At 38.7% G+C, this 72,089-nt stretch overlaps 1 protein-coding gene across 1 annotated transcript; it reads right to left on the bottom strand.

Annotated features, from left to right (window-relative positions):
* Nucleotides 1-26,433: 26,433 nt before the first annotated feature.
* Nucleotides 26,434-67,175, bottom strand: pudp (pseudouridine 5'-phosphatase). Its single transcript, XM_056254403.1, has 4 exons — nucleotides 67,070-67,175; nucleotides 66,501-66,719; nucleotides 64,885-65,114; nucleotides 26,434-26,683 (listed from the first exon to the last, which is right to left on the bottom strand). The coding sequence occupies exons 1-4, from the start codon at nucleotides 67,122-67,124 to the stop codon at nucleotides 26,507-26,509; spliced, it is 681 nt and encodes a 226-aa protein (XP_056110378.1). The 5' UTR covers nucleotides 67,125-67,175; the 3' UTR covers nucleotides 26,434-26,506.
* Between the last annotated feature and the right edge of the window lie 4,914 nt (nucleotides 67,176-72,089).

Here is a 72,089-nt window from a genome sequence, read left to right as displayed (position 1 = left end):
TGTCTTTATTTACGATTCCTGAATCACAAGCATTATTATTTAAGAAAGTTCAATTACATAGTGATTGGAAGTAACATATTATATGTAATCTGGATTACGTAATCAGATTCCAAAAATTAAGTACTTGTAATAAGACTATTTTATGTTGTAAAATGCTCATAAGCAGTACTTTTTATTGATTACATGATTAAATAGCCTATTATTCACATTAATGTTGCTTTAGTGCTTTGTTCTAATCGCGTTATTGAATAGTGTCTGTAAACTGCACAAAGACTGTTTAAATATGAATTGCGTGTCTGTGTGTGAATGTATGAATGGCACAGACGCCCACGCGATGTTGTTTTACTATGGATGTACATCGCATCTGTGCGTTCATTCACTCTCGCTCCTACATTAGTAAACATTATTTTTACATGAACACATCCAAACTATTATTGCTATAGCCTACTGAGATTTGTTCTAATCACGATATAGAATAGCATCTGTAATGACAACATTTCGTTGAGTTTTGGATAGATTATAAAGTTTTTACTCTAAAATAGACATCAAATAAGCTTTTGTTAGACAGTTTCTGCTCATTTGTTAAATATATAGTATGTTTTGTCAAAAATAAACTAATCAACTGTTATAGTGTTTGTTCCAATGCAAGCTAGGCTATATCAAAATAATGAATCCTTAAGTTTGAAATATGTATGATAAAATGTATTGGCCTACTTTAAAAAATAATACTTTATAAGAGATTTATGGAAAAAGACCATTTTCGGTAACACTTTACAATACGGGTGCACTAATAAGCATTAATTCATGCTTAACTAATGCACAGGTAATACTGAATTAATGTGTAACCAGAGGTGGAAAGAGTAATACAATATTCTACTCAAGTAAAAGTACTACTACTTCAATTAAATTTTACTTAAGTACAAGTAAAAGTACTGGTCTAAAAATCTACTCAAGTAAAAGTAAAAAGTAGCTCATTTAAAATTTACTCAGAGTAAAAGTTACTGAGTAACTTTTTTAACAGCGTGGGTGGGGGACTCTCCCGTGTAGGCTTGTTATGGTATGAGATTTTCACAGTATGATAATGTCTCAGAAAATATCACGGTTTACAGTATTAATCAATTATTAAATAAATAAACTGTATTATTAAATTATGAGTATTATTATTATTATTATCATCAGTTAAAATGACAGTTAAATTAAAGGGTCACTTTAGGATTTAGCATTAAGCTTTGTATCAGTAGAAAACCTGTAGTATTTTCGAATTACCGTGCTCCATCTCCTTTCAAATGTAGCGAAGTACAATACTTCAAAGAAAACATACTTAAGTAAAAGTAAAAGTACAGATTTTAAAAACTACTTAAAAAAGTAGAAGTACACAAAAAAACTACTCAATTACATAACTCGAGTAAATGTAATTCGTTACTTTCCACCTCTGTGTGTAACTAATGATTATCTAAGCTATTCATTAATGATTACCATATTAGGAACTAATTAAGAGTCTGTATGGTTAATGTATTAGTTCATACATGAATTGTTATTAATTAAATATGTAATTGTGAATTAATTCCCTGTTACGTGCTAGTTTCTTTCCTCCCCTTTTTGTTTATTGGTTGCTGCGTTTCTTCCCTCTGTTGTTGGTTTCTTCCTGTTTTCCCGCTCTCTGCTATCCTTGAGTTTTTAGGTGCTGCTATTGGTCGGAGACAACCAATCATCGGCTGTGGGTCTGATAAAAGGCACTCTGGAGAACGGAAGAGGAGGAGCTTGGAGTGTTTGTGGCTTGTGCTATTGTTGTTGCTGAGAAGTACTGACTTTGTGGTGGTTCGCTTGCATAGACAGTATAAGAAGTGGACAGAGCCATCTCATTGGAACTCAGTTGAGACAGTTGAAGCCCATTTTTAGCGATTTTTGAGCACTTCCGTTCCTGACGCGCAGACTCAAACCGACTCAAACTAAGCTTGATGACGTGAGCAACCTGTCTGACAGACGTAAATCTTCTAGTAGCTGTGCGTGAAAATTGCCAACGTTAATCTTGCAGAGACGGGGAACTTGAGCAAAGAGTTATTTGGCGTGAGTGAGCAGGAGTAAGTATTCCGTTGCTTTTATGGACTCATTATCTATGGGCTTCTCCCTTTACGGGACGTCCCCCCGATTGCCTGCGAGCTTCTCCTCCTGTCTGTACGGTAATTTCTGTACAGCGCGACAGAGAGTCGAGTGGTTATGACGCAATCGTTAGCCTATTTTTACTAAATCTGTTTCTACGGGGCCATAATGTAACATAGAAGGTAATGGAGCCCTTTTTACATTGTCGTGTTTCTTTAGAAATAAATAATGGACAAATGGAGTCTTTAAACGCCTCAGATGTAAAGTTATTCGCTGTGAAAGTGACGCCAAAATGAATGGGAGTCAATGGAAATGCTAACGCAAGTGAAGTTCTGCTACAGCATGGCGGCACCCGGCCGGCTTCAACTTGTCGATGGATTACCCCCTTGTTCGCTTGCTTGTTTTCCTAGTGGGATTGTGTTGCTCACTGAGGACTGTCTTACCTGATCTCAAACTGACACCAGCCCGGAGAGAAGAGAAAAGGGAAGTACGTCACGTGACCTACGTTGTACATACATGTAGAAGTACCATTGTTAGACACACTAGGGAAGGAGTGTGTGCTACTATATGTAATTTTTGTTTGGTTAGTTAGTGAAGTTTTAGTTATGGCGTTTTGGCGCTGAAGAAATCTTTATTTTCTGTTTTGTTTTCAGTGAGTTTAGAGAGTGGGGATTAGTTAGTGAGTGTTTTTGTTTTGTTATTTTTGTTTGTTTAGCACCGCTCGTTTTCTTTCTCTCTCTGTGGCTTGTCCTTAATATTATGTTTTTTTTTCAATTATTTTTCTTAAGTTGTATATAGTTGTAAATAAGTTGATTTGTTTGTTTTCCATTTATCCTTTGTGTGTGTGTTGAAAATAAAGCGAACCACCTGTTTGCAGTAACTTGCTGTCATTGATTAATTCGCCTACAATACTCCCCAGAGATCAAAACTGTAGGAAAGTGTTTAAATTAATTATGTACGTCTACCTCATACCTCCATACCATCAGGATACGTAACATTCCCTAATAACTAATTTTTTGAACTAATAGTGTTAATTAATATGTTAATTACCAGAATGAGCCAAAGCCTTGTATTTCAACTTCCAGATAATACAGGTACACTAATATGCATTAATACATGATTAATTACTTCATTGTTAGTGCAAATTCATGTGTAAATTACTACAATTACTAAATGACTAGTTAATAATGATGTGCCTCAACAAGTAAAGTCATAACATAATGATACCTTTGCAAATCATTAGCTAATGATTAATTAAAGCAGACAACTGGAAGTTGAAGTGCATAGCTTTGACTAATTGTGGTAATTAACACATTAGTTCACACTATTAGTTAATAAAATATGTTATTAAGGAATTAATACACAATGACACATTGAATTAATAGCAATTCATGTATTACTTAATCTATGAATCATATAGACTCTTTATTAGTTGCTGATGCAGTAATCATTAATTAATGGTTTAGTTCTTCATGAATAATACATTAACTCATGATTATCTATGCATTAGTTAAACATGAATTAATGCATATTAGTGCATCCGTATTGTAGTGTTACCCAATTTTCTTTTCAAGATGTTTCCAACTCTAACTTTGAACCAATTCTATAGAATGGCCCATATAACCTATTTGAACAGGATTTGTTTCCAGGTATGACTAAAAATGTGCTTTTGACTTTCATTTATATTTTGATTATATATATATATATATATATATGTGTGTTTGTGTGTGTGTGTGTGTGTATATATATACATATATAGGCTACATATATATACATACAAAGGCTCATTATGCGGGTCTTTGTCTTCTCAGGTGAGAACCACGTAATTATACATGAGGGGGTTGGGCCGTTCACGCCTCCATGCATATTGCCTTTCCTAACAAAAAAATGTTTTTCACAATTTAAAACAATCTATTGTTTTATGTGAATGATTAGGCAGGATGATTTTCAGATCATTTTGAAGCAAAAACTCTAGGCGTCAACATCCATTAGTCAAAAGTCTTGTGGACACATAGAATTCCAGGCACGATTCGTTGACCAAAAATGCTGCAGCCGGCGGCGGGGTGGAGACGCCGAAGAGGCCAGCCTGGGAGATCGGGGAGTCTCCCTCCCTCCCTCCCTCTCCCCCAGGTTCAGCCATAGATGACGTTCCTGGAAACCAGCTCGATTTCGGGCAGAAAAAGGTGCCTTCCACGTTCTGGTAACCTCTTCATGCACTTATGGGAAGAAGGGCAGTGGGGTGGGATGCTGTTGGTCAGCGTCGGCCACCCTGAGACACCGATCATCCAGCCTCTAACGTTCGTGACACTGTGGTGGCCTCCACTCGAGCCCAACGTTCTCAGCGACCCAGGAAAGCATAGAGGTCAGCTCTGGGTCAGACTGAAACAACGCTACTCTCCCCGAAAGGGGCAAGGCAGCCGAGTCTTCATCCGTGGAGGACTGTAGCTCACCCTCTGATGCAGCGATAGACATCCGGTAGACACAAATCTCGCACACCAGTGTGCATTGGCTCGTTTAGTTTACACTCGAAGGTGATTGGGCTCTCAGACAAGATAATTCATCAGGTCAGTTCTGACGTAACTTCAAATGTGACTGACTGATAGGGAACTACAATTTTCGCTGTTAGTAATCAGTAACATACTGTCAAGGACTCAGTTGTACCATCAGCGCCAGATCCTGCAAGTTCACATCTATTAATTTAAAAAAAAAAAAAAAAAAACATTAAAATGCAATCCATACATGAAAGTTTAATCCACCTCTTTAAAGGGGTCATATAATGGTACATGCTTTTTTTACAATTTGATTGTACTGAAATGTGTGTTGGCAGTGCCTGTACACAACCATCATATAATGATAAAAATCCATCCAGTGTTTTTGTTTTAATCTCCTTATATGTTTTCCCCTGCCTCAAATTGAGCCGTTCGTTTTTGTGACGTCAATAAAACGGACGCCCCTCCCGCGATTGTTGATTGACAGCAGTGATTTAACACAGACCCGCCCTCGCTCGTCCTGTCAATCATAGTCCGCGCGGATCGGCGCGATCATTGTTGATATGCTGGAACACTGTCTATGAGCAGAATGGCGTCTAAGCGATTGTGGTGTTCTGTTCTTGGGTGTAATAACGAACACAGCAGTCATTTTAATGTTCCTAAATCCGAACCGCTGTAGACGCAGTGGCTGAGTTTGTTTTCGAAGGGAATATTCCCCACGAGCAACGTCAATGCTCTCATGTTTGCCGAATCATTTCTCAGTGGACTGCTTTATAAACGAGGATCAGTGTAAAGCTGGTTTTGCTGAGAAGCTGCACCTGAATAAAGGATCGGAACCTATTCGTCTTCCTGCTGAACCTTCAGAAGAACTAAAGTGAGTGTAACGTTTTATTAATCTTTATATTAATATTTATATTAATCTTTGCAAATCGCCAGCTGCACGCTTCACGATGAATGCGTCGGTTTACACTCAGGGTACATTACAGCATGTTTTCTATGTACAACGTTCTCAATATAATTCATAATCCCACGTTTATAATGAACAACGCGTGGTTATTGTGTTATTGTGTTACAAACGGTGTATGCGCAGAACAGAGAGGCGGGGTGAGCAAAGCTCATTATCATTTAAAGTCATATGCACTGAAACGGCGTGCTGAAAACAGAGCTGTTTTTGACCAGGTAAAATAAGTGTTTTCTTACAATACTAATGAGAATTTTTAATTAAAGTATATTACAAACTTTTAATTTAGACCCTAAAGAATCATATTAGCTTGTACAAAAATGGCATTATATGACCCCTTTAATAATTATCTTTTTAAATTAAAATTAAATTGGATATGTTTTGGTGGATGTCAAAAATAGGATGATACAACTGTCCTGATAATAAATTAAAAAGTATGCAATTCTTAAAAAAAGGAAAACCTCATTAAAGTCCCTGTAAAGGCAATTTAAAAAAAAAATTCTAAACACATTATAAATGTTAGAAATGTATTGCTTAAACATATTACAAAGACTGTGAACTGTAAAGTGCTGAATTGTGGAGTTAAACAGTTTTTCACAATTGCCATTTTCTGGATTTTCTGGCGGGGCTAAAACGGGGCTCGATGACGCACTGGAGCCCCTGAGCTCCTAGACACGCCCCTACTTGATGACGCACTGGAGCCCCTGAGCTCCTAGACACGCCCCTACTTGATGACGCACTGGAGCCCCTGAGCTCCTAGACACGCCCCAACTTGATGACGCACTGGAGCCCCTGAGCTCCTAGACACGCCCCTACTTGATGACGCACTGGAGCCCCTGAGCTCCTAGACACGCCCCTACTTGATGACGCACTGGAGCCCCTGAGCTCCTAGACACGCCCCTACTTGATGACGCACTGGAGCCCCTGAGCTCCTAGACACGCCCCTACTTGATGACGCACTGGAGCCGCTGAGGCTGGCCGCTCCGAACAACATTCACATCAGTTTGCCGCTCATTCGCGAGTTACTGTCAGTAGTCAGTACTATTATTAGTAACAGCCTACAGATTGCTAGGTAGCTATGCCTTCGTCACGGAAATGCGTACTACCTGGATGCGATCACCGGATCACGTACAAAACAGACCGGTGTCCTTATTTACATTTCCGAAAAACGATTAGATCAAGAAGAAGTGGATTAATTTTGTGAAGAGCCACCTTGATGGAGAGCTGAGGATCACCGCCAAAACCCGCCTCTGTAAGTGATCATTTTACACGGGATAGTTTTATAAACTTTCGTCGGAGACAACTGGGATTCACTGATAATCCGCTGTTACTGGTGAATGGGGCCGAACCGACTCCCGCCTCGACCTTCATCCTCCCGTCGCGCCGACAACTGGTGCCATCATCGGCAGTGCGTGCCCACCGTGCGAGCATCCATTCCGGCTGTAGAGTTCAGTGTGGCGACGGCAGCTTTCCCGCGAGTGGGAGTGGTTTCAGCGCAGCCAGCGGACACGCCCCCAGCATTTGAGAGCAGAGACTACTGCTCATTTTTTCAAGATTTTGATAGCTTATTTTATGTACTTGCTGGCTTTTTTTATCATTCAAATTTGGCTGGGTGACTAATAACACATTTTTCTGTGGTGTGACAAACTCAGAACACATACTTAATTTTGACTTTACAGGGACTTTAAGTAGGTCATCATTTGTATTATTTTAACAATATTTAAATGAAAATGCTTCACTGCTTATTAATATTAAAAAAATAAATCATGTGCAACCAGGGAAAAAAAAAGGATAACTCACCATCATCAGTGTATTATAGTACACTAGAAAACACTATACAAAAATAACAACAATAATGTATTTATTGTCAAGGCCATTCATTCTCTCAGTAAGTCAGATAATTTGACCTTTTTAGGACAAGGCAAGGTTAGTTCAAGGTGTAAAATATCACGTGGTTTGACAATGATAATGATATATATGATATACATTTTACCTTGAAACCATATTTAAAACGTTTTGAAAATAATCATTTGAATACACAGTAAGATGCAAGGAAAATATGTCATTACATTTAAACTTTTCTTGAAAATGGAATAACGTTTTTCACTATTTGACACCAACATGAATACAAAGAGTTCGGCACATGCTAGATGATCAAAAGACCTTTTCTTTTTTATTAAGGATACTCGCCTGTCATAACCCGTGTTTTCTTTCAAGACATGCCAGAAGGTATTCACACTCAAAGAAGGGCTTCAGTTTCCTGATGTCCTGCTACTACAACAAAAAACACTCACATTTAGAACACACCAAAGTAGATAACACAAAACAACAATGTCCTATTTCTTCAGCCCTGCGAGAGTATGGGAACCTGGTATGCCTGTTAGAAAGTGTCACCTGCCCCAAAACTAAAAAAGAAATGTGCATCTGCTACTATTCAATATGTTAACATACAGCAATGTCAAATAAACTATTTATAGGCTTGGTACACATATTTCATTACCTGTTCACTTTTTGTAAGAATATTGGCCTCTTTATTTGGTGCATTATGTAAGCTCAGAGGAAATTCTATTTTTAAGAATATTTCCAGGAGATGTAACTGAATGCTATTACATCAGGCCCCAAGCATTCAGAACCTGTCTGTCCGTCCACTGCTCTTCCTCCTCCTGTCTCTCCCTCTTTCTTCTCATGTGTGGGGAATATAATATGTCCCAGGGGGAATTTTGAAGCGCCTTGGAACCAAATCTCCTCTTTCCCCATTTCACCGTTCCCACCATGAGGAGACTCCCCGACTGCCTTTGATGAGTCTGGCTTCCGTCTAATTAATGAAGGGAAATTAAAGGATATGGCTCTTTTTTTATCAGTCTTAATATGTCTGATGGCTCATTAAAAAACGTTCTGTCCATGGCCTGTGATTTGATAGCTGCTCCTGCTGGAAGAAGAGAGAATCAGCGTGGAGAGTCTCTAATCTCCCTCCACTCCTCCTCATCCCTTGTTCGCAGAATGCACATGTATTCTGATGGGGGAAATGAAGGAGAGTGGATCCACATGGCTTCTTTTGACTTTCTGCAGAACAAAGGGTCTCTGTAAAAATGCCACTCTTTTTGTCTCGAGCCACATGGGACATTGCTAATTTATCCCTGTGATAGTTCCGTTTTTTTGGGTCCCTGTGAGTGCTCCCATACCGGATCAGGAAGCTGTGAGGTCAAGAATGGAACAACATCAATGGTGCTCAGCTTCCTTGGAGACTTTCAAAGTACTTTCCGTGTGTTTTTGTTCCTTCAAATCGCTATACGACTAACAACTTGAGGGACAGTCTTTGGGGACTGTCACAGCAACACAGCATGCATTTATTTACCAAAGCCTTCCTGTTACCTGTTTAAACTTTTCAACTTTTAGCACAAGCGATGGCATCTCCTACACAGTTTTTAATTCAGACAAACCAATTTATTCAAAGGTGCTACAAGAACTGTTTTCCTGCTTTTACAAAATGTTCTGAAATAGAATAGAAAAGTACATTTGTAACTTCACTGAACCCAAGTTGTTTTTGTGAAGAATGCTTGACTGCCTATTTATAAATGCGCAAGCAAGAGCAAGGGTATATACATCACCTACTCTCATTTTTCTCGCAATTCCTTTTAAAATTAAAAATGTGGATCAATGACAGAATAAGGTGCATGCAAGTGTAATCTTAGTGTTCATTTTGGTTTCATATTTGTCTAAAAACATTTGCAAGAAAGGTTTCACTTTAATGGCTCAAAAAATATAATGTAAAAAGTTTACATATTTTCCATATACCATGGATACCTGTGAGGGCTTCCCAAATTGTTCAGCCAGCCAACTAATTAATATTTAAAATTGAGAAATACACATGTTCACAGTTCTCTGATGTTGATATTACTATTATTATTATTATTATTAATAATGTTGATGATGATAATAATTATTATTATTAGTTGTAGTTGAAGTTTTTATTTTATTTTAGTCTAATTATAAAAATGAAGACAAATATGTTATATTCATTTTCCCTCCATGTGTCTTACACCACCTTTTTTGCTGGTCACACCATATAACATTGATTTATCAAACAAAAGTAATTTTAAAGTCACTGCTTCTTTTTTTCTCACCTAAGAAATAATACAAGATTATGCCACTAATAATATTCTCTTTACAAGCATTTCATTAGTGTATTACCTTGACCCCAAAAAATAACTAAAGGGATTTATATTCAAAAATTAAAACCATATTCATCATATAAGAGGTTTATTTAAATCATTGTATGTATGAATTGCATTTTTAGTATATTTTTGCTTAAATTCAAAGATGCAAACAAGAGAATAAGCATGTCATTAACCCATGAATCAAACAAATCTCTGTGTCAATGGCAATATTCTTTTCAGTGTATGTCGCTTCATCCTTCAGAAGCAATGTGCAATATTTCTGAGAATGTGCAATATTTCTGAGAATCTATTGACAGAAATGCAATATAAGATCCATAACTATGTGTTCAGTGGTGTATAAAGACCTTACTCAATGAACCGTTATGTTTTTATTACCTTAGAATGAGACATTTATATCTACATAACCGCGGGCACCCCCTTCTATGAAGGTCGACATATTGTGACGTCATGTTTCTACCGTAGCCGACAGCGAACAAACAGCGCTACACTACCGAAACTACGTTTCGTCACTACCTTGGAAAGAGAAGCCGCAGAAAGCTAGAAGCTAGCCATAGACACCGTGAGTAGTGACTTTTCCCTTGTCCGTGGTGTAAAATATGTTGGATTGTTTCATGTAACTTAGTTCTTCTCCCTCGCTGTGTTATGGCTTTAACAATCAGCTGATTAGTACTATTGACCGTAAAACAGTAACGTTATAGGAGTCACCAACCCGTCGATCGACAAGTCAATCTTGGAAGCATTTTAAGTCGATCGCGAAGAGTTTTCAAAACCAAAGAAAAAAAACAATATTTTTATTAATTATTATTTATTAATGTGTGTGTAGTAAATGGTGTCTAGTGGATGCGGAGGCGCGCGCACTGTTACAATCACGTCATTTTTGCCGCGCGCACCTTTGCGATCATGCGGACGCGTCGAGTATAAACAATGCTTTACGCTTTAACCAGCTCAGCCACAGTCCTACAGCATAACAGCTCATATTAGCCAGCTAAACTTTTACTACCCTGTTAGAAAAAATATGTAGTTGGATAGTTTCATGTGGTTCTTCTCCCTCGCTGTATTATGGGTTTGCTATGTGGGGAGAAATGTGCTGGTTACGTTCGTGAGACAATCAGCTGATTACTATTATTATATTATATATTAAGACCCTTGATCCTCACCTGACTATGGCTTTGTAAACTTTATCCATGATGTGGTTTATAATGGACTGTGGTACAGAAGCAGTGACAATGTTACACACTCTTGGCTTACTCTGGCAATTCTCTGCTGTCTCAGACGACGATATGTTTGTCCCGTTTTAGCAACCGTAGCTTCTTCGAAAGGGAGGGGTGAGCAGTGGGCTGAGCCATTAGTGCAACTCGCAACCGAACCGCTAGATGCCGCTAAAATCTACACACTGCACCTTTAATTTTAAATGGATTACAAGTACGTCTCTACCCTGATAAACTTTGAAAGGGTGATTGTTGCTACTGAATTAGAGTCAGTCGATTTACTGTAGGGGGAATGAAAGGATTTGCGGTTTTGTTTATAACTGTTGAAATACCTTCCTCACCAGATGCTCTGGTTGACTGTGACATGGCAGAGCTTAATTGTGAATCATGCATGTAAAAGCTACTTAAGACTTCCTTTTCTATCTCTGCCCCCTCACATTCCCTTTCCTGTCTGCATTCACCCATAAGAGACACTTAATATATCCACCTTCCAGTATTCTCAAATCTGTGTTTATCAATAGCTCGTAGATGGATTTGTTTGCCTCTGTGTTCCTGATGTAATTTATTCTTTTATCCTGCAAATATGTAAGGCCGCTTGCTGAAAAGCTACCACAAGAGGACTGTGTTCACAAAAGCAAAGCAATAACTCTCAACAAAACAAGCAAATTAGATGTGGTCTCCTTCTTTGTCTCCCCACCTTCTAAATTATTTCATTGTATTTTTCTTCCCACTTCTATTTCTTCTCCTTTGTTTATCCACTCATTTTGGGCTGACTGATAAATAACAGTTATTACATGCGTTTTGCAGGTATAACTGAATGAATAGGACATAAATAGCCAGAACGAGATTTATTCCAATTTTCACAAATGTAAATTTCACCTCACTTTTGACAAAACCGAATAATACACAACATTATGGCAGTGTCAGGATCACCAGTCACCATGCCTGTTTCCTTTACACACTACATTTCTCAAAAGAACATCAATACAGGATAAGGACCAGACTGAAACTGAGGGCTTATGTACAAGGCAAACGAAGGAGCAAACAAGATAATTAAAGAGGTGATTGACAAGGCACAGGTGAATGGAATTAATGAATGAAATTCATGGGGAAAATTGGTTCAAAGGAATAACACAGAAGACAAAAATCTAAAAACACAAAGGAAAAACAAACATAACACTTACATTACTCCCCCCTCCCCGAAGGCGCGACCCCGCACCAAAGAGTCCAACCGGAGAGGGAGTCCTGTGGGTCACAGGCAGTTGAGAAGGGTGTACAGGCGATGACCAGGGAGGATTATGGGAAATGTAGTAGGCTATGTAAAGGAAACAGGCATAGTGACTGTTGAATGATGATCCTGACAGGCAGACTGGTAGTTTTTTTTTTTTTTTTTTGCTCATTCATCAAACACTGAAAAAGCAATTTTGTAGAACAGCTCATTGGACCTCTGAGAGGTCCTCCAATGCAATGAAAACAAAACTTCTAAGGATTTCAAAATGGTGTGTTTATAATGGATGACATATTTGTTGTCACGGATGTGGTGCGGGGTGAAGAAGAGACAGAGTCAAAAGGCTCCAATTCAAACATTTACTAATAAATCCAAACACAGTTACAGGGATGACGGGCAGAAGGTTAACATACACAAAACACCGAAACATTAACACATCGTAAAGTATCCAAGGACCGAACAGGACTAACTGAACAGAGGGAAACTAAATACAGACACAAATCAACAATGATGAGGTGAGCACAGGTGACAAGGATGATGATAACGATGAACAGGTGTGGGTAAATGAGGGAGTGAGTGCAGGTGTGAAGACAAGAAGGATTCTGGGAAGTGTAGTGCAGACAAAGACAGAGTGGTGCAGACGATGACTGTGACATTTGTAGAGCACTCTTTAGTAAAACTTCCTTTGATCTATTAAATACTTCCTATGTAAGCCCGTTTTGGATAATATAAAGGTACAGTAATTGTGACTTCACACAATCCATGGTCTCACCTTATATCTCGTAATTGTCACTTTATATCTCCAATGTGACTTTATATGTTGCCATATCACTTTATATCTGCCAGTTGTGGCTTTATTTCTGGCAATATGACTTTATATATCTCGCAAATGCGACTTTATTACTCACAAAGTTACTAATGTGACATTATATCTCACAAAAAGACCTTATAGACCATTTCAAGGATGTAAACAATAACAAATGCGTTGGAATGCTACTGCGCATGTCTGGCCCTGAATCATTTCCGGTGGCGCCATTTTAAAACCACAGATCTGTGAAAACCTGCCATAGGTGAAAACAAGCTCGTACTTTTTAAGTCCAGCAAAAAGTATAAAGTATTTAAAAAACTTAAAGTTAAAGTATTAAAGTTAAAGTATTTCCAAAAACTGAAAATAAATGATGATTGAAATCATCGGACCCTTTAAATAAGACTTTGATGCGTTAACTTTTTATCTAACGGCTCATCTGATTGCGTGTTGCGGCTGCTTGCGTGTACATTGGAGATGCGATAAAAGCATATCGCAGTCTGGATGCTTACAATTAATTTCTTAGCGTAAAGGTTGGGAACATTTATTCGTACAATGTGGATGACATCTGTCTTGACAAAGGTTTTCACAATATTATTGACACCTTTTAAGTTGAATTACTGAAATAAATGAACTTTTGCTCGATATTCTAATTTTCCAAGTTTCGCCTGTAGTAGTCAACATTTGAAGTGGATCAAAAAAGTTAATCAAAGTTATCCTAAGACAAGAACGGGTTTTGTTCAATATTAATGTATAACTTTGATGAAAGGGTTAGGTCCACTTCAAATGTTGACTACTGCATTAATTTATAAATACATAAACAAAAGAAACATCCTCTCACTTTCAACAGCTTTTATTTCCAGCAAATTTCTTATTATTTGTAAATACTTGTATGAACACAAAATGCTTCAACAACTGAAACCACAACATAAAACACATTTCACAGATTTTTTTTTTTTTTTTTTGACAAAAAGAAATGGAGTTATGAGTCCCTGAACAAAGGGGGGCAATATCAATCCTCAAGTTCTCCAACACATCAGTGTGTGCAGAATTATTAGGCACGTTTTTTTTCAGGCACATTTTACCAATTCCAAACCACATTAATCTTAATAACTACTATTCATTTTGTATTTAATCATTTACAAGTGATATATAATTGTTTATGAAGGCTGGAAATGAAAAACGCCTTATATTTTAGTATATCTCTGCAAATCAGACAAAATTAACTCCCAAAACTTACTGCCAGATTCTGGAAGATGAATTCTTCAAACAGTGGTACAAGAGGATGTGGTGCTAGTCCTTCAAGAGTCACTCTCAATCTGTTTGTCTATAAAGCCATAAAAAAACAGTCTTCATGTATTTTACTAACTTCAGCTTGTAATTCTTATTAAGAGGGCGTCATTTTTTTAGGATTCTTTACCTAACCTAAGTCTCTGAGATCCTGATATCTTGCTCTTCTGAAGACTCCAGGTAGCTAGCAGTTCTGGAAAATGGCTGCGCTGGAGACTAAAGGGTTCCTGATGGTTTCACGCTTAATTCTTCACCGTAATTATTTTACAGTTAACATGCGTCTTTTCTTCTCCACCTGTTTTCGTCTGACCCAATGAACATTTCACTGTTCAATGGTCATGCCTTAACTGCAATTCCTAGTGTTGCATCCTTCTCATGGGCATTTAATAATTTGTGACTTTTCAGTCTGAGTTAAATCTCTTTTTTTTTTGGCTTATTTTATCTGTAAAAGAAAACATGCCTAATAATTATCCATTATTATCCACCTGAATAAGGTGTTTTCATTTCCAGCCTTCATAAACAATTATATATCACTTGTATTAAATACAAAATGAATAGTAGTTATCAAGATTAATGTGTTTTGGAATTGGTAAAAATGTGTCTGGGAAACAAAATATGATCAGAAAATTAACGTGTCTAATAATTATGCACACAATATGGTCACATGTGGTTTTGGCACTGCAGGATGATCAGCTGTCTTCCTGTCTCCCTGTAGCAGTGTTAAGCGTCTTAAATTACAGATGATGGCTTTCCTATTGAAGACAAAAGTAGAAACACAATTATTTAACTTAATCTGGTTAATGCACAATATTTAAAAAAACAATGCTATTATTGTAATACATCAGTAAATGTTGGAATTAACATTAGCCAAGCTTAATAAGTGATGAAAAAATGTTTACCTTTACCTTTTGTAAACTACTGCAGTTAGCTGTTGCACACCATTATGCAGTTGTCAACTGACTAGACAGCTTGACAACAAATGTTAACTCCTAACATACTTAATTACAGCCCACAGAACATTTAGAAAAAAAGGAAATAAAAACTTAACCTTTTTTCACTACACACACGTCAAAATGCTAGGTGCATAATATGTAAACAATTACGGTCGGACCCACAGTGCTAGCTTAAATTATGCTGCATCATACTTAAACAGTTAAAGTAGAGAAATACAAATAATCCAATGAAAACAATAAGTATTTTACTTACCAGAATCGAAATGTGTACACACTGTATATTGCTAGTTGCTTAGTATACATTATTCTCGCTTCACTGCTGCAATCCAGGCGCGTTTTTCGAAAATCGTAAAGCTTTGATTTCCGAGAGCAAGATAGTACCGGGCCTGAGAGAACATCCAACCACTGAACAACATGCTCCTAATTTTAATTTTGACATGTTTTATTCGCATGAATAAGAAAATTATCGCACAATTGCCGTAAATAAACAGTAAATAACGCGCCTTCCGCCGTTGTTTCGAATGTGCGCGCTAACTAACCGGAAACGTCTGAGGGCCAAACACGTCACTTCCTTACATCTACAAATAGCCATTGCAATGGTATCTTGCACTTGCGACTTTATATTTCACAGTGTGACTATTTCCTATTTTACAGTTACCAGAAACTAGGAGGGAAAAGCATCTCTTTGCATCTACCAGCTGTGACTTTATATCTTACAAATGCAACTTTATTACTCACAAAGGGAACAAGTATCTCTATAATGTGGCATTATATCTCACAATGAGACTTTATGTCTCATATTTGCAAATTTACTATATATATCACTAGTGTGACTAATTATTTTTTTAAACTTTATATCACAGTGATCTCTAATCTGCCTGTAGAAACAGTTTCTAACAGCATCTAATGTATAGGGGTATTGCAGTTTACCGGTATAGATAATAATCATATTAAAAAAATTAAATCATTGATATCATGTTAATACTAGACAATGTAATAATGTAAAATCAAAGTGTTTGAGACTCCAACATAGTGGCAGTATTGCACCTTAATCTTGACTACCACCCATGATAAAAAAGAAGAGGAAAACACAGTGGCTGCATCCGAAATCACACAACCTCTTGAGTAGGTACTTATTTTGAATAAGTAATTACTTTGTGTCCACTAAAAACGGACGCACAACATTCACCATGTTCTGATTATCATGTGACCTACCAGTGTCAGTTGTGTCGCTTCACTGCTATTCCTCTCTTGTGGCCTCATGGTTTTATATTAGGGAAGTATGCAATTTCAGATGCAGCCAGTGTGTAGCTACTAGTGCCGCACAAAAATACGAAAGTGAGACACTCTATCCCCACCCGAAAAAAATATACCAGCATAAAAGTTAGCTCATCAGTTTTTTGGATTCTATAAAAAAAAGACAGGAATCCATAAGTCTGCAGGAAGTGCTGATTGACAGTAGGTTATTTTTTATACTTTTGTAGTTTAACTCTTTCTCCATTTCTATACACTCGTATGAGTTAAAGACAAATTTGTCTGATAGCATTATTTTAATTTCTTTATATATATTACAATAATATCATTATTGTTCATTATTTTGGCCATGATGATCATGTAGGGAAAATCCGATATTGTGACAGCCCTAGATACAACAACTGAAACTGCACAGACCAAGGCTCCAATGGCCATTTGGTGGAGTGCAATGTTCGTTTGATCAGCATTTGGACAGAGCCAGAAGACCATCATTTACAATGTGCGGTTTCAGCACCTCGGACAGTGACTCAACTCAGTGCCACCTTTTTCTCTCTATAATCTGTAGTGTTTTTTGTTTTGTTTTTCTATAAAGATTTATAATAATAAATTGGTTACATCCTCCCTTAGTGAGGGGAAATTGTCCGTTTTAACCTTTTACTCATTTATTCCAGTCGTTTCGAAGCATTACATGGCCAACACCACATCCAAATGGTGTGTAATTGTAGCATTGGGCTTGGTTGGTCATGTGTGATATATTTGTAAACAGAGATGCAAATTTTTCCAGAAATTCTGAATCATTTTAGCATTCTGCGTAGTTGATGTCTGTGTGCATATGTGTGATTGACAGAAAAGCTCTCTAAAACAAATTCTCCCTTAAATTGTTGTGTCTGAAATAAACTTTAATTATACATAATGTTTGCTGGTACAATAACTTAGTGTGCAAACTAAAAACTGTATGCTTTTGAACCCTGAATGGCATCAATTTATTATTTGACTGGTGTGCGTGTCTGTGTGTTCGTCCATCATCGGTTCCACCACATCCGTTTCCTGCTCTCTTTTTCATGACATTGATTAACAGGCTAGTTTAAATTCATTTCTCAAGCATGAGTGCTGATATACATTCGTAACACACCCCGTTGTAAACACCCCCACTGATTAGTCTTGACATCACCCTTGCTCACATACACACAATCATAAGGCAAACTCAATAAAGCCTGGCGTTTTTAAGACAAGAATTTTCAAATAAAATATTCTGCATGAAAATCAAATTCATCAAGATATTCCCTTTGAGAAACACAATGTGTACCGTGGCTTTGATGACAGAAAAAAAATTGATTCCAATCCAAGATACTAATGTGCTTTATCAGTACTATTAGCTGAAAAGTATAAATAAGAGTATCACATGAATAGGCTCAGCTCAATATCCGTTTGATAACAGAAGGTTGCACACACACACACACACACACACACACACCACACGCACGCACGCACGCACGCGCGCACACACACACACACACACACACACACACACACACACACACACACACACACACACACACACACACACACACACACACAGAGACACAGAGGGATAGAAAAACATGCACATACAAACTTGTAAAATGGCTGTCAGCAAGAAGGACCATTGTTTTAAAAGCCTAGACAGTTTGCCAACCCTGTTCAACAACACTCTCCCATGGTCGACAATCTATTGATATCTCAGCAGGCAACAAGACCCAACAGCAACAAAGCCATCAAAGTTTGGTGTTAGTAGATTTAAAAAAAGAAAAGAAGAATTGTATTCAGCGAGGGTGCATTAAATTGACTAAAAATGAGAGTAAAGACTTTCATAATGTTTTCTGTTTCAAATAAATGCTGTTCTTTCTAACTTTCCATTCATCAAAGAATCCTGAAAAAATGTAAAAATATCTCACCGTTTATTAAACATTTTTATTAAATAAATGCAGCCTTGGTAAACATAAGAGTTTGTTCAAAAACATAAAAAAAATCCTATTGATCATAATATATATTTTTACATTAAAATTAATAGGATAAGCATATGTTCTAGAGGAATGTTGTAGTGAATTGGTTAATTTAAAGATAAGTCTTGATACAAAAAGTTAAATTAAATTCATAAAATAATGCATTATATGAACTATGTGAATTCATTGTCATATAAAAAAGTTTTTAAAAGTATTAAAGTATTAAAAGTGGCTTTAAAAGTATTAAAGCCCCCTGCAGAATGACATATTTAAAAGTTTAAATGCTTAAACATTTTTTTTCTTTCTTCCCGAATAACTTCTTCATGCCTTAAAATAGCTTAAATGTAACTACAGCCTTGCTTGATTTAATACATGGAGCCATGAATATGCAAATTAGCCCCACCTTCACTCAAACACACTAGCCCGGGACTACCTGATCCACTTAGTCAACTGTAGTAAACGCTACATAATGGCACATATACATATTTGTTTAATTCAGCCATACATGTTTGAACCAGGAAGTCAATGTATCCGATGTCAGACTCATAATGGTAATTGTTATGATTAGCCTTTGGCTTGACTACGTTATCAAACAGCTTTCAACAAGAAGTGATAAATATGAAGCACAAACGAGTAGAGCAGTTCTGACCTGCTCACATGTACAGTAAGAAAAGGAAAGCAGACCCAAATGCAGACCCAAATGTACATCTGTATTTTTAAGCGCACCATCAGCTCTTTTGCTGGCTGAGCAAGAAAAAGTGTCATATCTTAGACAGGCTTTCTGGTGATGGAGAGAAAGTTATTTTGGTTGTATGCCGTGTAGTGGAAGCGAGACAGAGACAGAAAAACTGTGTGTGAAAGACATGGAGAGTGAGTAACTGCTTATACCAACCTCATGCATGTTTCTCATTCATATGGCAAATTCCATATATAAGCCTATACTTAATAGCTTTAGAAGGACAAACCTCGAGGACATTAAATGGCATCAAACTTGTGTTGTTGCCTACAAGCAATGGGATGCTGAAGAAACAACAACACCTCTAAATATCAAATAACAGTGATCACCCTTTTTTGTGTAGAACTAAATTAAGATTTTATGATTCAGCTCTCAATAAGCAAAAATAACTTCATAAAATACTGATTTTAACCTTTATAGAGATTCTGCTTTCTCCTCGTAGGAGAAATAACTAATTCGCTAAAAACAATAGTTCAATCTTAGGCAGCAGGATTGTTGCTGAAATCTTCCTGCATATCTAAATGCGTCTTTTTTTTTTGTCTTTTCACCATCATTTCTGCTTCACCACCAGCAGTTGTAATATAATTTATAATATAATTCATTCTCTCATCAAGCATGTGTGAATAAAGGATGCTGCAACCTCATGTCTGATTTCTCTGTGGCTGCTTTTCACTTCCAGCAAAATTGCAAAGCAATATATTTATTTAGGCAGATTATCCAAAGCCTGTGAGCATTTTCTTTCCTTCCATATTGCATGATGCTTTGCTTCGCACTTGTGACACAATGTTGTGTGACAAAATATCTGATCAGTTGAGAATTGTTGCAATCTGATCTTGGTGATCTCAATTTTTGCTTGCAATTTTTCATATACAAGTCTGTTTATGAGAGATAGGAAGCTTGTGTAAGTATATGTCATCGTTCCTTCTGGATATTCAAAGTGGGTTGGAGACCACATTGAAAATCTTGGATTCAAAGTGTAATTTAAACCTGGAAACAAACATTCAAACATGTTCTCTGTTTCAAAACAAAACAAAATGTAATTATTATTAAAATATATTAAAAATAAGATATATATTGTGTTATAGCTACTATTAATATTTATCATACACTATTTTTTGTTGATGTATTAAAATTTGATAATTTATATTTATAATTTTTTAAAACTGACTATTTTCTTCAAGTCATATACTGGCATAATAACACTATTTGTGGATACTTAGCATGGAGTTATTTAACTATAATTAACCCCAATGCTAAATGAGAAACATACATATGAAATTAATTTTAATTAATGTGGTACACTGAGAGGCCTTTAAATCTCAAGAGCCCCTATAGTTTTATTTCGTAGTAGAACCTATACCCCTGGTTTCACAGACAAGGCTCAAGCCTATAGTCCCAGACTAAAATGCATGTTTGTGCTGTTTTAACTGAAAGCAACTTGCACTGACATGCCTTGAAATATGTCAGTGCCATTGTTTTGTCTGAAGATTTCTTTTTTTTTCTTCCTAAGGCACGTTTATAAAAGCTACTTAAATGCCCTAATTGAGCTAAGCACTAATCCTGGCTTAATCTAAGCCCTGCCTGTGAAACTGGGCCATAGTGTCATTTCTGAATGGCAGTTTTAGATCATCAAGGACTGTCAGTCTTATCCGTTTTTTTTTGTATTGTAGAATTTATTGTCCAATAGGGCTTGACAGTCTCTAAGAGGATAAAAAAGGCTTTTATGTTTGCAATGAGGTCATCTATACCAAGAATATCTTGGAAGAGCATGTTCTGCTGGTCTACGTGAGCCGGTTCCCTGAGTGTTGATAAAATCCTGACAAAGACTGACATTGAGGATGCATGTAGTCCACACACTCTACCCCTCTGGCATTGCAGTGAATAGATGAAGAGAACGTGTGAAAAGAGCCATCTCTCCTGGTTTCTGCTCGCTGCTCTTTTTCCTCACTGTCACCACTCCTGCATTCTTTCCAGCTCCATTCCCTCTTTCCTTTCCTTATCACTCTGCTTTTGCTATCTTCTCTTTGAGCTTTCCTTTTCCATCTTTACTAACCATGCATTTTCCGTCTCTCTCTCTCTCTAACTCTATCTGTCATTTTGCTTTGACCCCTTGTTTCCCTGGCCATTTAAACCAGCCTCAAATAATGCAGACTGACCTCCCTACAGACCTGAATATTATACTCTGCCTACAGGCGGTCAGGTGACAGCCACATTCCTGACCAATCAAAGTAATCCCAGGATGGATTTTCCAGTGCTCCGGTCAGGCAGAGGTGGCTCATTTTTACATAAACTGAGGATATGGCCAGTGGCCAGCTTAAGGCATCTCCCCCTCTCCGTCTGGTATGCTGTGCATAAACAAATGCAACAGCTTCTACACCAGTGCACAGTGGCACTATGGATTTATGTTATTACATAATGTGAATATTTTGATTTTTTTTGGCTTTCATTTCAAGTTCCAGTCAGACATAAATGAACTCCTCGAAGCACTGACTTTGTAGGTCACTTAAATTATGTAGTGTTGTGAGGAGTGTGAGGGACCTGTTAATAAAAATACAAACGGTTTGCCCGTAGGAAAAACACTAGCCTATAATTTAAAGTATGTTCTTAGATTATGCAAAATGACATGGGAATCAGTCCATGCATTGGGGAGGACACTCACGAGTGCTCTTTCAGTCCCAGGTGCTTCCGTCCTGGTTTGGATTGGCTCAGCACTGCCATCATTAAGTCATGTGGTATTCATTTAAACAATTCAATCTGAGATACACTTGCATAAATGTATGATGTTTGTCATGCTTGCGATGTTTCTCATGTAGTGTAGTGTAGTGTGATTAAACAAAATCAATATGATTAATGCAATACTAAACAATATGGTATGTGAATTTATTATTGTTTTGTTGGTAAAAGAAAAAAAGAAATGAAGTGTAAGTCAGGAAATGTCCACTAGGGGGAAACCAAAGGCTGCAGGCGGTAGCGGACACAAAATATGTTTTGCGTCACAGCCAATACAGCTTGATGCACAGACAATCTAGGCTGCGTTCCAGTTTTAAACACGCACTTGCGAACTTCCCTAAGCACTTCCCCTCGGGGGAATCCCTGCCGCCATTTTGAAGTGCGTTCCACTTCGTGAAGTGGACAAGGGAAGTTTATATGGACAGACACTTGTTCCCTTGATTTTGTCCGAGGGAGCGAGTCTACTTTATGTACACTTCAGGCAGCTCCATATACCACAATGCAACATGATTGTGACGTCACCGCAGATCTCGTAATCACCACCACCACAAACAACTCTGATATATTAATTATATATATATATATATATATATATATATATATATATATATATATATATATATATATATATATATATATATATATATATATATATTTAATTTAAAACAACACAAACACACCTAGATTTGGATGCTGCATTAAAAAAATTCTTAAAGGAAAAAAAAAAATGTAAATAAATCAACTCCATGGCTGATTCCAAGTGATCAAGGGCTTAGGACGTTCCAATTCAGCCAATAAGCCTTTTTCACACTTCCGCAGTTTCCACCAGTAGTGGGCACTCGTGCAACGTAAGCAATGACGTACATCCGAGTGAACAAGACGGAGGGAAGTTAGCAAGTGAAGGGCATGACAATTTTGGACTGGAACGCAGCCATGTTATGTGAATTTATTATTGTTTTGTTGGTAAAAGAAATTAAGTGTAAGTCAGGAAATGTCCACTAGGGGGAAACCAAAGGCTGCAGGCAGTAGCGGACACAAAATATGTTTTGCGTCACAGCCAATACAGCTTGATGCACAGACTACAAGGAGTTCGTGTCGTCTCATTTATTTATGTCTATTTTCCCCTTTTCCAGGGGTGCAACATCTTTTCAAATAAAAGCGTCTGCTAAATGAATAAATGTAAATGTAAGTATTCCCATGTAAGACAGTTTCTACGCAACATTTTATAAATGAGGCCGGTATTTTAAAGCCTGCAAGGTCAAGTCTGTACATGTAGAAACACTGCATATGCAGGTTGTTGCAGCGTTTATGTTGTACAGTGCTTTTTTTTTCTAATCACAGATGAACGCAGGGTATATCATGAATGTTTAACGGAAGACAGTAAGGACATTTTAACGCAAATTAAATGAGAATTTAAGAACAATCTTACATTTGCAAAGTAAGAAATAATAAGAAAGACAAATAAACTGTGAGGGGAAACAGCTTCAAGCACTGTAATGTGGGGCCTCGTTTATAAAATGTGTGTATGCACAAATTTGAGCTTAGAGTGTGTGTAGCTAAAATCCACACCAATGTTCATATTTATAAAAACAGTGGAAAAGTAATTATCACCATGTCAGGGTCTAAGCAAACTTATGCACTTTTTCCCAGCTAACAATTTTATGTTCTGGGAACGTTAGTTTTTGGTTCCCAGAACGTTCTGGGAACGTTCCCAGAATGTTCCCTATTGGTTCTCCAGGAAAGTTTTCTTAACGTAAATAGAACGTCCCCTTAAGGTTAGGGGAACGTTCCGGGAACCTATTCGGAAAATGAAACCTAAAAAAACCCTACAGGGAACGTTCTGGGAACGTTCCCTTATAAAATAGAACCTAAAAAGAACCTACAGGGAACGTTCCTAGAACGTTCTCGTTTGGTTCCCAAAAAATAACCAAATGGGAACCATACGGGAACGTTAGGGGAACGTTCTGTGTTTGCTCGGATTACTGCAGGAATTTGGAAATCTAAGCAATTCTTACCACTCGCCATTATCAAGTAAATGATTTGAAAGTTGACCTGAATTCTTTATGTTAATTACATTAATTAGGCACCGTTTACAAGGCGGAGATCTGAAATCATTCAAATGCTTACAATTTCGAAATCATTTGCGATTTATAAATTTCACATTTGGAAGAGAGGTGTACGCAAGTTTTTTGACCACACATTTATTGAATCACATGTACGCACATTTGAGAAATGTAGGACGTAAAACTTCCTACATGTCTCACATTTGAGACATACGATGATTTCTGCCCAACATTTTATAAATGAGGCCGGTGATAAAATTGAATAGTAAAGGGCTAAGTACCAATAAAATACTGATTTGTCTTCTGAAGATAATTTGCTTTTGCCAAAATGAATTGTAAACCATAATTTGGATCAATACAAGAATACAGTAAAATTCGAGTTCAAAAATCAATGGTTTATTTTTTAATAAATTATTTATTTAAGAATAACATTTAATCTTTTTGATATATGTCTACAAATATATCAATACACACAGTCATATTTACCAATATAAAATGCCAAGCAAGGGCATTTGTGCACACTTACTGACAGTGATTTTAAATCAATTGGTCAAATGGACTGTACTGTAATATTTAATCAAAAGTAATAATTTACAGCCTTAAATTTAGAAAAGCAAATTTTAATACTTTTAAATGTGTTTTTAAGATGGTCACATTAAAATAATAAATGCAATAACAGAGAAAGAACATGCTACAGTGTTTATTTCTTCTTTTAGCTCAGATTTATTAGTTGCATGTCATACTCCAACGTGCATGAGTCATCATATGCTATTGAAATCTCAAGGGATCAATGAGAACAAGTCGTCTAATTTGATCAGCTAGACATTGACAAAAGATAGAGAAAAAAATGCACAAAGTATGCTTATTTCAAGTACTGTATGCTTCATTACAATGGAGGTACACAGTCTGTATCCACACACAGTGTGCTCACAATTGGCACTACAAGTCCTGCTTCAAATCTCATCCAATCAATCAAACAATCACCAACATAATGGCATTATTGAAACACCATACAAATATTCTCCATGGCAACGCATTTAAATGAATGCACACAAAAGTGCTTCCAATACACAGAAATGTACATGTACCAGGGTCAGAAATTAGGAGGCAAAAGTGCCCCATATAACACAGTGACTTTTTACCTGCCTTTAAACATTTAGTATATTTTGTGATATTCGGTTTTAGGCCTTTTTAATGATCTGTTTGAAAAGTAGAGAGCTGTATAATCTCAAACAGGTAACGGGAAATTATTTTAAATTACTTATGGTAGATGACAGGTTTTATTTTTGAATTCAACTGAAGAATTTGACAAATGGGAAATACTTTTATTTGTATTATATGTAATGTTTTATGTTTAAAAAAAACGAAAAACAAAAAAAACCTTCATAGCCTTTACTTTTATAGAGGTAAAAATGCCCATAAAAATCCATTTTACCAGAGGAAATATCGCTCTTTACCAAGAAAAAAAAAGTGTTAATTTTTAACACTGGTGCAGTAGTACGCACACTAACACATGCTCCAGACGCTCACACCCTGAGCCTTAGATCCTTCAGGTGTGAAATGACATGTAAAAGACCTTCATGGAGTGAAAAGTCCTAAAGAAGGAAAAGCTTTCCAGATTACCCCATCTTTATGGATGAAAGGACATGGCATATGCGGATGATGGCAAAAACCCTTTTCTTCTTACCGGAGGGGAAGGCTGAAAGAAGACATGCTTGAACTCTCTGAGATGTTGGACAGCGCTGAAGTGAGTGAACATGCTAACTCCAGCTCTGTGAGGGCGGACATTGGAAGAAGATGAAAGACGACTGCGGTCTCGCATCCCCTTTATTGGATTACGCCACATGGCTCAAACTCCAAAAATCTCTTTGGTATTTTAATAGACCTTTGCAAGGAGGAAAGGTAACGCTAGAAAACACGACTGGTCGAGCGGGATTGTTAAACCGTCACTTACAGTAAATTTAAACCATGACAGGAAAGTTGTGAGCTTGCATCGAATTTGAGATTTATACACAGAGACGCTCGAAACAGTACCAACTGCGTTTGAATTAGATGAAAAAAGAAAGAAAGAAAGAAAGAAAGAAAGAAAGAAAGAAAGAAAGAAAGAAAGAAAGAAAGAAAGAAAGAAAGAAAGAAAGAAAGAAAGAAAGAAAGAAAGAAAGAAAGAAAGAAAGAAAGAAAGAAAAATGACACCCTGTAATTGGTTGAAATGCAAAATGTCAATATGGCCTAATGGTTCAACAGAGGCTAATTGAGCAGCATAATCAAAATTTACCTATGTGTCATTCAAGTGGTCAAAGGAATAAGATTGGCTTAAAAAAACAAAAACAAAAAAACACGAAACAATCAGCATTCTGTTTTGTCCCTGAACTGAACAGCAAATACATGGCTGACAGAAATAATGGTAGAGATTAGTTTCTCCTGTTTTTGATTGCAGAAGATACACTGCAGCCTGATTCCAATTTTTATTTTTATTTTTTAAATTGACAGGATATGGTGGAATTTAAATCACTGCTGTGATTACTGTCCTTATGGGTAGGCTGGAAGACCGAAGAGTTCTGGTCTGAACTCTTCCATGCTTCTGAGCAGCAAGGTGGCCTCCTGGGTGAGGCTGTGGTCCAGGTTATCATCTGGGATCATCACCACCTGCATTCCAGCTGCCAGACCCGCCTTTACTCCATTTGGAGCGTCTTCAAAAACCAGACACTGTGAAGGCAGAACCAGAACAGACTAATCAATTAAAACACACAAATGTTCAGAGAGATTTGAACCCAGAATATTGAATAACTGTGTAGAGAGAAGATCTAAAAGCAGAAGATGGAAAAATAGAATACTAGAAATGCAATAGTACACTACGGTAGGTTAGGGTAAGATGCCCCTCGGGCCAATATTTCCCTTTATAATACACTGGCAAATGCATCATCATCCTAAACTTATTACACTTATATCTAAATATGTTACAATTTAAAAGTAAAGGAACATTGTTATGTTCCCTCATCTTCTCCTACTACTTAGTAGGATATTACGGAGCCATATTTTCACGAGTCTATCATCAGTTTAAAATGATTTTCTTATTCTTATACAGACAACTTTGTACAGGGCAAAGGAGGTATTAGGGTTAATGTTTGAATAAAAGCTTCAGTGATTTGTTAAAGAGTTTGACAACTGCTGTCAAGTGCATTTCAGAAGTTCTAAATGTCAGGCAATCTGTCTCTTGATCTAGATCTCTCCCTTTGGTCCTCTCAGTCATTCATTCATAGCATCCAAGTTCAACGAAACCACAACAAAATCAAGTTCAATGAACCACATCGTGGGCAGGAAGTAGCCAAATATCAGCCCACAATGTCACAAACCATCATCCTTCCACTCTGTCATAGGGACCATTTAACACTGACAATTTGTAAACACCACCATATGACACAGCTTAAAACAGTAATGTCTCACGTATACTTGAGCAGGAGTTTTCGTGTTGGTAGTGGATATTCTAATGATGCTGGAATTTGTTATAGTTTTGTTGAGCAGTCCTTATGGTTGTTATCAGTCATGGATCACGCAGACGGCTCTGTCAGATGGACACTACAATTCTCTATTGCTTTTGCTGGCTTGCTATCAGTTTTCATGAAATCATTAAACAGAATGCAGACAAGTGTGTTCTTGCTGCTGATATACAGCTGCAAAAAATGCAAAAATCTTGTTACAACTAGACCAACAGGTGACCTTTAAAATCTTGAGACCAATTAAACGATAAAGTAATCAAATTATACGTATAAAGGTCAGGCATCTCAGGCTTTACAGGCAATCTATATTTCAATATTTTCCTGGTTAACATGTGTGGTCGGTCAGCATTGGTTTGTCAAAGTCAGATGCTGATATCTACAAATCAAGGCGGCCAATGATCGATTTAATGCTGATAACGAATACAATTTAATGATAACAAATGAGATGTACACAAAATTACACAACCATTAAATGCACAATGTTTACTTACAGAAAAACACAAAATGTGTATTTTCCTTTGACATGGTCTCAGTAGATTTTGAAACAAGGGGGGATATGCGCTTCCATGCAATCAACCAGGTAAGCAAGTTATCTCACATGTTGGTCTATGTAGTAGGGATGCACCGAAATGAAAATTTTGGGCCGAAACCGAAAATACTGGATGAAACCAAAAATGCTTTTTAAAATTTTTTAATTATATTTTTTTATAACTGAATTGCTATTCGACTTTTTTTAAAAAGGAAATTAAATAATTGTAATGATACTGAATAAAAAATACAAGCCAATAAAATAAAAATCACACTTTTATTGAAAGTAACCCTTAAATTGGACATAAATTGGATCAGTGAACGAGAGGGAAGCATCATTACCAGTGTTGCCACAGCTATAACACCCCATGTTACAGCACAGTAGGGCTATTGCAAACAGAAACAAGTATACAAATATAAATTGTATGTCCGCGCGTTATTTGAGCAGACTTTTCCAATGAGCCGACGTTTGCATGGGCCGTGAGCAACTGAGCGTCACACCGTGCTGTGATGATGGCTAGAGAGAGAGTGAAACCTGAGCGCTGAACACTGAGGGGAGGGGCAGCATATATTTTCAGACGTTTTTCTTTTTCGACCCAAAAAACAAAAATGCCATTTTCGTCAGACGAAATTTCGGTGCATCCCTACTATCTAGAGTGTCAGGGTTCTGTCACTTCTGTCTAGTTTATATCTTGGTTTGGTGACAGAGCTCTGACACTCCCGGTTTGTCATGTGCTTGTGTTATAGTCCTGTTTGGTGTGAGCACATGGCTTGTCATGTGTTGCCTTGTGCCATGTGCTCTCCTGTCATTGTCTAGCCCTTCCAATCTTGTTATCTGATTATTGATTCATTTGCCCCACCTGCCTTCCCTATTTACCCCCTTTTGTTTGCTTCCCTATTTATTCTCCCTGTGTTTGCAGTCCTGTGCTGGTTTGTCATCTACTGTATCCTTGTGTTCCTGTGTCCTGCCATAGTTTCTGATGTATTGTGATGCCTGCGTTGTTTTTCCCCCACAGGGAGGTTTTGTTTGTATTTTGTTTCCTTTTTATTATTAATTAAAGATCCTTCCATTCTCGCTTCACCATTATTCCACCCGTGTGACATAGAGTCATAAAAGCCATCAGAGAGTCAGAATGTTTGCTTAAGAGCCACCCAGTACATATAATTAACTCTCAAGAACAGAGACTCCAATTTTTTGTCCACTCATCACATGGAGTGGACGAACAAATAACAAAAAAGGCACTAGAGATCCCATGAATGGCCCTAATTGACTGATGTCACTAAGCCAGTTGTATGATGAGTGAAAGTGCACACAAAGACCAGCGGAAGCACGGGGCTTACTTTGGAGAGTAAAGCTTAGCTAATTCCCTTGTACCGGGCACAATTACTTATAATTGAGCAAAGAGCCCAGCAAATGACCCATAATTACTAAGGCACGCATTTTTAGTGAACATAAAGGGGGAAAAACAAAACAAAACAAAACTGGAGGACAAAAGCTAAGCATAGCACAAATGCTGGATTTTTTTCGCTGTCAGCAATTTGAACTGAGCATCTTGTTGGATTAGAAATGGTCCAGGACATCTAACACAAGAGAGATTCAGTAATTAGTCATAGCTAGTATGAGAAGGCTTAAGATTCACACGTCACTTGAGCAGACAGCTGGGGATGAGAGGGTGAGACGACTGTCTCAAACACCTCTAATTAAGAGAGTGAATCAGCGTTTTACAGTCGGATTTGCTTCTCACCTCAGAGCATATGGAATGTTAGAACATAGATTTTTTGTTACCAATTTTATTTGAAATGTATTACAGTAACATCAGAAGAAGAAGAAGAAGAAGAAAAAAGTCTCAAATAAATAAATAAAATATAAGCCAAACTTAGACTTGGTGCAAATAAGCAATTGGATGAGAAAGAAAATGATTGAAAATAAAGATAGAACTGAAAGAGTGACACCATCCATGATATACCCTTTCCGTCATAAATCATACATCAGACACCTCCACAAATCTGTCAATTAGCATTTGCGGCAGAGCGATTCGGGAGCGGAGGTGCGCGGCAAAAACATAGCTATTTTTATTATGTAATAATTATGTATTAACTTTAACTAGTCAACAAAACATTATATTACACTGTTCTCAAAAATGTGCAGTCCAACTGCCAAATACATTGCTTGATTTGTGCTGTTCTTTTTAATGATTCAGTCAAACTGATTAGCGAAACAGACTTTACTGATCACTGATCTTGGCTGAATCGCTCAGTTGCGATACTTCCTTCCTGGTTTGGATAACTCGTGCTCAACCGCAAGTTATGTTATGTATGAGAACAGTTACTGTGTGTGTACATCTATATCCATAAGCAGTTCAATATCAAAATAAAAACTTCTAAAAACAAAAAAAACACACACGCACAAAAAACTATACAAATAATTTTACCTTTTATAATAAAGCTGTAGGTAAAAAGGTTTTTGCAGGTAAAAATATTATCAGTGCGACAAACTTACCGTTTTGAATAAAAAATACGCAAATATGTGATTTGTGCAGAACTAAGTTTTTTTTTGTGGGCAGGTGGCTGAGGGGCATCAGCCCTACATTTTTACAAAAAATTATGGTCAACACAAGACCTGGGGAGTTTTTTACATTTATGTAAAAATGGCTTTTGCTTTTTTGTGTTTTGTCTTTTTGATTGTGATATTGAGTACGGCAACATGAACGCAGAAGCACAAAACAGAAATCCGGGCTTCAACCCAGGTCCAATTACATACAAAAAAAAAAACATTTAGGATGCACTGATGTCTGCTGCTGTACAACAGGAAAAAAAAAATCACTAAAATGTCCAAGGCCATAAATGATAAAAACCTGTTGGACTATGGGCTTTTGGATCTCTCTCAGCAGATGCAAGCCAACTCACATCTCATTGTTTTTAATGTGAGTTGACGTTGTACTCACCACCACAAAGAGTTATAACAGTAATGGACATTGATGGGGAAGGACTGTGAGTGGTCCTTTCACAACAAAGCCATTGCTAATAATAGTTACCTCCCACAGATAACAAATAACAAAAAAATTAAATGATTTAGTAAACTGAGATATCCCAGCAGGTAGGCTAGATGTTTACTTGTTTAATTTCAAATAAAAAGCATGGTGGGTTATGAACAAGTGGCAAGGGTGACATAAGAGATGATATTTGGCCCTTCTACAGGATGGCAAAAATGTTATGCACGCATACGCAAACGTGCCACACTTAATGACGAGACATGAATTCTAGGATGATGCAAAGATGACCTGACACAGTGGAGTCCATCTACAGTCCAGCGCTCTGGGAAATGTCAGGGGCCAGATGACCATCTCAGCTAAGCAACATCACAGTGACTAACATCACGTGTTATAAAGGGAAGACACATAACTGATGTGTTTCTCAAGCTCACAAGCTACCACACACACACAGACTTAAATTAAACTGACAGACTATAACATGTCTTATTAAATTACCTATTATTGTGAGATCCCACAGAGGGAAGTATGTCTATGAAGCACAACACAGCTCATATGCGCATGGCATGATGTAACCATGAGGGAATACAGTCGTGGTCAGAATTATTGGCACCCTTGGTAAATATGAACAAGCTTGCAAAAAGACTGCATTGTTAATCGTTTTATCTTTTATAAAAAAAAAATATATATATTTTTAAAAGTCCCCCCGGACCCTCCCCAATACATTTTATTGCCAGCCTAAGGCACACCTGTGCAATAATCATTCTGTCTAATCAGCATCTTGATATGCCACACCTGTGAGGTGGATGGATTATCTCAGCAAAAGAGAAGTGCTCACTAACACAGATTTAGACAGATTTGTGAACAATATTTGAGAGAAATAGGCCTTTTGTGTACATAGAAAGTCTTAGATATTTGAGTTCAGCTCATGAAAAATGGGGGCAAAAACAAAAGGGTTGCGTTTATAATTTTGTTCAGTGTATTATTATTAGACTTTCTGACCTCAAGATTCCATTATTTTCTGCAGTTCTCCAGCTTTGATCCTTGGAGAGTCTTTGACCACTCAAACGATCCTCCTCGCCATGCATTAAGACAATATAGAAACACGTCATCTTCCAAGCAGATTTGTAACATTTCCTGTGGACTGGAACTTCTTAATTATTGCCCTGATAGTGTGAACGGTAGTGTTCCGTCATATTTATATTATTGTGAAACAGGAAGTCATGGCTGGATAATTTCATGTTCTTAGTCACCCTGGTGTGCTAAAAAATTGTAAATATGAAGGGGCCGGCAGGAAATGTAGGTAGGGGGAGTGAGTGTACAGAGCCGCAGCAAAAAAATGGCTGCCCCCCGCTCCGGGTGTGTGTTCATGGTGTGTCTATGTTCAATACTCACGGCTGTGTGTGTGCGCACTTGGATGGGTGAAATGCAGAGCACACATTCTGAGTATGGGACACCATAATTAGGCTAAATGTCTTGTCACTTAATATTCACTTATTGAATATACTTCAGAGATATTTTACTCATAATAATTTCTAGGGGTACCAATAATTGTGGCCAACGTGCATTAGAGAAAAACATTTATTTCATAATATGAATTGTTTAATGGGTGGACAGATGGATGGAATGTGGATGGAACAGTAGTGTACATGTACTGATGGAATTTTGTATGGATGGACAGATGGATGAAATATTTAAATGGATTGACGTATGGATGGAACATTTTAATGGATGCATGGAATATTTTAATGGACTGATGGGTGCAAAATTGTAATTAAATCAAGAGCATGTGAATCAATGCGTATCAATACCCTGCCCATGCGGGTGTAGCTTTTTCTTAGTGAAGAGGTTTTTCATGGTCAGTCGGTCCATCAAGGAAAATTTTACTACATTGGATTCTAGGAGGATGGGATGGGGTGGGGCAGTGTGTGTGTGGGGGAGGGGGGGTTGGGGGGGTTTGTCCCCCTCCCGACCGAGGGGCTATACTGTAGTATGCCCAAGTGTCATGCTAAACAACGCGCATGACAAGTAAACACCATTTAATGGCTCGGCGCAAGTTTCATAAGGCTGTGATCATTAGTCCAAGTCCATCTGCTCTGATATAGAACCAAACCTCAGACATGACAAGGCAGAGATGACAACAGGAGAGAGAAGCGTGTTCTCATCAAGTGGCTGAGCATGTGAGCCTGATGACTGTACAAATGCCACGCGACTATAGGTACTTGTGAACGTACCAGTAAATAAGGGTGTTAAAGTTCTGATGAGACTTTGACAGATTGCTGACAGCATCTTCTAAATGATCAGAGGGCCTGTGGCTGGCCCGAACAAGAGATGACGTGTAATTGACTGATAACAATACACCCCCGCTTACGGGATAACACCCACGCTTGACACAGAGCACTTTATTTGGTCCAAGATGACCAAAACACCATGGCTACCTTTTCACTGTAAAACTCAAACATCATTGGATAAATGCAATCTTCACCCATCACTGCCTTGGACTCAAATGGCCTGTTCTACCAAATATGAAAAAAACATTTTTAATAGAACCCTCAGAGGTCAGAAAGGCATCTTGGTCAGCATTTTTGTTTTTATAGACTACAGTTTAAATAGGCTTTCACAAGTTCTGTGCTTGATGACAACGTCTATTCAAAAAACACTAACTTAATTTCTCCATAGACATATCTCTACATATTTCAAGAGATTCAGCAAACGACTGGGGCCCGTCGTCGGATGATATATTTGGCTTAATCTTAAACTGCATTTCTCAACACCCAGTTGGCATGTTCTTCAGAGGGACTTGGGTGGATGATCGATACAGCAAAGCACCTCAATAAACTCACACACACCACTTCTTCAGCCCACTCACACTTTTCATGAGGTCTTGAACTCAGCACTGTCTACTCTCAGCACAAAGCTGTGGTTTGATAAAGTGCTAAGAGGGATTGTGAAGCACTGCTTGGTTAAGGAAGATCCCAGTATCTGTCTGACACACAGACATAAGCAAATAAACACACACACACACACACACACACTAAAATGCAATATTACTGACTTCAGCAAGTCTTAAGACTTAAGATTTATCTGTAAACAATACAATTTGCAAAGTGTACAATACAATACACATTTGTTTTCATTCTTAGCTCAATAATTTAAAAATTTTACTTACCAAAATTGAAAAGACAGATACACTTTTCATGCAAATTTGTTCTAATTAGAGATGGATCACGATGGCCGACTAGTAATCCTACAACTGATTAGTCAATTAGCGAGACTGATCAAATCAAAATGTTAATCTTAATTTACCTTAAACTCACACTGTACGATTTTGGCCATGATTTTACCACTGAGACAAATTTGTGTGATTGTAAAGGATTTCTCGTCGAAGGGCAAAATTGTCTTTGAGTGCCTTCTGTGACATGTTTGTACGCCAATGGCGAATTAATGGTCTTGGCAATGACTCTTAGGCCCTGTCCCAATACCTCCCCTTACCCTAGATTTCTGCCCTAACCCTTGTTTTTGCGCGTTCTCGTGTAGGGGTAGGGTGTCCCAATACTCTAAAGAGCAAGGGGGAGTGCTATTCTCCCCTTAAAATCAACCCTCAAAAAATAGTGCGGTCCGATGCAGGCTTAAAACAAAGTGGAAGATGAAATTACCCAGGATACCTTGCGAACTCAGCGAGCCGGCCAAATTTTTCAAATAAGATGGCGGACACCGCTGGAAAGGAGCAACTGAATTGTAAGTATATTTTCGCAAATAAGCATGTTAAAATTTCGAAAAATGTTGGAATATGTTAGTTTGATGCACATCCAATGGACTGTTGAGTTTTGAACACTAATGTTAGAAAATATTTCACGAAGCTATCTGACGATGTTCATATGATATCTGTCGAGTGCTTCAAAAGAGTCTGCCAATCAAATATACATCTGATCTGGGTGGTTAATCAAATTTTATTTTCGATTTTGGCTTCTAAGGATTATAAAAAGATATGTGAGGCAAAATTATTAAAAACTAACGTTAGCCGCGCTCTTCTAGCGCATCATCTTTCCCTTCACAGCGCGCTGTCATTTCTCTCTAAACCCAAACTTAACGTCAGGATCAGCACTGAGCACAATCGGTGATTGTTGTAAAGTGCAGCGTCTGCTGTTTTCCTAAATTGCGGGACGTTGTTGGTGGTAAAAACAGCTACTAACAGCACAATGATCCGCGCAAGAGACGTTGCTCCGGTTCCCATGGAGGCGCGCGCGCGCTCGGAAACGGATTGCAACTAGACAAACAAACTATACTTTGGGTTTTGTGTGCGCTTCTAAACGATCAAATACACACAAATATATGGCAAAATAACCGGTTTAGAGATTCACTTAAACACAGTTGATGTCTTAAATGGGAGAAAATGTGTATTATTAGATCTGCATTCGGTCTTAAAGTGGCAGCATCTAATAAACCTGCTAATGATTACACCTTTAAAGTGAATAAAACAACTAAAGGCAAAGAGAAAATAAGATGTTTAAGAATGAATAACTTTAGCTTTAATAAGCATTAATCTATCTATAATAAACTATGCTGTGTTATTTTACATTTGATTAGATTTCTAGCATATTATTATGGATACTTATATCCTGATCATAACTGGGATAGTTATGTGCATGTATTCACACTCCTCAGATTGTATTGACCAAAAATCTGTTTAGTTATCTCCTGTTAATTAGCAATTTACTAAGCGGCAACTGGTCTCTTATTTCAGGGACTGTCGAGCAGACCTTTGGCCTCATCAGGTTCTGGACTGAGAATGAGGAGAAGTTTACAAAAAAAAAATTTGCCTCTAAACTGTTATGGGAGTAAGTGACCAGATTGTACAATTCAATAACTGATAATAATATCAATGTCTGATAATGTTCTAGCCCCCAGGCAGCTACAATGCATTTTGACAACTATTCTCATATTTGTATGTTTATAGGAAAGCAGTGAAAGACCTGGGCCTGGAAGGAAGGATTACAGGAGAGAAGGCAGGCAAGAAGTGGGAGAATCTAAAGAAACGTTACAAGGTAATTCTTTGGATAGAGATCTGATTCATGTCTTCATCACCTACATCTTACATCCTTTACACTAGGGCGGAACGATTTTGGATTTTTTTTTTAATCGTTTTTTTTTATTGTAGGACCTGAAAACACCAAAGACAGGCTCAGGTACAGAAAGCGGCGAAAAAACGGTCTCCAACTGGCGATACTTCGAGGCGATGCATGCCGCTTTGGGGGGAAGGCCAGCGATAGATCCTCCTGTGATTGTGGCCTCTTTCAAGCCGGTAGAGGACCCCACTTTATTGCTAATGGTAAGTTGATAGAAGTAGGAACTGTCACATTTTCAAAAATAGCCTGTAATTGGTGCAATACTTGTACCTCCCCCCCCCCCCAGGCCATTGTCGCACCTGATCACGAACCCATCGAGGAAGACATCTCTGAGCCTGGATCTACTCTTCATCCCACCACCCCAGTTCGTCCCACTACACCAACCACCACTTGTCCCACCACTCCAGTTACTACTCGTCCACCCACCACTCCCGCTACTCCGAGCTCCTCTAAGAGGAAGAGAGGAAATAATCTCATTCTGGATTTTCTTCAGAGTGAATCTGTTAAGGAGCAGGAAAGGCACAAAGAAACAGAGGCCCAAACTGAGAGGTTTTTAACCCTCTTTGAAAAACTTGTGGACAAAATGCCCCAACAATAGTTATGTTGTGTTGTGTTAAGATGTCATTAAAATGTTCAATATTTTTTGGGCGTTGTCTAGATCATTACAAAAGAAACCATCACCAACATGTTTTCAAAATATAATTAAGTTTAATAGAACTAAAGTTAAAATGAACCATATGTCCACACAATAACTGCCCAAAAGAACATGTGCATTTAAAATAACACACTCAGAGAGTTGAACTATTTACAATTTTTATCAGAATTTTCTAATGAGGGTCTTGTGCGCTGATCAAGGCCGCAAGTCTGTCCCTTGTGGCATTTCCTGGTGTTTCATGTGCCTCAGGAGCTTCTTGTAGGTGAGGTTCTGGGTCCAGGATGTCCACTGTCACATCATTGTCTGGTTCCAGGACATCTCCATTGTCAATGCAAACATTGTGCAGGAAAGCACAGGATGCTATGACCTGGGGTGCAAATGTAGGACTGACCTCCAGGGCCCTGAAAAGTGTGGACCTCCAACGAGTCTTCATAACGCCAAAGGCCCTCTCTACAATGGAACGTGCCCTTGATTGGTGGTAATTAAATTTCCTTTGCACTGGGCCATTCACAGGTTCCCTATATGGAGTGATGAGGCAGATTGGTGTCTCCAAACAAGGATATCCGCCATCTCCCAGGATAAAGTATCCATTGGGTGGATAATTTCTGGCCAGATAAAAGTAACTGTTTTTCAAAATGCGTGTGTCGTGTACAGAACCTGGATAGCCTACAAAAATATCCAGGAACTTTCCAGCAGAGTCGCAGATGGCTTGCATGTTTATGGAGTAAAACCCTTTGTAATTTAAATAGTCCAGGCGATGAACTGATGGGGGCTTGATTCTTATGTGACAGCCATCAATAGCACCTACAGCTTTGTTGAGGACGGGCGTTCCAGAACACTGGGCAAATCCATCACCCACAGTGTCCAGGTATGCAGGCTTCGGAAAGATGATGGCTCTATGTAGATTGTCCCAAATGAACTGTGCCACCTTGTGAATAATTCTGTGAACAGTGGATTTGGGCACACTGAAAACTCGTGACACCACACGGTAGGAAAGTCCATGGGCAAGCCAATAGACATATATCAGGACTTCAAATTCAGTGCCCCATCCATGGTCCTGCTCTCTCTGCATCAGGTGCTGCAGGGCATGCATGGCCTGCCTATTTAACCTGAAATCCTGTTTGATCTCTAACTCCACATTAAACCACAGGCGTAGGATGGGCACAACGGTATTCAAACTGCAGTATGTCACTGGACGGTCACTCTGGAAAACAATGAACAACAAGTAGCCTAATAAAAAACATGTTTTGCATTACACATTCCACAGTCAGTGTAGATTGGTGACATTTACAACAATAACATTTTTAGCATTTTTTTTTTATTTGTAATAAACACTTTGTGGGCTATATAAAAAGTGTTTATGTTAAATTACGTTTTTTTTAACATAAGCGCAGTGTTACGTAATATTGTGTTCATAGAAAAAGATCGTCGGCAGCCACTCAAAAGTGTATGAATCTATGATACTTTTTATTGTATCAGCATTCCCAACCTAAAACCACTTCCCGCACCCCTATATTTAACTATACGACCTGAATGTGTAGGTCGTGTTATTATCGACACAAACAACAGGTAAGTTAATTCTATTTGGTCTAGCGTTAAATCATCAACAGCTGAGGTAACGTAAACATATAACGTCAAAATATTTAAACAAATCGGACATACCTGAAATAAATCCTCAAGGCAAAGAAGACGGCGAATGCGTCTTCTATATTCCACATGTCTTCTCTGTTGATTCATCAGACGTAGATAAACGAACACAGCCCACACAACAGGCAACACAACAGCTGGAACCGGCATTTTCTGAATGAAAATAGTAGTAGTAGTAGACACGTCGACGCTGCGCGTGACGTAGTGAGGTTTGCTGCGCGTGACGTAGTGAGGATTGCCGCGCTAATTTGCATATAGTGGTGTCCCATTTCATAGGGAAAGATCTTCAACTCCACTTCCCTCGTTGAGGGGACTTTACTTTCGAGGGCACTCAAAACCAAGTGGAAGTTTTAAGGGGGGAGAAATGGGACAGGGCCTTAGTCGCCGACAATGTTCAGGTAGTGTGAAAAAAATAAAGGTCACACTCTGACAGCTCTAACTGCTCACATTTAAAACAAATAGGACTAGGGCTGTGTGATTAATCGAAATATTAATAAAATTGCGATGTGATCATACACAATTTCTAAATTGCAGAAAGCATGATTTTCTGCCACACTGTAAAAAAAAAAAATAATAATATTGGTCAAATGACTGGCAGCAATGGCTGCCAAACAAAACCATAAAATTAAAGTAAAATATCCTAATTTAAATGAAGTGCAAAAACTTTTACATAAATTTACATTTTACGTTTTACAGAAAAACAATGTTATTTTAGAGGTATTTCCTGAATTATTATTAAAAATAAATATTAAAAAATGACTGATAGCAACGACTGACAAACAAAAAACATAAAATTAAAGTAAAATATCCTAATTTGATGGCTGATTCCACCTACAGGCCACAGAGGTACCATGCTTTGTCTGCTCGTCGCATAAGGCATCCGCCTGGGGCAGCCACATCAACTCTGCAGTAGTCTGAGTCCATAGCGAGGCTGCAGAGTCGAGCTTCCCACAGAAGAGTGATGCTGCCCCTTCATCAGGTCGAGAGCCGAGAAATTTTGAGCCGGCTTTTGAAGCAAAACAGGGATAGCGGGAGCTGTGCTTTTCCAGGAGAAGGTGTCTAGTCCGCTCCTTCCCCCGGTGGAGGGCTGGGAGGAGAATACTTTGTTTCTTTTGATTTTGACGTCTGCCCGAGACACGACAGTCCCAAAAAGGTGAAAGGAACAGATCCGCTCTTCTCTAGTAGGTCTCTATAGGTCACACAGTTCACAGTCTGAACATGTTGGTGGGGAGTGTGCCAACTCCTCAAGTTCAGCCGCGATACACAAATCCCCACTCGAGTCAGTTGAAGCGTCATGAGGAAGCGAAGCTTTCTCACCTGTCACAGACCGCTTCCAATCTGGGTACACAGAGAAAGGTGCACCCACAGGCTCGACCACAGGGTGGAGACGTGATACTTCCCAAAGTGCCGTCCAACGCTCCTCGTCGCCGCTCAGCCGCAGGTATGTCAACAGCGATTGTCCCGCTGGTGCCACTTGCACAGGGCTTGGAAGCATAGTTAATGCTCCTTACACCGTTGCACTGGCTCTTCAGAACAGTCTGACTCGACTATGCGATTCAGTTCACCAGGCACCCGCCCAAGTTCAGTGGCATCCTTTTTGCCTCAGTGGCAGGCAAAGACGCCCCTGTCCAGTGTGCAGAGATTCTTGGCGAAGGACACAATAGAGCCTGTCCCTCCAGCCAGAGCGCTAGAGAAAATAATGTAATTAAATAAGGAGCCATTGGCTCCTTCAAGGGAAAAAAAGGCACAATTTTATTTTATTTTCCTTGAGTAACAACGTTTTAGTAAAGCCTGATTTGTACTGACCCTCATTCACAAAGCAGTCTGATGTAAAATGATTTGCGCAAACAAACGCATTTAGGTAGATTTGGGGGGCGCATTCCCTTCAAAAACAAAAGTAATCCACTGCGTCTTCAGTGGCTCAGGAGTAAATGACGACTGCTATGTTCATTCTTACATCCAACAACAAAACACCTCAATCACTTAGGAGACCTTCTTGTCTACACCTGCTCCAGCGTCGAAACAATGGCGGACTGTGTACAGCTCACTCAGGGCGGGTCTATGCTGAAATTGCAGTGTCCGTCAACAGTCGTGGGAGGGGCCTGTGCAAAGTGACGTCACTTTGTCACGTGCAGAACTCAGAATACACTCACCCCTCAAAACAGTTCTAACTTTAACATCTTAGCCATTGCGTTCAATTTAACAGATATGGTTGACTGGCTACATTGCTCAATGCTGCAAAACCTGAGAAATAGAAACCTGATGTTATTCAGAGCACAAACAAAGATAAACAATGGATTGTTTTCAAATCTGTTTCGCCAATATGCTACTGTTATGGAGAAAGTATTTTCCTCTAAAAGCAATCAGAAGCAACAGCAGTCAGTGGTTAGGGTGAAAGAAATTCCATGCTAGTCTAAAGTCCGTGGCCAGTGGAAGGCTAAGCCTTATGGTGTGTTCACACCGAACGCGAATAGAGAGTCAAATACGCGTCTATCGCGTCTAGTTAGACGCTTGAACATTTTGAACCCATTCGCGCGTCCGTGTCACTCGCGAATAAAAAACCAACACCACAATTTCTTTCTGGCATACGTTTCCGTCATGTCTGAAATAAAAGATATTGCTGCCCTGTACTTGTTGTGGAAGTCCCAAATACGGAGGAAAGCCAAACGTGTCTGGGTTCACAGCACTATCCAGAGGCGGACTCAACTCGGTGAATTTCACCGTCTTCTCCTTTCCTTTTTTGCCCGGTCTCTGTAAGCATACGACGTAGTATCGTATATTTCAGGGTACCCACAGACGGCAACAATTATCATCTCCTCCATTTTCGACAACAGATAGACCGGACGTTTCAATTAGCTCTTCGTTGATTGGCTTGCGCAACAAAGCGTCATGCGAATCTTCCGCTCGAGTTAAAATTTTTCAACTTGCGTGGAAGACGTTCGCGGCAAACGCGTCGCCCAATTCACGTCATTCGCGACGCCCGGCGCGAATGATGTGTCTATTCGCGTCTTTGCATTGACTTTGTATGTAATCTACTCGCGCAAATAATTAAATTCCCGTTCGGTGTGAGCACACCATTATGCAGCCTTACACACACTCTGCCTATGTTGGTAATTTATTTGCAGTCTGTTTTTTTTTCTCTTCACGAGACACAAATAACTTTTTTGGTAATGAATTCATCAAGGGCACCATCGCACAGAGTGAAAAACAGTACTCTAAAAAACTGCCACCAAGTATGATTAAATATATTGAGTAATGAGCATGTTAAAATGTATTAAGGGGCATTTGTTGCATATGTGTGTTTCTTTGCTTAGCCCAGTTATCAAATGATCATGGAAACAGGTGAATAAAGATGTATTTGGTTGGTTATATACAGTATTTGTACTGGCAAGTTTCCAATAAACAAAAATAAAATACGTAGGTGTGTTTGTCATCGAGGGTGGGGGGTGGAGTGTGGGAGCATTATATTATTTTACTTAGTATTATAAAGTATTAAAGTGTTTGCATTTCTATTACTAATAATATAAAAGCAAATGCTTTAATACTTTTTCATACCATTCACTTTCTTTGTTTAACAGTTAAATCTAATAATGTATTAGACAGTTAAAAAGAGAAGGTAAATTAATAAGAATGATGGAGAATGGGAGAGCTGTGTGGTCAGATGCTGGGGTTCTGAGCGATGTCAAAATAAAAGTCCTGCTTCTGACACATTGACCAAACAGAAAAGCCTATCGCCAATACCAATAATTTGTGACCCGTGCTGGCAAAATGACAATGAAAACAATTCAAACAAGCTCATTGTGACTCAAGTGTGCGACCATCTTGGCTACAAATTATCATACAGTCTGACATGAAACATTTTAAACTGCCTTGTCTTTGAGACAATATCATACAATCATTGCATTACCTTAAAGGTTTCAAAATGTCATACGGTATATAATGGGTTTTACAACTCTCAATTTTCTCTCTCTTTTTTTTATTCGAACGTGTGTAATACTTTACCGCACTAGTGTGAATTTTTCTGTCTCGGTACCTACTGTACAGTACCTCTTAGACAGTTTCCTCTTGGAAATTTTGTGCCTTGTAATTATACCCCTTTTGAGTGGTCTACTGAACCTGTTTAACCGTTTTGTGCAAGAGTGCAACTTTTGGCAACTGTAAATGTTGCCAAAGAAAATAGGGCCAATTATACAGGGCTTTATTAAGACTAATCGACTAGTCATTGAGACAACCCGGCCAACTATAGTCAGTTTTAAAACTATGCAGATCCCTAATTCTCTAGTCTTACAAACGTACAAATTCACAATGTTTCAATACAATACAAAAATAATCTGTATATCTTTTGTCCTGCTCCAACTCAAATATGCCGGATCACTTCACTCTTTTTCTGTCATTATGATAGACGATGGTAGAATGTGACTTCCCTCATATTCACACAAGAACATGAAGTTCAGTTCCTCTATCTTTTATTAGTCTAAGCCATGGGACTGAACCCACCTTTTATAAAGCTCCACTCCCTTAAGTGCACTGCTCAGCACTGAGGGATGCAAAATGCCTGACCCTTCTAGAAAGAGGTGGTCCACTTCCTTGCCTTTGGTCACAATTGAGACAGATGACTGGGCATACATACATTAGTCACATGGATGAGAGGGCTTCCATGCCTCTGGAAAGACTACTCAGTATTCATGTCATGCTGGCCTTCCTCACATCATCACGTGCATGCAATGGATGGAGATCCGAAAGACGCCTTTAAAGTCGCCCTCTAATGCTAATCTGCTCTTAGCTAGCATGAACTTAAAAAGGTTCAGCTGATTAATGGCCCTTATCATGTAGTAACCTTTAGGCCTGATCTTCTTGCTACGGGAAATACATGTGTTTCCATGTGCTCGAGACTTACTGAGTTCGATACTGAGAAGAAGAAAAAAAAAATCTAAACACCAAAGCAAAACGCACATTTTTTTTTTTTCAAAGGGAAACTATATATTGACCATGTCCAAGGCCAATACATGCACAATGGAGAGGGATTAATTTTTGATCTGAGGTTCCCTTTGAAGAGCAGGAACCCACATATATTATTGAAAGTATTCTGGTGCAGGCTGATGAACAGTCTGCAATCACAGACAGACATCCCTGCTTGGAATATTTTTCTCATTGATACACAGACCTTTTCTCAGATGTCAGTGTTCTGAAATAACATGAATCATGTTGGTTTGGTTCTGGTAACTTTTGTTACCTACTACGCCCTCGAGCTTTGGTCACAGATATAATGTTTTAAATCAGCAGCATCTTTCAGAGGGTATTCACCTTTGCAAGCGTCCACGTGAGATGATAGCACAAAGTAATGATGCTAGTTCTTTGAATTTCAATGTCTTTTCAGAGGTTTTAAAGGTTGAAAGATAATTCAAGAGCAACTCCTGAACCGCTGACCTCCTAAAACGACAGCTACATTATCACTAGCAACTGCCTTAACAAAGAGGTGCCACTCTGGCATTTCTTATAGAGCTTTTTCACTTTGCCCCAAGGACATTTCATTTAGTGTGAAAATACATGGCACATAATTAATCAGTTGTCTTTTAAATGCATAATAAAAAAGTTAAATGGGTAGTTCATTCAAAAAATAAAATCCTGTCATGATTTATTCAGCTTAATTTCGCTCAAAACCTATGTGAGCTTGGCAGAATGTTCATGCTGCTCTTTCTATTAGGGGTGGGGGAAAAAATCGATTCTTAGATGCATCGCGATGCGGACGTGGACGATTCTGAATCGATTCACAATTGTCAAAAATCGATTTAAAAAAAAAAAACAATTTTTTTTATATATATATTTATAATAACGTAAAATTGACGGAACGCGAAAGACGGAACTCTGAAGCGCGGAAGTGCAGTGGCCGGACCGTCTGTGGCGTGCACATCACAGAGACGCGGACGCGATGGCTGAGCGCCAAATCCAAACACCCTCCTCGTTAAAAGCTGACGTGTGGAAATATTTTGGCTTCTGAAGTTGAAGGGGGAAAGGAGCTGGACAAGAGCCACACTAGTTGTAAGCTTTGTAGAGTAAAACTAAAATATTTCGGAAACAAGACACATATGAGAAGCCAAATGACACGTTTCCAGCCAAAGAGGAAAAACACTCGGCTGTAACGTTACCGGTCGTTGTTATATTATTAATTTACTACAAATATGCTGCTGCTAGTTCAGACACACATGTATTTTCCTGTTGGTTCTTTGCAATGTTAATAAAATATATTGTACGTTAATTCTTTATGGGTCATTACTTTGTACTTTTAAAGCAAAGTATTTATAGTCACACACACACAAAAAAAAAGATTCTGATAATCGATTTAGCATCGAATCGCAGCCCTCTGAATCGTAATCGAATCGAATCGTGAGGTGCCTAGAGATTCCCACCCCTACTTTCTATATAATTAAAGGAATGGTAACCAGGGGCTCTCAAGTTTCATACACAAACATATGATTTACAGTGGGTTAACTTTTTTGGTAAAAATAGAGTGTCTAGCTTTCGCCTGCCATGTTCTCTGACAACATTTTGTGTAGCAGTTGTAGCAACACACTGCATCTTATTTTTTCCGCTTTACTATAGGTGGCAACCAGTCTTAAGGTGCAATACCACCGCCTACTATATTGGAGTGGGAACCAGTTACTGGACCTTGATTATTTACAATATTATCTGTAGTATTAACATGATATCAATATTTACTAAATGTAACAGTGTACTGTGACACCTCTAAATGTATCTTTGACAAGCATTGCGTTAATTTCCAGCACAGAGGCTATGCATATATTCAAAATATGGTGCGTAAAGTTGATCTGACATCTTTCGTGATCTACAGTTTAAAGAAAATGATACGCGTTTGGAATTACATGAGAGTGAATACATGATGAATGATCTCTTTAATATAAATGTATCATGGTGATATTGAAAAAGAGACAAAAAAAAAGAAAGAAACAGATGCTTCTGCAATATATATATATATAAATAAATAAATAAATATATAAATAAATATATATATATATTTTCTGCAACTATTTTTTTGAAAAGGATAAGAAATGCATGGTGCATGCAAAGAAGCAGTGATGCTGCAAACATGCTAAGTGCTGAATGGTCACTCTCCTTCACTTTTTCTATGTCCTTTTCTCAGGCCATGTTTACACGGAAACGATCTGAAGAGAAAACGCAAAAGTGGCGTTTCGTTTTCACTTTTTATTCTGCGTTTAGACGAGCGTTATGGGGGGGAAATCTGCGTGCATATGGATACGCAAAAGTGTTAGAAATGCGATGTAGTATGCACTCCAGGCGGCTAGGTGGCAATGTGAAGCACTGCCACACAACAACAACAAGTCCGTGCGCCTGCGTACAACCTTCCTTCTACTTCTCTCCCTAGTAGCGCGAAATTGAAAAGACTCTTGGACGTTTATCAGAGCTGCTAGGGCAACTTGAAGGTCCGACGTATGGAAATAATCCGACATGTTGGTTGTTATTTTCCTGTACTGGCGCATGCCTGTGACGTAAATGCGTACGCGACGAGAGCCGCCATGAGCAGATTTGCGTTTTTACCCGTTTAGACGGAAACGCGACCGTGGAGCGTTTTTAAGATTTCCACTTTGGAGGGTGGTTTCACTTTTTTGCGTTTTTAAGCCCCAAAAACGCCGTCGTCGTGTAAACGAAGGGCACATCCGATAAAATATTATTACGTTTTCACCCGGAATCGTTTTCGTGTAAACAGGGCCTCAGTCTCTTGGATCCTTCCTCATTCTGAATGCCCATCTTCTTCCATTGCTGTTTCATTGTTCCACTCCTCTCTTCCTTTTATATACGCACACAATCAGACTGAAAGTTGGAGCTCACAGTTCACTTCAAGGCAGGCGTGTGATGCAGCATAATTTGTTATTCCCTTGATCACTCTGTCGATTCCCTCTCAGCGGCACTTTCATATCTTACCAAGAGAGATGACGGTTTTAAAGGGGTCCTGAACTGCATTATTTTATTATTTTATGTTTCCTGGGGTACACTTAGAATGTTAGTATGATTTTTTAATCAAAAATTGTCATAATTTAGAAATAAAAGGCATTTTTCCTATCCTGATTTTAGCCCTCTGATTTAAACGCTCTGTTTGAAGGGGCGTGTTTGCTGTGAGACTCAGTGTAAACACCCACTATTATGATTAGCTTACATCTTTGTATATTAAATAATTAAGTATTGCATTTGGAACTCTCACGTAAACCCTTAGCATGTTTTTATTATTAGAGCTCTCAAGGTTAACTAATCATGATTAATGCATTTTATTTAGATCTATAGCATTATATTTAGATTGTGGCATGAAAGGTTGCAGTGATTAGCATTGTAGCCGATCACAGACAACTTCATGTTGATGAATGCAGTGATCTTGTCACTGCATCTCGATTTCTGCACTCAAAAATGCGTTCATCATAGCTAACAGTACAAACACGATGTAGAGATTTGTGATAAGAGATTTGTTGATTATTATGGGAGTCTTGGCGACAGTCAAGAACTCAGTCACTCGCGCTGTGTGATTGACAGCTTCAGGGATTGTAAAGTGAGAGTTCTTTGATTGCTTTCTATATACACTCACCTAAAGGATTATTAGGAACACCATACTAATACTGTGTTTGACCCCCTTTCGCCTTCAGAACAGCCTTAATTCTACGTGGCATTGATTCAACAAGGTGCTGAAAGCATTCTTTAGAAATGTTAGCCCATATTGATAGGATAGCATCTTGCAGTTGATGGAGATTTGTGGGATGCATATCCAGGGCACGAAGCTCCCGTTCCACTACATCCCAAAGATGCTCTATTGGGTTGAGATCTGGTGACTGTGGGGGCCATTTTAGTACAGTGAACTCAAGAAACCAATTTGAAATGATTCGAGCTTTGTGACATGGTGCATTATCCTGCTGGAAGTAGCCATCAGAGGATGGGTACATGGTGGCCATAAAGGGATGGACATGGTCAGAAACAATGCTCACCAATGCTTACACCACCACCACCAGCCTGCACAGTGGGAACAAGACATGATGGATCCATGTTCTCATTCTGTTTACGCCAAATTCTGACTCTACCATCTGAATGTCTCAACAGAAATCGAGACTCATCAGACCAGGCAACATTTTTCCAGTCTTCAACTGTCCAATTTTGGTGAGCTCTTGCAAATTGTAGCCTCTTTTTCCTATTTGTAGTGGAGATGAGTGGTACCCGGTGGGGTCTTCTGCTGTTGTAGCCCATCCGCCTCAAGGTTGTGCGTGTTGTGGCTTCACAAATGCTTTGGTGCATACCTCAGTTGTAACGAGTGGTTATTTCAGTCAAAGTTGCTCTTCTATCAACTTGAATCAGTCGGCCCATTCTCCTCTGACCTCTAGCATCAACAAGGCATTTTCGCCCACAGGACTGCCACATACTGGATGTTTTTCCCATTTTCACACCATTCTTTGTAAACCCTAGAAATGGTTGTGCGTGAAAATCCCAGTAACTGAGCAGATTGGGAAATACTCAGACCGGCCCGTCTGGCACCAACAACCATGCCACGCTCAAAATTGCTTAAATCACCTTTCTTTCCCATTCTGACATTCAGTTTGGAGTTCAGGAGATTGTCTTGACCAGGACCACACCCCTTAATACATTGAAGCAACTGCCATGTGATTGGTTGATTAGATAATTGCATTAATGAGAAATTGAACAGGTGTACCTAATAATCATTTAGGTGAGTGCATAATTTAATCACAGTTTAAATAACAGATTATTTTAATCCTACTAAGAGAAACAATGTGAAGTTGACCGTTTAGTCACTGGTTTTATTTACTGACACATAAGCAATAAACGATTTTGAGGCAAAGAACATCTGACTGTACATTTACATTTATTCATTTAGCTGACGCTTTTATCCAAAGCGACTTACAATTGCTATATATGTCAGAGGTCGCACGCCTCTGGAGCAACTAGGGGTTAAGTGTCTTGCTCAGGGACACATTGGTGTCTCACAGTGGATTCCAACCCGGGTCTCTCACACCAAAGGCATGTGTCTTATCCACTGCGCCATCACTACCACCCATATCACCACCCATATCACATGAATCATTACATATCATACATCACTGGTCACTGGTGATTCTGGTTAGACACGTAGCAATATCAAAAGATATTTAACAATAGTGACACAGTAAAAACTTTTTTACTCACATAAGTGTGTTGCGCCATTCATGTCGAATCCAATATAGAAGGCACAGCATTTTTTTTTTTATTACAGTCTCTGCAAATCCAACGTCAGAAGTCGTTATGCAGCGACTGTGTTTTTACACAACCTGGCACTGAATTTTGCACTCATCAAAAGGCATATTTATTGCTAAATTCCTCGATCCAGTGTTCGCGCCACGAATGTTATTTACCTACTCCTTGTCATTTGCGAATAGGCCCATTCCAAAACGAGTCGTTCTCTTGGTTTTCTTAGCTGTTTTTTGACTAACAAGTACGTTTTCAGTTCTAAAATTTAAAGGATATTCTAATAGTATGATAACCTCTTATATATCCAAAATTAGAGATTTTTTCTATCCACGACCCCTTTAATCAATTTAAGACCCAGTTGGCTGGACGATGTACCTTTCAGAAAAGTTCCTTCACTTATAAGAAGGGATGGCATACTAGCCATTTCTCAGCCAAGACTGCATGGGCTTCTCTCCTTCATATGTTTGGGAAATTACTCAAAGACCTATCAAAGGATAAAGCTGTTGATATCAACCATCAGCTAAGTCTATCTGGGACCAATGAAGCTATTATAACAGATAAGGATAAGGAATAGATAAGGATGTTTCATAATACTTGCTTGAATACTCTACTGTGATGTCTCAAGCACTCTAGACCCATTTTGATTTTGTCTTCACTATTGTAAGGAGGGGAAGTATAATATGGGCACTGAAAGCAATATCACACAAGCAATAGTTTTCTTGTTCAGAATGTTAGCATGTTAGTAAGTAAAACTTTATTTATATAGCACTTTTCACAGACAAGAAGGGTCACAAAGTGCTTCACAGTAAAAACAAAAATAATAAAACATATAATAACCACAACACACATAACAACAAAACCATATGGCTAGTTAAACGCTTGTCTAAAAAGATGTGTCTTAAGGTGTTTACTAAAAGTTTCTACAGAGTCCAGGGCTCTCAAGGCTAATGGAAGAGAGTTCCAGAGCCTTGGAGGCACCACACAGAAAGCACGATCACCTCTTGTTTTAAGATGTGTTTTAGGAACGGTAAAAAGGTCTTGGCCTGAAGACCTCAAAGAGCAACCAGGAGTGTATATGTGCAATAGGTCCTGTATGTAAGAGGCAGCTTGACCATGGAAGGCTCTGTAAGTAATGGTTAAAATTTTAAACTGCACTCTAAAACTAATTGGGAGCCAATGAAGAGCCTTAAGCACAGGTGTGATATGTGATCTCCTGTTGGTACTTGACAAAAGTGTCACGGGGTGACGAACAAGGAGGAACTTTCGTCCTGGGAAATGTTTCCGGGGGGAGCGGATTTAGTGGGACACTGAGATGGTTCCGGGGTTGCACCCATGTAATGCGTCCGGGCGCAGCTGCTAAAGAGGAGACGAGCATCAGCTGGGCGAGAGGAGGAGAGTTAACGGTGATTGGGACACGTATCCACGACGTGGATTATAAAAAGGCCATGTTAGCGTGAAGAGGGCAGGAGACGGGAACCAAAACGGAGCGTGCACGCAGCAGGCCGAGTGGCCGAAGCCGAGGCCGAGGCCGAGGCCGAAGCAGCGGGGGAGGCTGTGAGAGAGAGCGGGAGAGCGAGAAAGAGGCGGAGAGACGGAGAGAGTGAGAGAGAACGAGATTTCGGCGGGATTGCGGGTGTAAGCCCTGATTGCACAGTGAGTCTGTTGAATTGCAGTTCTATTGCGAGCACGAGTGAAATCTTGCAGTGTATTGGTGAATATGCGAGTGTGGGAATGGTGTTGTTGCTGTCCACTCGCAGTCTCAGCACGTTTACAATTCTCTCTCTACCCGAGCCTTGAAGAGGAGAAGCTGAGAAGAGAATGCGGAAACGGTGAAATATGTTCATTCCTCTCTGCCCGAAACTGCCGTTATGATCATCCATGTTTTTAACTCTCCCTCTGCTCGAGCCCTGAGAAAGAGACCCTGTGAATCATTCACCTGAAGTGAGTCTGCTGACTGCCGTGCTGTTCTATGAACGAAAGAGACCCTGTGAATTGAATCATTCTCCTGAAGTGAGTCTGCTGACTGCTGAGCTGTTCTATGAACGAAAGTGACCCTGTGAATCATTCACCTGAAGTGAGTCTGCTGACTGCCGTGCTGTTCTATGAACGAAAGAGACCCTGTGAATTGAATCATTCTCCTGAAGTGAGTCTGCTGACTGCTGTGCTGTTCTATGAACGAAAGTGACCCTGTGAATCATTCACCTGAAGTGAGTCTGCTGACTGCCGTGCTGTTCTATGAACGAAAGAGACCCTGTGAATTGAATCATTCTCCTGAAGTGAGTCTGCTGATTGCTGTGCTGTTCTATGAACGAAAGTGACCCTGTGAATCATTCACCTGAAGTGAGTCTGCTGACTGCTGAGCTGTTCTATGAACGAAAGAGACCCTGTGAATTGAATCATTCTCCTGAAGTGAGTCTGCTGACTGCTGAGCTGTTCTATGAACGAAAGTGACCCTGTGAATCATTCACCTGAAGTGAGTCTGCTGACTGCCGTGCTGTTCTATGAACGAAAGAGACCCTGTGAATTGAATCATTCTCCTGAAGTGAGTCTGCTGATTGCTGTGCTGTTCTATGAACGAAAGTGACCCTGTGAATCATTCACCTGAAGTGAGTCTGCTGACTGCTGAGCTGTTCTATGAACGAAAGAGACCCTGTGAATTGAATCATTCTCCTGAAGTGAGTCTGCTGATTGCTGTGCTGTTCCATGAACGAAAGTGACCCTGTGAATCATTCACCTGAAGTGAGTCTGCTGACTGCTGAGCTGTTCTATGAACGAAAGAGACTTTTAAGTTGTTTTTATTTAATAAAGAAGATAAATTGATTTTAAACGCTGTGTCTGCCTCATATGTTCCACGGCACGCTCCTCGGGTGGTGTTTCGGTTCGGTTCGAGGGGGTGGGCGGCCCGCTGGCGCCCGCCCCTCACCTGTGACAAAAGTCTTGCAGCAGCATTCTGTACAACTTGCAGTTTGTCCATGGAGGATTTGTTTAAGCAAGTGTACAGTACATTGCAATAATCCAGGCGAGAGGAAATAAAAGCATGAACAAGCATCTCCATCTCTTCTTTAGAAACAACCGATCTAATCCTAGCGATGTTCCTAAGATGAAAAAAACAGGAACGAACCACAGATTTAACATGACTGCTAAAACTCATCGATTTATCAAAAATGACACCCAAATTTCGCACCACATTACCGTCCGAGGATGGTTGAGCCCCAACGGCCTGCCTAATCTTTGGAGTCATGTTATCTGGAGCAAAAATCAGCACCTCAGTTTTGTCTGAATTTAGTTGTAAAAAGTTGTCTGCCATCCAATTATTAATGGAGGCTAAGCAATCGTGCAACAAGAACAGTTTATTCAGCCTATCAGGGCTAAAAGATAAATATAGTTAATGTAGTGATTTGGCTGTAGGCATGAGGGCACAGGTAATCACAACCTTCATATATTAATTCTTGTGAAAAGAGCTTTAAACAAAAGTAAACAAAATCAACCATTGCACCTCTTAGAGCATTACACAGTGATGTTTAAATCAGTGTTTTTTGTTTTTTTTTTACTGACGAATTAACCCCCTGGGGTCGACAAACGCTTCACATAGCAGCCTCACAAATTTCTTCACATAGCAGCACAATAGACTTAAAATGCTCCGCCATTTATGGTCATACAGATAAAACATTTTTTTTGTATGTGTCCTACTTTTGTATGTGTCCACTTACAATAAAAAGAAAACATTTAGCTTTTTATGGAGAACGTCTCTAAACTTAAACAAAACTCAGCGAATATTTGTCACACAGACATTAGCAATATATCTCCCACGAACTGCTCCGAGACAAGAATGTTGAGGATCCATACTTATTGAACAGGGTAATTCAAAGACATAATCCAAAGTACAGGCAAGGTCAAACACAGGCAGGCCAAACACAGGCAGGCAGTCCATACAGACAAACACAACAAGGCTTGTGTGATTGAGTGGAGGCGGGGCTAATTTGCATATTCATGTATCTGTGTATGTATAGGTATATACAAAATGAAGCAAGGGTGTAGAGTTACAATCAAGCTATTTTAAGACATGAATTATGTATTCTCACAAGAAAAAAAAGTTTAAATATGTAAATATATATGTTTACATTTTTGTGATCAAAGATGAGTTTTAAAGGTGCCTTGTGTAAAAAAATCAATTCAAAATCCACATATTCCATACCAGATGGGGGCAGTATACCTCCAGAAAGTTGGCCTACTCTAGTCTGTTTTTTAGTTTCGGGTTGTTAATCTTCTAAAACCGTCAAATCATCCGCTTTGTCCCACCAAAGCCTATTTTGATCGGTGAGTGATGTAGAATAGAATGACTGCTGCGCTTGACAGGACGCATAACGAGCAGAGAGAGAGAGAGCGCCCCGGCCGCGCGCGCGCACTCTCACGTCTTCAAACAACACGAGCGCTGTCCTCCTGCTCTCCCTCGCGCATATTAATCAAATCAATTGACACGATCGTAAGACCGCAGTTCGCCCACAAGCCGTGCGAGTTATTCGTGTATTGGAGTTTGGCTGGTGGTTATGTATGTTGCCCGCATACCGCCTCCCATGGCCGAAACTGGTATTATGACACCGGCCGGGCCGGGGCTAGTAAATTAGCATGCTAATTAAGGTTTATATCTCGGCAGCACTATAACTTGTCATTTTTTTAATGACATCATTGCATTTATTTCTTCTCATTCTTTTGATACGTGTAGCTCATTTGTTGGATATTTTTACCTCAATTTTTACATATGGCACCTTTAAAGAGCATATTGCAGGTATAAAAAAATCGAAATTAATATATAACCTTGTATGAAAAGTTAATGCAGGATTTAAAATGTTTTAAAACGACACAAGGGCACTAATTTAGTAGATAAAGTGAGCGTTTCTTGGACTGCTCGTAAAAAGTGCAGAGTAAGCTTCAGTGAGAGCGGCCGTCAGTCAGTGTGTTTTCGGTAGTTTTTGTATTTTAATTTATCATCGTCATGGTAAATTATTGTGTTTGTGGAGGTTGCAAAAACTCCGGCCTGTCAGGACATCGAGTCCACAGGTTTCCATAACAAGAAAAAGGACGGTGCTATTATATATCTTTCGTGCCTCGTGCGGTTTGTGCAGGTGAAGAGACGGGATTTCTCTTCCGCATCGCCTTTGAGAAACACGGTCGTGTGTAGCGTTCACTTCAAATCGAAGGATTATCATCCCGGCGATATGATGGAGTTCAACATGGGATGCCGAAGCAAGAATATTGATCGTCTTATACTGTACCAATGGCATCAAATAGTGTGATATAGGTAGTCATGCCCTGAAAAGAAGAAAATAGTAATTGAAAAACAAAATGACTAGGTTGTTTAAATATTCAAATCTTTAATTTTCTGTTTATAACCCAGGTGAAAAATATGTATTAAAAATGTAGCCTACTTGAGTATGTTTTTACAATAGAAATATACTCAAGTTTAGTTTTTATACATTTAATAGTATAAATCTACCCTAAACATACTAAAGTCTGCTGGCCTGATATACGATGGTAATAATCTTATACAATATTGTGAGCACAGTGTATATCGTTAGCGAATGTGTATATCTATATGCACGTCTCTCACCAAGACACCTGCCCTGTTCTCCATTGGTTCTCCTCACACCACAACTCAATTTGTCTCTGACCGTACTGTCTAACATTAATCCTGGCCTGTCCCTGCTCTCTTGGCAGCATAGCAGGCTCATAACTGTACGGCTGTGGTCCGTCATACGAGTAAGTATTTCCTCAGCGTCCGAAATGTCATTGCGATCCATTGTTTTCCTGTTGTCTGAATCGACCGCTCTCCCGCCCGTTACGCCCATTTTCAGACGCGGAAGAAAATTTTTCACAAAAACGACCCCAGAAGCTTCTGTAGCGTATTTATAAGTATATTTTAAAGAAAATATAGTTCCTACATTATTTTTCTATACACTGACTCGTTGGGTCCTCTTACCTGCAATATGCCCTTTAAGGGATATAATAATTGACTACAGGGGGACTTTAAAGACATTGTCTCAAGACCCTTATAGTCTCTCATTCAGCTGTGCTGAAGAACATATACTGTGAGCCTCCACAGGCTGTTGAGCACTGTTGCTGTATCAAACTGAAAGTCACCATGTGTATTCTTAAAGAAAACTGTTGTCTAAAAAAAATTCACAAACAAAGCTAAAAATGAACTTCCCTTTGACACATTTGCTTATAGCAGTTGCCCATTACTGAACTTTGAATTTGGTTAAAAGTTACGAAATGCATGATAATGATGACTGATCATTGTTTTTATGATCAATCACTAGTGTCACATAAGCATACTTGAGTTCTCGGGTAACTTGTACATAGGGCTGGGTATCGAGTTCGATACTTTTTAGGTACCAACCGAATTGCCTCGATACTACCGAGTATCGAAACATGTCTTGTTTTTCGGTACCAAATTTCGATACCTAAGGGGTTAATCTCGTCAATGTTAGTGAAACATGCATGCAGCATGGTCGGCTGTGGCGGTAAAACACTAGTTTACGCGGCTGTCCAGAGACGTGGCTCGTCGCACGTGAGGCTGTAGTGTGTGTGTGTGTGTGTGTGTGAGCGTCCCTACCGTCCAGATAGAAAATATGTGGAAAAGATCAGACGTGTACCTACACTACCGTTCAAAAGTTTGGGGTCAGTGAGAATTTTATTTTTATTTTTTGGAGGAAAGAAATCAATACTTTTATTTATCAAGGACAGTAAAGACATTTATAATGTTACTAAAGATTCTATTTCAAACAAATGCTGTTCTTTTGAACTTCCTATTCATCGAAGAATCCAAAAAAAAAAAAAAAAAAAACTGTACAACTGACAGACCAGCAACTGTTTCAACATTGATAATAATAATAAATGTTTCTTGAGCATCAAATCCTCATATTATACTGATTTGTGAAGGATCATTTGACACTGAAGACACTGACACTGGTGATGCTGAAAATTCAGCTTTGATCACAGGAATAAATTACACTTTACTATATATTCACACAGAAAACAGCTGATTTACACTGGAATAATATTTAATACTATAACCGATTTTTGTTGTATTTTTAATCAAATAAGCGCAGCCATGGTTAGCAGAAGAGAATTCTTTTAAAAGTATTTAAAATCGTACCGACCCCAAACTTTTGAACGGTAGTGTACCTATGTACCAGACTCGATGCCAAAAGCACACGATGCAATATTTTCGACAAGATAATTGCTGCCAAGACCGGCAACACGATAAATCTGATAAGGCACTTAACAGCGCACAGAATACACTTGAGAGTAGAAAGTTTATCCGTCTTCGACTGCAAGAACTGGAGCGCGTCACAAATGAACCGAAACTTGGCGTATAGGATACTTGCCTCACAGACATGACAAATAGGCCTATAGACGGTCAAAATATGTCTACTTTTAAACGAAACAATTAGAAATAAATAGTTTGATTATGTAATCCATATAGCGCGCGCGTGTGTTCACTACTGCAGGAATGACGAGTCAGCATCGCCATATTCATCTTTGCAGCCAACACACTCAGTAGACACTTGTTTATTAATAAACAATTAAAATATCTCCTTGCTATTTTTTCCCGACACATTTTTTTCTTTTGCCAGTGCTTTGCGGCAAGCTTTATGCGTGCTGAGCGCGAGGCATATATCCCGGCCCCCAGTAGCCTATATTTAATTCAATTCACATTTATTTGTATAGCATTTTTATAATACATATGTAGTACATATCGTTTCAAAGCAGCTTTACAGAAAATGCATGTGTCTAAATTACAATTTAGAGTGATCTGTTATCAGAGGCGACTATGTGTAATGCATTTCAATTAATTTTCACTCAGTTTCATTGTTAAACAATGCATTAAGGCAGAAACAATGAGCTCATTGAAGTAAAGAATAGGCTACATGTTGTTAAATGATTAGGAAACATATAAAACTTTAACATTGGTGCTTTTTAACAGACTCAAATATGAGTGTAAAAAAGTCAACAAACTGAAAAATTAAAAGGTTTTTTTTAGATTATGTAATATTGTTAAAACGGATTTCATAAAATTGGTATCGAAAAAAGTATCGTTCAGGAATCGGTATCGAAGTCAAGGTATCGGTATCGAAAATTTTGTTACGATACCCAGCCCTACTTGTACAGTAAATAAACCCTCTCATTAAAATGATCTATTTCTTCTTTTTCTTTTGATAGTTCTTGAATCTATACATCCAAAGGACGGAATGCCAGCAGCCTGTGTAGGAATCAGACTGAAGAGAAGGAGATTAAAATGATCAGGGAGTTGTGCAGATCTGTGACAGTAGCCCCCCTCCCGGAAGGCGCGCCCTTGAGCCGTGTAACATCCCAGGGGTGGGAGGGTGGGCGCCCTGGAGGCTGACGAAGAGGTGGAAGCCTCCAGGGCAATGCTGGTGCAGGTACTGGAGCCCCCACTAGACTCTGGACAAGGACGGAGACTGAAACCCCCACTGGACTCTGGACAAGGACGGAGACTGGAGTCACTTCTGGGCTCAGGACGAGGACAAAGACTGGAGTTACTTCAGGACTCAGGACGAGGACTGGAGATTCAAGCTGGGTGGCGGCCATCTTGGCTTGAGCCTCAAGAGCGGCGGCCATCTTAGACGAGGGCTCAGGCGCGGCCATCTTGGCAGAGCGCTCTGGAACGGCGGCGGCCATCTTGGGACGAGGCTCTGAATCTGCTTCTTCCAGGCTGTAGGACGATCCACTCAACCACAGGATGTTCATCCAGACCAATCCAAAAGATGGATTTGAGGGTTGCTTCGTTCCAGGACACCTGGTGAATGAGGTTGAGGAACTCCTCTGTGTATGCCTCGATCGGACAGAGGTCCTGGGAGATGGAAAGAAGTCTGTATAGGTACGGTCTTCTGTTACGGAATCAGACTCAAGAGAAGGAGATTGAAGTTAACAGGGAGTTTATTGAGACAACAACTGAGCGGATGAACTGAATGCAGGTAAGTGGTAAGTGCAATGATTCTATGGAGAGGGGAGTGCTGGTGACGAATAGAATGGTTCTTCTTACAGGTGTGGAGTTCGGTGGAAGACTGGATGGAAGATGTGGACGTAGAACACAGGGATCACGGTAGACATGGAGACGCTGGAGGAGAAACACTGGAGAGAATGGAGATCGCTGGAGAGAATGGAGAAAGGGAGATGGCTGGAGACAGGGGAGATAGTCCTCTTCATACAAACGAGACCGGAGAATGAGCTGTGGTGAAGTAATCAAAATATCACAATCACAATAAGAAATCACATGAAATCCAAACACCAAACCATCGTTACCGACTAGTCGAATGAGGAAAGACAGCTGTCCATCACTGCATTCATGCCTCCTTTAAGTTTCGTAGAGGGAGACGGGTTTAAGAACAGAAAACAAAAAGTGCTGTAAGAAACTTCACTAAACACACCATTATCTTTGTGTCCCTGCAGCATCTGTGTCGGTGGAGCTTGTTTTCTCTGCAGCCGACCTTATTGTTATCCGACTGATGAGCCAACTTTCAATCAAGCATGTGGATTCTTGTTTTTCTCAATATGAACATGTGAAACAATATAAACATGATAATGGTTATCGAGTGCATATGTATGTTCTGTACGATAATTGGCGCAGTCTGCTTTATTAGCTTTTATTTTTGTTGTTGTTGTTTGCTTTGCTTAAGCTTAAATGCGTTTGTTCTCTATATTTTTGTTTAAACTAAAAGAAAACCTCAAAATATAAATGTAAGCTTGTTGTGTATTGACCAATCATAAGCTTGTTCAGTAATGGTGACAAAAACTTAATGATTAAAAAATAACGTCTTTCTCATTAAACTTAATTTAAATAAATAAATATTTGAATATTGTTTTCGAATATTGTTTTTAATGAACCCAAATATTCAAATGAAATATTTTTGAAAAATGTCTATCCCTAGAACAAATGATAACAGAATGTTCATATTTGTGTGAGCTACCCCATTAACACTAAAGACCTACAAGTATGCTAATAGGCCTACGAACTAAATTTATGACCATCATATTACAATCCTTAATACAGCACAGCAGCTTTACCAGAATTTAGCCTATGAAAGGGGTAGGCCTAGCCTAGAAATCTAGACGCACCCTAGCGGCAGCAAAAATTATTTTGCAGCAAAGTGTGGTCTAGCAACTCTCCGTTGGCTTTTCGAGCTGGAAAAACCAAACTCTGGTCAGGCCAATCACATCGTGTATAGAGTTGGTGGGCGGGCTTAACAATGACGGAAGAGATGTGACGGTTCCGCGTGATTTCCAAAGGTGATTTCCCTGCTAACGTTACTTGAAAACAAAGAAGATGCTGCTGGCGAACAGCGGTCTTTCGAATCGGATTTGGCCGCGACTCTGGAGGATTTGGAGTTAAGAGAACGTCAATTAAGTCATTCTTAAAAAAGGAAGATGTGTTCGGAGTTTTGACGATCGGATACGGGAAACGTTTAATATATCAACTAGCTCCGCTGGTGGGAAACGCATGGGACTCACTCAGCCACAGCCGTTCGTTGCTCTGGTTGGTTGTAGCGCTATCCTATTGCGTTGCCGAGGGATATTGAAAGACAACCATTTATCCCGCCCCTCGGATTGAGGTATGCCAATTGTGAGTTCCTAGACCTAACATCTTGATGTAGGTCTGGCTTGCCCTATACCCTGCTTAAAGTGTCTGAGGCGTCAAGTCATTTTAGCAAAGAAACATTTTTCCCTGATTTTCCAGTAAAAGTTTCTCTTTAAAGCAAAATGCAAATGCTAACAAATAAAAAAAATATTAATATTATTATTATTACTGTTATACTAAAACCTCTTCTTATTATTATTCTTCCGAGACTAAAATTATTATATTAACTTTATCTCCTCCTAGAGCATTAATGCTACAAGCACCAAAACTGGTTTGAGTTGAAGCACGATGACATACTGTATCAGTAGTTCACACAAGAAACCCATTTTTTAATATGCTTTGTTACTTTGTTATTTTTTTCTTATCTTTTTTGTATTTTAAATTGATTAATGATTGTGATTGTAATATTGGATGTTTTATGCTTTTGATCCTGTCAAACTGCATTTTTTCATCAATGCATCAACAACAAATGAATCATTATACCCCTAACAATGGTATGTGAAGCTGGTACACACTCTAAATCAGAACTTTCCAAACTCACATCCACCTGGGTGTCCATCTCAAATAGCAAGGGCAGGGTACCATAGACAATTCCTGAATTGTGAACAAATTCTATCTGGAAAACCATGGAAAGTAGTTGAACAATGGTGTAGCTATGTATTTTCTAATTCATGTACACCACAGGGACAACAAAAGTTTTATTTTTGTTTAAGTTATTCAATAAAGAACCTTCATCCAAAACAAACAACAAAACGCCTTGAACCAAACCAACCAGATCCCAGATCCACAAGAAAAACAATGTTACAAAATGTAGCATTTTGTAACATTGTAACCCCTTCACTTTCTGTAGTGTTTAATATTTTGTGAGGATTGGTGGTTGGGTTGGGGAAGTGATATGAAAAATAAATAAATTGCTGAATAGTTTCCCAATTTTGTATTAAAAAAATGGTCCTTTTGTGCTTTTATAAAAAATAATCACAGAGAAAAACATATACTGAATACTTCTGCAGCATACATAAACAGGCAGATGGTCTTCTAGTACGCCCTCTGTGTTTTCCATTTTGAGCTCAAGTCCTCATTCACTCTCTTATTAATGGCTTTATAGTGCTGGAAGTTGATCCAAGAACAAAATAAAAATAAAGAAACTCCTTCCTGAAGGAGCAAATATCAGTCCCTCAAGGACAAAAGAAACAAGTCAATTCATAGTCCTGTATCTTTATCCTGGCACCTTTACATGCTTATTTGTACCATTTTAAAGGGAGGGGTTTCATGGCAGAATAAAATGAAACATGCATCTAGTTAATCCCCATTTGTGGTTGATTATTTCCTAGACTTTGTCAGCAAGCGTCATGTAAGGTAGATAAAGAACAAAAATGAGAAGCTTGCCACTTACCGAACAGACAAGCGGCTTTAAACTGTTTATTATACAGATTTCCGAATTAATTAATGACACTATCATTTGCATTTTAATACTACCATCTACAAGGCATGTAAGACATGGAGAACTCAAACTTTCGGTTTCGTAGTTCACAAATTCCCAGCACTTTGGTATACATGTAGTGCTGAACGATTAATCGAAAAGTAATCAAAAACGAAATGCAAAACCTCTAACCGATGTAATTTTTCCATGTCAGTTATTTCGGGGTTTTTTTTATACTTTCCGCTTAAAAACATAGCCTACTACTATTCAGTGACTCCACCCAGTCCAGTCAGCAGCATAGAATCAATATGGAGGAGAACTCAAACACAGAGTGATCTCACAGTAGCTCGCACATCAAGTGCAGTTTGCAGGCACATGAATAGATTAAGGAGCAGTTATCTTTGTATATAATCTGGATGCTCTGTATTGCTAGGGTAATTGCATGTTTTACACAGGTAACAGGTAAGTTAATCGCCAATCTTATGCGCTGCTACACATATACAGACCGCGCAAGCCCTGAAGCCAGATCACCTTCGCTTGCGTCCACACTAAAGTTTGTCAGTTGTATGTGTTTTGAGGCTTGCCAGTTTGAACATTCAAGCGATGTAGACCATTGGATGTGTATCATTATATTGAACTAATGATACATAGTGGCAAACGTACATTCATACAGATAATAGCTCGCACATCATGTGAAGATCGCGCACAGAGAAACATTCAGGAGCGCAGAAACTCATTGTCAACGCTGTCATGTAATTTATCACTAAAGTAGCCTAGAAACTCAACAGTTATAGCATATATTTTGCTACAGTACTTTTGAAGTAACCCACAGCTTCACAATTAATAGAGAGACAGTATGACTAATTCAAACAGGCAATCGCTCTCTCATTAATGCATTCAAATAAATGTACTGTACTGTGCTAATATATCTGTATCTGAGCAGAAATCTGTAAGAAATGTTATGACCCATTGACAAAATAACTGCTGAAAGTGAGCTGTTATGTCGGGGCAATAGCACTGTGGGCAGCGCTATGACATTTGCAGTAGCTCTGCAAAAGGCGGGCTGAGTTTGAGGCCCAGTTCAAGGTTTCAGGTTTTCACAAAAGCCAACATCAAAGTGTGTTTCCTTCAATTAATTTAAAATCACAAAGATAAGTAATGCACTCTTTCATTAGAAAAAATAACCCACGTTTAATAGCTGTGCATATTTACAGTACAAACCTTGTCAGTGAACTATGAGGGCAAAAAAAAAAAAACAGCACAAAACAACATAATTGTTCATTAATCGTAATCGAGGTAAAATGTTCAATTGCAATCGAGATTTTGATTTTAGGTCTGACTAAGATCAAAAACTGGGTTCAATGGTTTGCTTATTCTCTCATCTCACAGTTGGGTTTAACTTTAAAGTCTTATATGGAAGTAGTTGCTGACTTGCAGGACAAGTTAAAAGAAGAAGGAAGGATCATCATCCAATTATTTTAAACAACTGAAAATCTAAACAGAGGAAATAAGTTCACCTTTGTTTGTTTAAAATACACAGCACACACCGCTTGGGGCAATGTCAAACAAAGGCCAACAAATTTGACTAGTTTACTAATTAATTTTAAATATATTATATTATGTGTATATTTACTTGCCCCCTAACCTCCTGAGACCCTGCGGCCTCATTTAAGGACATTACATTTTTGCCTCTTGACACAATGATAGTCAAATTTGTAAATCTTAGACATGTTGGCCACATTTAGGGGCACTGCCCACACCATCTTGTAGTGATATCACAACATTACACCAATGTCAGTGAGAAGAAAATGACCCTAACCCTAACCATAATACTTCTACACCAGTTCCCGAAAGAAAAATGACCCAGGTAAAAAATCTATTCAAATTATATGAATGAAACAAATGTATTTATGTACAATACTGTCTCTATCATCATTTGGGGATTAAAATTTGACATATTTTAGTAATAGTAGCACTCTAGGACATCAGTAAATATGAAGTACTCGTTTGAGGACATTGGGACTATATTACATTATCCCCTTAACTGTCACCGTCCCACGTGGGACGTTTGCCCATATATATTTAGAACAATAATATCTTAGTAAAAACCTAATGTAATATTGACAAACTAAATATCATTTGAATGCTTACAATCTCTAGTTTTCATATTTGGTCGCTGTTTTTTAAAATAAATTACAGAATAGCAGTAATTTATCAATTTGCAACAAGAATATTTCATATTCATTAGGCGTGTTTAGGCCTTTATTTTGAAATAGAAAAAAAACATGAAAAATCATGAAAGATTGGTAGAAACCTCAGTTTGTTTTCATGCCAAGAGTTCAAAAGATAACACTAATTAAATGTTATGAGAAAAAAAGGTCTGAAAATTTTTAGAATATAAAGAACAATATTATGAATTCTCGATTTGTGATGCGGCAGCGAGCTATAACGCACATATGTGCTCTTTTTATGTTTATTAGAGGTTGAAATCAAATCAAATACTGCCAAAACACCCATACTATTTCTGAATAGGATGTATACTTAATAAATTGTGTGAAATTATGGAAAGACATGGTTCAGATCACTCAAAACATATGAAAATGGAGACACCCTTATATGGTCAGTAAGGAAGCTGGCTGTCCATCTAGTGAAAAAGTTTGGTACTACGCCCAAATAACATCTTACTGAAAGCCCATTTTTTGAGATATCAACCTAAAATTTGGAACACAACTTGTTTAGATTTTTGGCTTTAATTTTCTAGCAGTTTTAGAGTAAAATATATTTTATAATATACATATTTTATATAAAATATAAATAATTATATTTTTACATTCTATATTTTCATAAACTCAAACTTATATAACTTTTTTTATGTTTCACTTTCATAATTTATTTCACTTCTACAATAATCTGGCAAATGTCTTCTTAAAAACAAGACCAACCATATGTCTATATTCCAAAGCATTCTTGAATTACAACCACAAGTTTTTTATTTATTATTGCTAGTACTGTGTCCTCATACGAGGACATCATATGGTAAATCATAGACCGACTGTCCTCACATGAGGACATCATTTTCTGCAAAAACTACTTCCTGTACAAAAACAAATTTTAGTTATTATATTTATTAGGTCCTACTTATCCCAAATAGCTAGAACAATTATAAAATGCACACCAGGCAAACTCTCGGGTCTCAGGAGGCTAATGTGATTGGTCAAGTGGTAATATTAATTCTGCTTGATACCTTGATACGTTTTAAAGTATTATTTGATGAATATAAATTTCAAAAGAACAGCATTTATTTGAAAGAGAAATCTTTTGTAACATCATAAATGTCTTTACTGTCACTTTTAAACAATTTTAATGTGTCCTTGCTTAATAAAGGTATTCATTTCTTTCAAAAAGAAAATCTTACTGACCCAAACTTTTGAACAGTAATGTATAATATCTGTTTCAAATAATGTAACTGTTTCATCAAAGAAAAGGGGTCAAGGGGTTAACATCACAAAATAGGCTAATAAATGAATGAGCCTTATCAATTGTGGTCTTAGTCTAAGTTAGGGACATGGCCTACTTACGCTGAACAGATTCTCTGGCAACTGAAGATGCCTGCGACTCAGGCTGAGGAATGGGTTTGACGCTTGGACAGTCTGGCTTGTGGTGTTCACCCACTATAATTTGCATTCAGGTTGAGTTTGAAAATGAAAATGAAAACAATAACTGTGAAATAAAATAAAAACTAAACTTTACATTTTAATTTGAATTGTGTCACTATTATTGCGCGAGCATTAATAAAAATCTTTGTAAAACTTGCAGTTTCTTTTTCACTTTTGCCTTTTCACTTTAATATTGGCAGAAAATGTGTTCTATAGTTAGGAAGCCTGAGCCTTTAATTACGCATATCATCATACTTTAGAATGCCAGCAAACTGTTTAGGTATGCTCTTCATGTACAAAATTACACTCTTGGAATTACCTTTTCAATAGTTCCTACTGTTTGTACTTGATTATATACTGTCAAAAAGAGGTGACAGCCAACAAACAATAGAATAGAATAGAATAGAATAGAATAGAATAGAATAGAATAGAATAGAATAGAATAGTGTAGTGTCAGTGTAGCTTCACCCCTACCTGTTCAGCGTTGGCAGGGGGAGAGAATCTCTTGGCACACACCACAAAAATGTCAGGGTGTGGCTTGCCATTTTTTACTTCAGGATCATCTCCAAGGACAATGTGACTGAAGAGGCTGAAGAACTCTTTATGACGGCTAGTCTTCATCTCAAAGGTCAGACCTGCTGAGCTTGTGCCAACAGCAATAGGAATGCCATGCTTGTGTAGATGGTTGACAATCTTTGCTACACCTGAAAAAACATCAGAAAATTGTCACTTATGGCGTGTTCACACTTGGCAGGATTGGTTAGATAAGAACAAACTGTGGTTGCTCTGTTGATGTGGTTCATTTGAATAAGTGTGAAAGCTGCCATCCGAACCCTGATTCGCACCAAACAACAAACTCTGGTGCGGTTCGACTGAAATATGAACACAAAACAGACCGAAGGCATCTCTGGCTGCGATCACCATGATCCGATCAAGCAGATCGGATCATTAGCCAATCAGGACATGGGCCGTTTACATTTGTTCACATTAAGTAGCCTCTATATCTGGATAACCAATCGGATTTCTGTTTCCTGCATAATAATTAAATTAGGTCTGAGGTACGACGCCAGATTAAGAGTAAAGAATATACAAATTAAACAATGTCCCAATTGCTTTCACTCACTCACTTTCCTATGCAATCTCCAGTCTTAGATCAAATTAAGTTTTTTGAACGAAGGAATACTTCCAGAGTTGATCATACAAAAATAACTGGGTTGATCATGTTAAACAAGTCACATTATCGATTATCTGGGTTTAAGGTTATAGCGTTTTGATAAACATTCTGAAACAATAAAAACATTAAACATTTTAAAAATCCGATTCCGATTATTCCTCTGGCAAAGCAGCGTGCAGCACTTCATTAAGATCTCATGACTGACTGTGATTGTACAGGCGATCGCCTTGTTCAGATAATGTTGCACAATTAAAATGAAAAATGACATACATAGTATCATGTAAGTCTAAATAAACTGTTTTAAAGATTGACGTTTATTGTAAGGTTCAAATAAGTTTAATTTCTTGTCTAAACTGTGTGTGGCTATTATTTTCTGACAGCCACGTGGGGAGACTGGGCGAGGATTTAGATGACGTCCACCTGTGAATGCAGACATGATGGCTGGATTGCGTTTACATTACACTGAGATCCGATCAGAATGCGTACCTCGAACCTGGACACGCTGATCGGATAACATTCCAATCAGAAGTGCATTAACACTTGTCTTTTCAATGTGTATGTGGACAACATCCGGATACAGGTTGCATGTTAATGCCAAGTGTAAACGCAGCCTTTGGTAAGTTCCGTCACACAATACATCATAAAAGCTGTTTTTTGTTTTTTATCTTTAGGTTCGGTATTAAAAATGACAGTGTGAACCAGGACTAAGGTCCGGACCAAATAAAGCCAAGAGAATCTAATTACAAGTATGAACACACCCCAAAATGAATAACCATGCAGTATGACCTGACCTTGAAACAGCTTATTTTATTCTAAGTGACTTTGAGGAAAATATGCTCTAAACTAGGTGATGCATCTCTCTGTCACCTTTTGTGTCAAAATCAACTTCCAGTTCCAATCTTACATAAACAATTACCTGGCAACAGAGAGGCTGTGGGGAATAATCGCTCCTGAATTTTTCTAGTCTCCTCCAGGAGCTCTTCAGGGGTCATGGGGAGTTCAATTTTGTCTCTTATGATCCTGGCAGCCTCCAAAGCCTTTTTTCCCATCACAGAGGACTTCACTTCCCAGGTATACTGCTTATTGAACCTGTCACAGACCTCCTGGTATGACACTGAGTACAACCTCTCTGTATCTACAAGAGATATACAAATAAAAACATGCAATAGTGCAGAGCAAATTGATGGAACGGTACAAAAAGGCAATCAATTATTGACTTATTATAATAAAGAAACTGATGAGTATTATTAGGCTATATCATTTTGTTTCAGAGTGGTAACCTGCCAAATCAAATGTGTAAGTAGGCTATTATAAAATGTGCTACTGACACAGTGGGACATTTTGATTACATAAATATAAAAAATCGTTTAAACTCTCAGAAACATACTCGATGACTGTCTTTCTGATTTTGTTGAACGCAAACAAAAAGACAAGCGCTGATTTAGTAAAAGAAAAATATTTTTTTTTAACAAGATTCTCACCCACCTAATAATAATCCGTCCATATCAAAAAGCACGTGTGTTACTGGTTTAAAAGACATGTTTTAATCGATACGTTTGCTCTACTATGTGGACACGAAACTTCATTGACTCAGGAGAGACACAGACACGAAAACTGCTGGACAATCGAAGTTACAACATTAAAAAAAAAACACAACAACACCACAAAATTCAGAAGAACTTCAGTTCAAATCTTGCTCGATATATTTGAAAGTCACATTTATGCGTTTTGACTAAACAAATGTATTTCTATCTTGTCCCTTTCTCTTTATAAGATCCACTTTAGAGTAACAACCCAGGGCAACTTTATAACTCGCCATTCCTGTTGCAAAGGTTTATGGGAAATGTAGTTTTTCAAAGCGCACTTTGAAGCGGTTTACATAGAACCATAGATATATACACTATAGCTGCGTCCCAATGTGCAAGCATACTATCCATCCTAAATAGTATGTGACATTAGTAATTGTCAATACTATAGACCAATTTTCAGTTGGTAAACATGGTGACGTTTTTATGTGGGCGGAGCTTAGGTGGTGGCAGAACGATCCCTCTGGCCGCTTCACTAACGTAAAGTCTGCAAGTTTTGTTAGCTTGTTTTTAACAATCACTGGAGAAAATCCGATTTTATCTAAATGTGCAAGGCCACTCACTATCCAGGACCGCGATTGTTATTTGCAAAAGTTAATTTTAACGGACAGAACCAGATTGGCCGACCCGTACTCCCAGCTAACACACGACGTCGCAGTTACGTAATCTATTCGTACTTTTTGGTAATTTCATGACTTACCGTCTCGACGTCGCATGTCTGTAATTTTATTACCATCAAATTACCAACTGACAACGTCGTCAGTACGGTCTCCTAAGGTTATAAGATAACCAACAACGTCGCAGATACGTACTCTAATCGTAATTACTTGGTAATTTTATGACTTACTGGCAACGTAACTACAACGTCGCATGCCCGTAATTTCATTACCATCATATGACCAAACCACAACATCGTCAGTACGTCCTCCTAAGGTTATAAAATAACCAACAACGTCGCAGATACGTACTCTAATCGTAATTACTTGGTAATTTTATGACTTACTGGCAACGTAACTACAACGTTGCATGCCCGTAATTTCATTACCATCATATGACCAAACCACAACATCGTCAGTACGTCCTCCTAAGGTTATAAAATAACCAACAACGTCGCAGATACGTACTCTAATCGTAATAACTTGGTAATTTTATGACTTACTGGCAACGAAACTGCAACGTCACGGGCCCGTAATTTCATTACCATCTTTAATTTATATAAAGATAGTGCTTAATTCATATTCTCTTTTAATGTAATATATATATTTATAAAACGGTTAGTTCCAATCCTTGATTCTGATTGGTCAATAGCTGTGCTTTATTCACGATAAAACACGGCTATGACCGCTTCACCCAACGGTTCTATGTATCACTACACAACACCCCTAGCAACCACTCTTAGCAACTTAAACAGATGTTTCATCTCATTGATATTGTTCATTTAAAGCTAGAGCAGAGCATTGTGAGAGATCGAGTAAGCGAGTGTACCTGCATTTACAGTAGACGTAGCATTTTCCTTCAGGTCAGTCCTATATTCATAATAAAAAAATGCGTTTGAATGTCCGCTGCATATTTTGTCCTTTTAACAGTCATGGGGTTTTCCGTGCATAACGTTAGTCATCTGTCAGTTGCGTCTGTCTTCTCCGTGATCACAAGTTCGAGTCCTTTCAAAAGCCTTCTCTACAGACTCACTCACTCACTCACTCACTCATAAAGACAGTCTTTGCCGCCATCTATTGGCGAAATAATATATGTAACTTCTGTTGCTGTTCACGTTCCGGGACTATTTTTTCCAGCGGAAGGCAGGCTTTTAGTGATTTTACTTCATGAAAGTTGCATAGATACATATTTTTCGGCTTTAATATTTTTATTGTGTGGCAACCGTTTTATAAAAGCAATAAGGTACTCGAGGCAAGTGCTGTATCGTGAATAAGTAACGGCTGAAGGGGTTGCAGGCACTCCGCTTCGCGTCGTGCCTAACAACGCCCTCCAGCCGTTACTTATTCACGATACAGCACAGCCTCTCGTACCTTATTGCTTACATATATATATAGCCTATATATATAATACAGATGTCTTGAAATTGCTTTACAATAAAAATAAAAGCAAAATGGTATAAAAAAATAAAGCATAATTGTGAAGTGAATGGGTCATAGAACTACACAATGAGTTTTAAATTTATTATTTAAAATTAATGGTATTTTAAATTGTTAAATGTTATAATTCTAGATGTTTATTTAAATGCTGCGTGCCTTTTTTACGTGTTCTATGGTTTCAATGGGCGTACGTGCGCGTAAACATTGAGTCGCATTCAAAGCTATCTGATTCAAAGACAGGAGCGCGCGAGAGCAGATGGAAACGAGGAAACCTCATCAACTGACAAACAGCAAAACTAGCGTTTCTCACTGTTGTTTCCACTGCTTTCAGGTAAGTTTAGTTACCAAAATCACACAAATAATACATACAAACGTTCCTGACATCTTTCTTACGTGTAACTGATACACTTCTGTTGAATATTTACTTTATAGAAATGGTTTTGTGTCTTAACGGAAATAGTCCGTTAGCATCTCAACCGTTTTCAGAAGAGCTAACTTAAGTTACCGGTAAGTTTACGTTACAATTGAGCTCTTGTTTTACATAAGTTTGGGTTTTTAACCACATTTTTGTGTTGATAACAGGTTTTGATAGTTTTGTTTTGCTGGTAATTTGTCAATGGGTGATTGGAAGTAAGCTAATTTATTTAACCTGAAATAATTCACTGTAACGTACTGTTAATGACGTCACTTACAAAGATAGAAAGGGGGAATTATTGTTTAATCATGATAATAATTTCATATGTATTTATTGCACAATATATTACCTTAAGATTTTTTCTGCATTTCATCTCTGCTCTAGCTTGCTTCCTTGTAATAAACCCTTTGTTCTATTGTAAATTCTATGTAACATTGTTGGCTCTGTGACACATTGCATGTTATTTTCTAGAAGATCATCATGCTGATGGCCTGCTGCACCCCCTGTCCAAGACAACCTCCACGGCTATGAACTCGACTATTAAGCAAAACCTCAAACATACTGTTCAATAGTTGTGGGTCTGTAGGATTTATGCTTTTGAATGAAGTCTCACACTTTAAATGCATTAACCCCAGTTTTGTTCACTGACATTGTCCTTGAGAAGCCTGTAGGCTAAATAATCAGCTAAATAATAGGCCGCAGGCGGCAAATATAATGTTATAATGGTCATAGTTGGTTTGTGTTTAGAGCTCCGTCGAATTGATTCATTAATCCTTGATTTTCTTCTTTACCACTCATTTATTAACAAGCACTTTCTATTTTTATATCGTGTGAACCTATCCTCGATACTATTCCCTATAAAAAAAAACAATCGGATTGCTTTGATATCGCTACTTAGATCCAACTTTGCGAATCTCGGCTACTAGCCTTTAGCCCGCTAGCATTTCACGCGTGGGCTCGCGCCTATTGACCGTCTGATTTTACACCCGTTTCACTGAAAGGATACAGGTTATATCCAGCATTCCAGTCCTAAATTAGTAGTGATATTGGTAGTATCACTGTTAATTTACTGTTCATCTGTTATAATGGCGAACATATCGGATGTGTGTCTAACGTTACCTCTGAGTGCAGGTGAGGACACATTCGAGCTGATGTCGGTGCGATTGGAACTGGAATCGGTGGAGAAACAGATCCGTGGTCTGCTGGAGAGGCAAGCCGAGCTGCGGGATCGGCGATCAGCGCTTGAAACGTCACGCGCCGATGCTCACAAGTCAGTGGTTAGTAACTTTTTGACTCCGACTTCCTCTACTCCGTGCGTTTCTCTGCCCAGGAGGACGCGATCATCTCTGGCTTCATTCACTCCGGCACCTACACAACACCATGGACCCTGGGTGATCCCACAGCGGAAGACACGAGCCAGGACCAGAGCAAGAACCTCTCCGCCCCTCCCGGTCTTCGAGATCTCCACCCGGAACCGCTTCTCCCCTCTTCACGAGTCGGAACGCGACGACGCCGTGATCATCGGCACTTCCATGGTCCGTCATGTCCGCGCTACCTCAGGTAAGGGTAAGGTGCGCACTCACTGCTTTCCTGGTGCTCGTGTTCTTGATGTCGCCGCACAGGTTCCCGAGATTCTGAACGGTGACGAGCGCGTCGGAGCCGTTGTCCTCCATGCGGGAACGAACGACATCAGGCTGCGGCAGACGGAGGTTCTGAAGAAGGACTACAGGAGCCTGATCGAGGCGGTACGCAGCACAGCGCCTGAGGCAACGATCATCGTGTCTGGACCGCTTCCCACGTACCGACTAGGACAAGAAAGGTTCAGTAGACTATTTGCTCTAAATGAATGGTTAATGTCATGGTGTAATGAACAGAAACTGCTCTTTGTAAATAATTGGAATCTGTTCTGGGAGCGACCTAGGCTCTACCGTGCTGATGGCCTGCACCCCAGCAGAATCGGAGCGGCTGTGCTGTCGGACAACATCTCCAAGACGTTGCACACCATCTGACTAGTAAGTCAAAGTCCAATTCACAGTCTTTGCTGTCCCAACTTAATTGATATAAGTAGTGTAGAACATTATATAGAAACTGTGTCTATTCCTCGTGTAGTGAGGCCAAACAATAAATCTAGTGTAGGATCTAGGAAAAATCTTATTGTAATTAAACCAGAAAATCTAAATATCAGTGAACAAAAACAATTTCTAAAACTAGGTCTTCTAAACATTAGATCGCTCACACCTAAGGCGGTTATTGTAAATGAAATGGTCACAGATAATAGCTTCGATGTACTTTGCCTTACTAAACCTGGCTTAAACCAAATGAGTATTTCGGTCTAAATGAGTCTACTCCGCCAGGATATTGTTATAAACATGAGCCCCGTCTGATCGGTCGTGGCGGCGGTGTTGCAACAA

This window comes from Rhinichthys klamathensis, unplaced genomic scaffold (genome assembly GCF_029890125.1).
Source record: "Rhinichthys klamathensis goyatoka isolate OS25496 unplaced genomic scaffold, OSU_Roscu_1.1 h1tg000111l_1, whole genome shotgun sequence".
Taxonomy (NCBI): Eukaryota; Metazoa; Chordata; class Actinopteri; order Cypriniformes; family Leuciscidae; genus Rhinichthys; species Rhinichthys klamathensis.
Note: the sequence above shows the minus strand (reverse complement) of the source record. Positions and strands in the feature narration are given on the sequence as shown.

Bases quoted from the DNA above. Each gene is read 5' to 3' on its own strand.
- pudp (XM_056254403.1), bottom strand. From the start codon at position 67,124: ATGTCTTTTAAACCAGTAACACACGTGCTTTTTGATATGGACGGATTA. The intron at 65,115-66,500 runs GTAATTGTTTAT...ATGTTTTTTCAG, and splicing joins CACAGCCTCTCTGTTGCCAG to GTGTAGCAAAGATTGTCAAC. The intron at 26,684-64,884 runs GTAGGGGTGAAG...CTGCCTTCACAG, and splicing joins CCCCTGCCAACGCTGAACAG to TGTCTGGTTTTTGAAGACGC.